A 71,417-nucleotide genomic window follows, 5' to 3' on the forward strand; every position below is an offset into this window, starting at 1 on the left:
TGTCTTGGTACAATATATGCTCTTAGAGAAGGGACAGGCAGTTGGCTTAAGAGAATGGGACAGCCAAGGGATAGTTTGGTGAAGGGGGTGGGATCACTGGCGTAGCATCAAGAGGGCCCAGCAGTGCCTTTGCATGATGGAGGTCAAAGCACACGCCGCCAATCACGGCTGGCACCACCTACCGTACTGTGTCAAGGTTTTGTATTTTTGCTGTTAGCAGCAGGGCTGGCCATGTGCAGACTAGCAAAAGAAAGTTTTGTCTTCGATGCTTAGACACACTTCAAAGGGTTCTGTCACTAATCAGAACAGTATCATATACTTATCAACTGTTTTTTTTATTATCATGAACTATTTTGAGAATCACTGAAAAGCAACATTCAGATGCTGTTACAAACACCCATTTTCACTTGGCCGAGCGCTTTTTCTGGCAGACACTAGGCAGAAAGACCACATCCTTATCTTGCCTCACCCCCGCCCCCCTTGAGAAGCAGTTTCTCGCTTCAGCAGCAGGCCACGTGCACTACAGATCAACGCTTGCCGCAAGGTGAAATCGGGAACCTCACGGGACCGGACGGACACAGAACCTGCCTTTGTGCCAGACTAGTTCCGCTGGCTGTCGCTCCTTCCTACCTTGGGTGGAAGTCTTTTCCGGCCTGTTTTAACAGGAGAGGCTAAAGACTGAAGCTGGGGCCATCTGCATGGGAAAAAAGCAGCTACGCAACTAGTGAGCCAAAGGACCACTTTGTCACTGTGGAGGCTGCATGCTCATCAATCTGAGCCTGCCTCGGGTACAGAAGAACTGGGCTTTGCAAGAAGAACACCTGTGACTGGCAAGCAACACGAAACCTCTGGATTTGCCAAGCCTGTGACAAAATACCAGTTGTTCACTCTTACCTGGTCAAAACAGAGAAGCAGTTTCTGCTTGCAGCATTTCCAGATTCAGCTTTAGCTCCTGGAGCCACATTTGGGCATGGTGAAGCCCAGAACATGGGGGAAGGGATTACTTGCGAATATTAACCTGCTGGTTTAGGAGGGGCCAGAGCAGCCTGGCAGAGCCTCATGCTTGATTTTCCTTCTAACCCGCCCCCCCCCCAATGCTGGCACTGCACTGTTGTGGCTCCACTTGGCATCCCACCCCTTTCTCTCTGCTCCAAACATATGGCGTTCTGCTTAACAGCCTTCGCCCCATCAACTGGGGACCATTAGGATGGGATCTTTTTCCCAGCATAAACATTGCCGAATATAAATTGTAATTAACACCGATGCCAAAATGGCACTTAGAGAAAATAAGCACATTATTAACATCTGCTGAATCCTGCCTGGAGTGCAGCAGCAGCAGTCAAAACGCTCCTTCACATTAACAGGATTTGTGGCAGGGGCTGGCGGCAGAGCAGGCGCTAGAAGATTGGAACTGGAGGGGAGAGAGAAAAGCAAGAAGCTGCCCTCTGCATCATCGCGCTCAGGGAGCAGCTCAGGCTGAGCCACAGGCCCACTCAAGAGATCGGGATCTTGCTGTTGCAGGTATATCATCCAGGAGGAACAAGATCAACCATGGCCTATGTCACTGCCCAGCAAGAAGGAATTCAGCATCCCCTCAGGGTTATGCTCTATCCCACGCCACAGGGCTGGTCTAGGAAGGTGGCACCTGAAACATCTCCAGAAGTACACCCAGCGCATGACTCTCACTAACAGGATTTTGATCAGTAGCCTAGAACTGAGGAATGGAGAATGCAAGGCAGCCAGATACAGAAGAGAAGGTCGCAGAACTTTTAGGGTGGGGAGAGACACAACAGATCAACAGACCCTTGTTCTTAAAATTCCAACACTGCTGACAGATTCAACAAAGTTGGAGACTCCCTAATCCAAGCTACCCTAACTAACTTTGCATTTTTGTACCAGATATTTTACTTATGCTGAGTGTGCGTGTACTCATGCGTTTAACACAGAACACTGATACGTCACTCTCTGTCCACTGGAAAGTCATCTCACTGCATGTGTTAAGTCAAGAATATTCAGCACACTGGAGATCTCCTGGAAGGGAAAGGTCTATTCCATGCACCAGGGAAGGCTACCAAGAAAAAAAGAGTCTACAAAGAGCTTACACGAGCAATTGGCCTCCACCCACCACTTTTTTAAAAAAAGGTGCTAGTATAGCAAAGGTGTGTATAGAAATGTTTATATGCCATTGGATGGGTAAGCCAGTGCACTGAAAATTCAATGAACAGTGATACCAGTGTCATACAATTTAAAAAAAAACATACACACACAGTTACACATACGCTGGCTCATTATGTCAAGCACAGAGTAATGGAAGCAAGTCATTGAGAAAAAACAGAAGGAAAAATCCACTTTTTGCCATATGGCTCCATTGCAACCCATGCCTTTGTGGAGCATATTCAGAAATTCTAATCCGTGTCCGTGGAACAAAACGCCAGCTGCGATGGGGCTGCAGTCGCTGGACTTACAGTGCTCAATGCTGTAATGCTGCTGCTGAAGTGCCCCTTTCACCCAGGGACATGGAAAGGATAGTAATGTCTTTAAGAGATGACAACGGCTGCATCATACGAGGTAATGGTAGAACAGCCATGCAGCAAGATGGGAGGTACATTTCGCCAAGCCATGGTCTCAAGCACCATGGATCTGTGGACATACAATATGCTTTGGGGAAAGCCTGTCAGAGAAGATACCTAGTCTGGGCTGTGAACCATGGAGGAGCAATCCACAGCTGCCATTTGGGGGACTTGGAATTCCAGCCCCTCCTGTAAGACAGACTCGTCTGGGGGAGGGGAGCTGTATCATTCCAAGCTTTTTATAGAAAGGCAGGAAAGCCACAGATGCGCTGGGCAGTCTTAGGGAAGTTCTCCTGAGCAAGCCCCCACCCCTGCAACTGCTTTCACCCTGAATGAACAGGAGGTACACATGGCTGGCTACTTGAAACAAAAACAGAGCAGGACAGGAAAGAAGGGATTCAACAGACAGAAAGAAACCTTGTCAGTTCTGTGCCTTCACCTTCTTCTTTCCAGTAACTCATTTCTAGGACTACTTTTACTAGGAGGACATTAACGCCACATCAAAACTCTTCCATCCAAGTATTAATCAGGCCTGACCCTGTTTAGCTTCTGAGATAGGGCGTGTTCAGGGTGGTATGGCCATAAAACTCTTGAGGGCCAGCCAATGACACTCGGCGGCTGACCTCTCCAGGACACCAGTGCCACAATATACAGGGACTGCCCATATAGAACTAAAAGCTGATAGCTTACTTGGCATGCAGCATAACATGCCACAGCTGCACACCTGCCCCTCTGAAGCCACGTGGGCTGACAGATAGGGGGCTGTGGTTGGGTACCATGGGAACACATGAACCTCTGCAATAAATAAGGTAGAGAGATACCCCCAGCTTGCATTCACAAGGCTGCTTAAGACACTCCAGAGAAGAACGGTCACTGTAAGAGAAAAGCCCAGTGACAATGGAGGGAGCAGGAAAAAGAACAGCTGCGTTCATTCAAGTTAAGAAAGAGGCATTTAGCCATGGTTAAAGTTACTCAGAATCTAACATAATAGCAAGGAAATCAACCAGAAGGCATGACCCTTTCCCAAATATAATCCACCACAAGGCCCAGCGAGGGTGATGGGCTAGAAATTAAAACAAATAAATATCAGAAATCCAAGGCCAAGTTTTGTTCAAAGGATCCACTTGATCCACTCCACGTCCAGGCAGACTTGCCTCCCAATTGCACAGCGCCCGATAAAGTAGCCACACAGCTCAGAAACGGAATCCCAGCCAATGAGAAGCTGCTGCTCCCGCAGGCTTATTCCAAAGACCCCCTTCTGTCCGGGTGTGGTCACCACCACAGGTTTGGCGGCTCCTCAGCCACGCGGCTTTTGAACAAGGTAATTTCGTCCAAATGCATCATGGGGACGTCTCGGATGACTTCTGTCAAGTCCTCGTGGAGGAGAGGGAAGATAACGATGTTTAATGCGGGTCGCTCAGCCTGGAAACTAAACCAGATACAAGGTATTAGATTCAAGGAGGCCAGCCATCTGAGGTAAAGGAAGGAAGGCTGCTCTGAGTAATTAGAAAAAAGAAACTACTCCAGATTCTAAAAGAGTCCAGTAGCACCTTTAAGACTAACCAATTTTATTTTAGCATAAGCTTTCGAGAATCAAGTTCTCAGGCATCTGACGAAGAGAACTTGATTCTCGAAAGCTTATGCTAAAATAAAATTGGTTAGTCTTAAAGGTGCTACTGGACTCTTTTTGATTTTGCTACCACAGACTAACATGGCTAACTTCTCTGCATCTACTCCAGATTCTGATAGCTTTAAGCGCACTTCCTTCTGACACCCAAAGAGATCGACTATTAGAATGTGAAAACCCTCCCACACTTGCTCTTCCATGTGATAGAGTGTTCTGAGTATGCCTTGCAGTTGGAAAAAGTAGGAAGCAGCAACTCACACAGGTGCCCAACAGGCAGCTTCCTCCAAGGGTGGGTGATCCTGCTGTGTGTCTGCACAAGGAACAACAGAATGGATCCATTTTATGTCCAGTGCAAAGACTTGGCAGAGTTTCCACCTGCTAGAGGCTCACCAAAGAACCAAGGTATACATACATTGTGAATGCTCCTGTCTTTTTATCAGAATAACCCTGTGAGGTAGGTTAGGCTAGGCTGGCCCAAGGCTATCCTCCGAGTTTCACAGCAGAGGACAGATTGGAAACACAGTCTCTTTGGTCACAACAACACACTAAATCAATGATCCCCATCATGAATTTGCACCTAGTCTGACAGATATGTTTTAAGAATGACTGAATTCTTCATATCACACCTAGTGTAGACAGGTAACAAAATTATCTACTAGTGGAGGCAGAACGGAAAGAGGCAAAACCAGTAACTGAATTATGGAGAGCTGCAACGGGCAGCCTCCTTTGTAGACAGGTGCTTTGGCTTCCTGGGAATCTATAATGGTTTCATTTATTTCTTGTAGCACCCAAACAGTTCCCTTGGGGGACACAGCCTGAGAATCCCTGCTGTAACCTGAACTGGCCTGCACAGTTAGAGAACCTTGTACATTCCGCAGCAAACTTCAGCCTCCCCCCCCCCCCGTTTCTCTTTCCATGAAAAAGACAGAATGCATGCATCTTTTTATCCTCCACTGCATGTACGCAAAACTGTTTTCTATATTGCAAATTTCAAAACAATTTCTCAACAAGCTGCTGCCCAAATGTAGCATCAGAACTGTATATTGGGCATACTAAACACATTAAAATTTTGTGCCAACAGAAGGATATTTCTGCAACCTGCACAAAACGTCACAATCTATGCATGAAACAAGATGCTGGACTAGATGGCCCACTGGTCTGATTCAACAGGTGTCTCATGTAACTTTAGGAAGGAGTTTTGTTTTTGTTTTGCCTTAATTAAAAGCCAGGTCAAACAGGGATCCTGTGGAGGACCTAGGTGAATGAGCAAAGATGGCTCAACTGAACCTCCATGGCTGAAGAAAGTGTATCTCTGAATGTCAGCTGCTGAGAGGGCAAAGGCAAGGAGAAGTGCTGGCCTCTGAGACCTGCTGGCAGACCTTTGGGGGCACTTGGTTGGCCACTGTATAAAGTCAGAGTGCTGGACTAGACCAATCGATGCTCTGACCCAGCAAGGATCGTCTTATGAGGTGTAGGTATAACTCTTCCAGCAGAAGACAAAAAAAATCTCTATGCATTCAGCTGGAGAGCTCCCCTCCGTTCAAGGGAGCCAGTGGCACCTTAGAGACCAACAGGATTTTCAGGGCGTAAGCTTCCAAGAGTCAGAGTTCCCTTCTCCAGACATGAGTGGGAATGGAGATTCCTGAGCCTTTATATTCCAGCCAAAGTTGGGTGAGGTGCTACGAGGGGCATCAGGATGTAAAGGTATAATGCAGCTTGATTAGGGCAGAAATTAGCATCTGTAGTGAGGTAGACTCCTAAGACTCTCCAAGGGATAACCTGCTACAAGAAGACACAAATAAAACAACAACAGAACACCACTTGTGGTCACATACAGCTCTCAGCTCAAGAGCATCATTAATGACTGGCAGCCTATGCTGAACAACAACACACTTCTCTCACAAGCATTGGGAGACAAACTTTTTCTTGCCCACAGAGAGCCCCCCAACCTTAAACAACTTCCCACTCATAATAATGTACATCCCAACACTGACACGGACTCTGGGACCAAGGCCTGCAATAAACCAAGATGCCAACTCTGTCCCCATATTTACTCTGACAGCATGATCACTGGACCTAACAACACCTGTTATACCATTTCAGGCTTATTCACTTGTTCATCTTCCGATGTCATTTATGCTATCAAGCGTGAGCAATGCCCTTCTACTATCTACACTGGACAAACAGGTCAGTACCTACACAAAAGAATAAATGGATATAAATCTGACATTAGAAATCACAACACTCAAAAACATTTTAATCTTCCAGGATATTCCATTTCTAACCTAAAAGCGGTTGTTCTCAAACAGAGAAACATCAATGGGAGATTTCAGTGTGAGATTGTTGAAATGGGAGTTTATTCACAAATTCAGAACAATGAACTCCTGGGGCTGAACAGAGACGTTGGATTCTTACCTCACTACAGATGCTAATTTCTGCTCTAAGCGAGTTGCATTGTACCTAGCCCTCCCTTATAACCCCCCATCTCCTTTTGGCCGGGATATAAATGCTCAGGGATCTCCATTCCTACTCATGTCAGAAGGGAGTTCTGACTCTCAAAAGCTTACACCCTGAAAATCCTTTTGGCCTCTAAGGTGACACTGGACTCAGATTCTACTTATCTGGTCTAGCATTCTGGGAGGCCAAGAGGCCAGTCGCTAAAGGACTTGACATACACAAAATAATGCATTACTCGCCCGGAGGCTTCATGAATGGCTTGTTGCTCCAAGTGGTCTTGCCATTCCAGGGCAAGCCAGTAGAAACCTGGAAATGCAGGTGTTCCATTTCAGGGTTAAATAGCTTGCCACATACCAGATTAGATTCATCCTTAATGGGTTTTTTGACCTTCAGGAACAGAAGATTTAAGGGGGCCTGCCAAATGACCCCAACTGTAATTTTCGACAAGGACAAGAATCTATCGAACAGATCTGGTAGCCAAGTATGCTAACTTCAGCAAAAAGAAAAAAAGTTGTAAGCTAAAGCCTGGAAATAATCCATTCCCCTTAATTAAATGGAGGACGAAACGCAAGGAAAATGTGTGTGCAGTCCAGCAAATACATTTAATTCGGGGACAAAAAAGAGAGTGGCGTTTTTTAAATTAACAGACAAGTTCTTGAAATTTTGGAATCTTTACTGTATCATGACAGGATATTTGTAGTCACTCTGATTACCTTAGGCTTGTAAGCACACTTGCCTGAAAAGAATGAGAATTACCACCAGAACCCAGGAGAGAAACTTTAGAAAAAAAATTTTTTTTTGCTCTTCGAGACACACAACACCAACACAGACTACACATAGATGGAAGGCAGGACAGTGCCAGTTTTTGTGTATATACTCTCAAGAGTGCCTTACATCCAAACAAAAAAAGTTATGGTCATGTATATTATTGTATGCACACATAGCATTTACTGTAAAAGAGAGACAGAGAGAGAAAAAGAAATGAAGGTTAAGAAAGAGATATGCTGACACTTTCCAAATGTTAAAAAGAGGCAACGATTCACCAGGGCCTCTCAGGTTAGGGCAAGATGCTATACGATGAAGAAGCTCAAGTTCTCCAGCTAGAAACGAGGCAGCCATTTGACCCATGGGGTATTCCCGGGGCCTAGATTTGCAAAGCTACCGTCTGAATCAGGGCCAGGACTTAATTCTGACAGCTTTGATCCAGACGTCACACTGTGCTTACATAGGCCAGCTCAGTTCTGCCGGTGTTCAGTGTTTGGCATCTGCGTTCAGAAAGGAAAACAATGTTGTTGTTGTCATTAACAATAATTTTCCTAAGCAGGAACAGGAAGTATTTATTAGTTAAAATCATGGCTGTGTGTCTACTTTGCGCTAAACAGCATTTATACATTCTGAGCCAAGAAAAACTCAGTTCCCCAAGACCGGTCTGCACATATTTCCTAATATTGCATCACTTCTGCTACTCACTGAGAGGGGGAAAGTCTTGGGCAGGGAAACAGACGCATTCGGCTCAGCTCCAGCAATCTTTTGAGAATTCACCAGGCATCTCTGCAGTCCAAAGGCCTAGACAGTTGCTTTAAAAACCAAAACCAGGGGATCTGAATGTCAAATTCTGCATCCAATAGCAAATTCCACACTTGTGTGGAAGGAGTGGCAGACACACACCTACACTGCTGGTTACAATGAAGGAACTAAGGTGCCGTTTATCCAAGCGAGGAGCCTGCAAGGAACCATGTGCCTGGAAAGGGCGAGGTTAGAATAACCAACAATGTCAAAACCCCAAACAATCCAAAAATCTCACTCAAGGGCCCTGTATGCACTCTGTGGTCCGAGAAGGTCAATTTCCCCTTCACCTCTTCCCATTTTGCGCCTATCAGTCTCTCAACATTTTCCTGCATACCAGGGGAATCCCAAATATGTAAAGAGCCTCACATTGTCTGCAGGTGGCCCAGTTTTACTGCTTTTGTGATTGGCACAGGAGAGCGCCACTTTACTATTGGATACAGCCGTTTTTAAAAAGCAGAAGCTGTTCCAAATCTGACGGGAAACATCAAAAATCACTGGCTTCCAAACAAAGTCACAGCACTGTTCTTAACCTATCAAGTCCTGAACAGCCTGTGCCTGGGGCACGTTCCCCAGTGTGACCCAGAAGATCAGACAAATCTTCAGCAGCCTTTCTCTGGATCCTCTTTTGTAGTGGTACAGCATCTCTAGAACGTCTGCGTCAAAGAGCTCCACCTGGCAACTCTGGCGTTTACATCTATCGGTTTTAGTTCTGCTCCAGTTTGACCTGGATTTCTCTCTTCTGCTGTATATTCTATACTGATCTGTACTGCAGTAAGCTGATTTCAATACTACAATTTATTCAACAAAACTTGCTATAAACTGCTCAGGATAAGCTTTTTTTTCCTTTGCAAGAAAGGAAATATTGTAAGCAACTTTGGCACTTTGGGGGAAAAAATCCCAACTTCAAGCATATGCCAATGGGTCTGATCTTGCTGAGAATGAAAAGAGACCTTGGGATCATAAGTGGATAGCTCAATAAAAGAGTCGACCCAGTGAACTACAGCTGTGAAAAAGGCAAATTCTGTACTGGAGATTATTAGGAAAGGGACTGAAAATAAAATGGGACAATATTATAATGCCCCTGTGTAGATCTATGCTGCAGCCTCATTTGGAATACTGTATGCCGTTCTGGTCTCTGTGTCTCAGAAAGAACATTACAGAGCTGGAAAAAATAAAGAAGAGGGCAACCAAGATGATTAAGATGTAGGAACACCTTTCCTATGAGGACAGGCTGAAGAGTCTGAGACATTTCAGTTAAAAAATGAGACAACTATTGGAGGGACATGATAGCGGTTTATAAAAATTTGTACTGAGAAAGCGGAGAGAGAGTACTTTTGCTCCTCTCAAAACAGCAGAACTTGAGAGCACAATCAATGAAGTTGATGGGCAATAGATTAAGTCAGGATGGACAAAAGGAAATACTTCTTTACGCAATGGGTGATTAAAATGTGGAATCCGCTGCCAGAGTATTATTATTATTATTATTATTATTATTATTATTATTATTATTATTATTATTATTATTATTTCTAACCCGCCCTTCCCACAAGTGGGCTCAGGACGAGGTACAACATTTATAAAAATACAATACAATATAAAATAGCAATTCATGCAGTTATGGCCACAGGCACAGACTGCTTTAAAAGGGAATTATACAGGTTTATGCACAATAGGTCTATCAGAGACTACTAGCCATGGTGACTAAAGGGAACCTCCACATTCCAAGGCAGGAAACCTCTGTCTATCAGTACCAAGAGGCAACATCAAGGGAAGATCTTGGCCTCTGTGCCCTGTTCATTGGCTGTCAAGAGTAACTGGCTGGTCACCATGTGAAACAGGAGGCTGGACTAGATGGACTGCTGCACTGATCCGGCAGGGTTCTTCTTGGGTTCTTATAAGTATTTTCACAAAATGAATAAAATCTGAAACCTCACCTGAAGGAATGCAGGGATGGCACCTCCTTTCAGTACATGCCAGCACAGTCTAGAAATGCTCTCTCCTGTCCTCCCCCACCACACTTCAGTAGCACAGCTTTAATATTATGCACAGTTAAAGAGGTAAAGGTAGTCCCCTGTGCAAGCACCAAGTCATTACTGACCCACGGGGGGACGCCACATCATGACGTTTTCTTGGCAGACTTTTTGTTACGGGGTGGTTTGGCATTGCCCTCCCCAGTCGTCTACACTTTACCCCCAGGAAACTGGGTACTCATTTGACCGACCTTGGAAGGATGGCAGGCTGAGTCAACCTTGAGCCGGCTACCTGAACCCAGCATCTGCCGGGATTGAACTCAGGTTGGGCTGCAGTACTGCAGCTTACCACTCTGTGCCACAGTTATGCACAGTTATAGAGATTTAAATCAACAAAGATTTTCTTTGAGGGACAGCCTTCCTGCAAATCCTAGTCAGAGTTATTCCGGGCTACATTCATCAACCCTGCATGGGACTGCACAACAGTGCACGAAAACTTGCCACGAATTTGGTCTTTCAACCAGTTAATGCATGAAATTTAAACCATACCCATTATTTAAAAAATCCGCAAGCAGCAGCAACAGAAGTGGATCTGTATTAAGTTCTATCCTAAAATTTCCAATTCATCCCTTTGCTGCTTTCCTTGAAGCAGAAGGGTAGAAAACTGGCAACTTCCCCCAGGTGTACACATGACAACACAGATGCCAAATCTTGAGTGCCAGGGGCTACAATCTAGGCGTCTCCGGCAACCTGCAGCCTCTGACATTCAAGGAAATCCTCTCCAGGGACACAGAGGGCTGTTTGGCCTTGCTTTTCCCTCTCTGCATTCATTCATTCATTCATTCATTCATTCATTTATAGTCCACCTTTCTCATTGAGGTAGATTACACAGTATCTTTTTGTATCTTGGTGACGCTAGCTGTGCTGCTTGTGGGGAATCCATAAGCCAAAATGCTCAGAGATGCCAGAAAAAACAGCCTGGAATGGCAGCCAAGTATGATACCCCCCACATGACATCAACTAGAAGCAGGCAGGTCGAGGCTGAGAGGAGGGCAAGGACTGAAAGGAAAACCCCTGTCAAGCCCCGAGGCAGTGCCCTGCCATGGCAAGCTCAAAATATACCGGGACATTATTTGCCATCTCCTACAAATTAAGAAGTTATTTCAATAATTGGCCAATTAAAGCTACTTGGGAAACATTTACACAATGCCAGTGGATGCTACTTGTTCTGCCCCCCCCCCATAGACAGTGGGGTACATTTACAAAAAGAAAGGTTTGCAACAGTGAGGAAAGAGCCAGGCTGATCCCAAGGACAGATGAGTGGGCACTGAACAGCCCCTCCCCCTGTAATTTCAGAGCCCTGCTAACCACGCCACCCACAGTTCTTTCTATGGTGCACACACATATAACATTAAAACAGAAGTGTAAATGGTTTGGGGTTGAATCGAGAAATGCTACTGGGAGGGAGCTGGGGGAGCAATCCAGATGAACAACTACGTGCTGCAGGCTGGGAACCAGAAATTGCAGCAGAAGCAGGCATCAGGGAAGCCAGTGAGGTTTCTATACCCCAGGAATGTGGCAGTCTGTCATACGGACGGCCTTTTCCCAGAAGCGCTCTCAAGAAAAGCTGGCTCTTGGGTAGGCACATCCACCTAGGCTCCCCAAAACATCATCAGAGGGGCTGGACTTTTCTCAGGTTATCTTCAACTTCTTGTCATATCAAAGAAGGAATGACAGATTGCAGAAATGGCCTGCCTTGAGCCAGGACAGGCCAGTGGCTCAGCAGAAGACACACACACACACAGTGCAAGTGCCAGACCGGAACAACTGATCAGACACCCTTTTCCCAACCCTTCGGTCCAAGCAGGGAATACAAATATCAAGGGAACAGGGCTCCCAGATGTGGCCACTTCAGTCCTTTGCTATGCTCCTCTGAGAGCTGTCCCATAAAAAACTCTTTTGGTTTACCTGCCAAAGGAAGTGAAGGAAAAATCTGGCTTGCAGCTAGAGCGCAGGGAAGAGCAAACTGGGCTGGGCACCTCTTATTCTCTATGCAGAAACCAGGACGTGCTATTTGGAGGGCTTTCAGTGTCTATGACTGAGTACAAAAAAGCCTGAAGCGGGGAAGCCCTCCCCTTGCCCCCACCCCCAGCAAGAAGACTTCTTCGATCACTGGGGCTGCTGGATGGAGGAGAGAACAGCATAGAACTTCTGCTGGGAGGCTAGCATCACTACCCATCATTCTCCTGCCCAGGTGATCCCAGACAGCCAAACCTGCACAACTGTCTGCTATAAAGCCCCTGGCCACTACGCCCTCTCAGTCTGGATACCTCAGCCCCAGGAGGGACCGCCAGTCTTTCTATCCTCTGCCACATCGGGAGTGTGCCCTTTGCTAGCCTGGCCCAGCTTCTTGCCAGCAGCACTCGTGTGATGCTATTTCCAGCTCTCGCTCTCTTGATTTTTCTGTTTTCACTGGGATGCTTCCCTTTTTCACTGCTTCCTTCTAGAAGGTCCAGGGTGCAACCTGGCACCAGCATCATTTTAAATCTGCAGACATCCTCAGAATTTCATATGAGGATGCTTACAAGAAAAGAGTTTATGATCATGGCCTGAGACATCACCCCTCAACCCCACTTCGATAAAGAGGTCTGGAGGACTCAGTTTGGTGTAGTGGTTAAGAATAGCAGGACTCTAATTTGAAGAACCAGGTTTGATTCCCCACTCCTCTGCTTGAAGCCAGCTGGGTGACCTTGAGTCAGTCACAGCTTTTCCACAGCTCTCTCAGCCCCACCCACCTCACAGGGTGATTGTTGTGAGGATAACAACAACGCACTTTGCAAAGCGCTCTGAGTGTTAAGTTGTCCTGAAGGGCGGTATAGAAATCAAATACTGCTGTTGTTGATGATGTTATTATTATTAAGAATTTGTACATCACTTAGTGTCATTTTGGTTGGTCCCAATAAAAGGCATCATGTGGCTTTTGTTTTAGGATTTTGCATTGGACCAGGTGTTTACCTGCAACCTCAACCCAGAGTGCAAAGCCTTAAATTACAGGACCGTGCAATCTAATGCTTCCAAAAAGAATCGCTCAGCCTGCAGACTGCTTACAAATCACCTCCCCAGCTCTTCAAGCACTCAGTCTTGGATTGCTGGCGTGAATATTCCAAAGAGGAATATTCACGCCAGCAATCCAGACTTCAAGACTGAATGCCACAGGGGAAAAGAGAGTCCCAAGTTCAGCAGTGCCTCGCTCAAAAGCAGTCATTTGAACAAGAGGCCGTTTCAGATAAGTGGAGCTGATGATGATGAACAAGCTGGAAGGACCAACTCTGGAAGAGAGGATGAACTGAATATTTACAGCTTGACTAAACGGAAATTAGAGAGAGCAAGCAGGGAGGAGGGCACAAGATAAATATTTTAAGGGTGTGATCACTGTGGAACTGGGGGGGGGAAGCAGCTGTTTAGGACAACTCAAGGAGATTTAACTAGAGCAGAAGACAGAGGGAAACATTCTGTTTTACCTCTGAATTCCAGGTAAAGGGGAGGGCTGGGATCGCTATCTGATCTGGAAACCCTTCCATCTAATTATGATACATGGAGACACCCTGAAGTGAGGGAAATGGACTCGGCACCTGCACAGAGGACATTTCAATCTACTCTTGCTTCAGAAGTTCGAAGTTTGAATCATGGCCATGAAGGGAGGAGCACAAATTACGGCCTGGTTTCAGGGGCTCCCCTTTGAAGCTGTCTTCCACTGAGCCGTAACACTGGCCTGCGCAGCTCAGCACAATTTGCTCCGATGGGCAGAGGCTCTCCCTGGAGACACTAGATATTAAACAAGGATCCTCTGGCATACGAGACATGCGCTCTACCATTAAGCCACACCTGCTCCCCAAGAATCACAGAGGAGGAATTCAGCCACGTGACAGCTAGGCAATGGCAGAGAAGGGCATGGAAACGAGAAAAGCTCAGCTCTCAATCTGGGACAGAGGTAGTCACAGCTGCATCCCCTCTGCCTCGCCACCCTTGAATCATTTGCTTTGGGCTGAGGAAGGAGACAACAGCTGCAAATGGATATGCATGGCTACCTGATGAGGGGGGTGGGAAAGGGTGGAGGCAAGCCACAGTGGGGAAGGGCGGAGCAAGAAAAAGGAGCCCATAAAGCTGCCGTGGGTCAGGGAGAAGAACAGGCTCTGGATCATCTCCCCAAATGTCTGCCAGTTAAGAGTTCTTGTGTGAACACGGCCCTTGTCTGGTGGAATGATGGAAGAAGGAGCACTGATTCCCAACCCCTGGTTTGAACAAAAAGCCCACTGTGCCTGGATTGAGGTTTTAACCAAAAGGGTAAAAAGGTTATTCTGTAGTGGTTAGATCATCATGATGAGGAAACCCAGATTCAGATCTTCACACTTGCCATGAAGGCCACTGGGCCACTCTCTCAGCCTAACCTACCTCACAGGGTTGTCGTGAGGACAAAATGGGATTGGCAAGAATTATGCATGCCGCTCCTGAGAGGCTTGGAGGGAGAGAGAGAGAAACATGCAGACAGAAAGATGCACTCCAAAGGCATTCTCAAGGGGGCAGGGAAGTACCAGGCCAACACTGGCAAATGTATTAATGCCCCTTTCTATTAACTACCAACACCAAAGTCAGCCCAAGTTTGCTGCTTCCCATGTCTGTCAGCATTCCATTAAATTTCTGGATGTACACAAAATTCAGGACTGAGCCTGCCCCTCTCACACACCAGGTTTGTGGCCTGAAGCAAGCACAGGGAAAGACAGCAGACAGTGGCTGGGTATTTAAATTTGTGCCAGAAGTGGAACCAGAACATTCACAGCCCTCCTGTTTTTAACATTTCATGAACATGCTCTAAATCGACTCAAAGATGATTTAGTCAGATACTAACATTGTTTATCTGAATTGAGCACAGGATCACAGCCTGCTAAATGACCTACATTTTCTTGCACTTTCCAGACTAAAGGAAGGCTAATTTACTGTCTGGATGAAAACACATAACTGCAGAATTCAACTTGTGCCATAGCTATCCAGCATGTCCTGCAGATCTCTGAGAAATACAGCTTTTAAAGAGCAGCTTTTATAGAGCACATCTATAAGCCCTCCTGGTCTGGTTGGAAGGAAGGGGAACGAAGGCAGAGTACACTAAGGAGCTGAGAACTCCTGCTCTTTTCCACATATGGTTGCTAACATGTAATTCCCTCCCTTCAGTCTTCTCTTATAATAACAGCTGGTTGTGATGTAATGGGTGTGGTCCCTGGCAGCTCCTGAGGAAGAAAGCAAGTGCTCTAGAAAAGGGTCTGGAAGACTTAGCACTCTGTGGCAATTACTAATTTATCCTGTGTTTGCCCAAGGACCACAAACACCCCCCTCCCCAGTTTGCCAGTATCCCGTAAGTTCCAGCATTTCTTCTCCCACACACTCCACCATCGGTAATACAATTAAAACAGAACATCCAACAAAGAAGGAAAGGCACTGTCATATACTAGTTAAACCTATACCTATATGATTGCCACCAATGTTTTTAATTGCTCTTAATTTTTTTAATGTATTTATGACGTAAATCCGCTCTGAGCCCACTCGCGGGGAGAGCAGACTATAAATTAAATTAACAAAATAAAATAAAATAGTTAACCACCCTTTCAGTTGATGCCAAATGACTCTGAAGCCTCAATCATAAAAGCCAATCCAAGCACACAGTTTGCATCATTTTGGCTGGGCTGCAGAACTTGGGTGTGGGGAGGGGAGCGAATTGCGGTAAGACCTTGAACATCACTCCAGACACCAAGTCATGCCCAGAACCTGTTAGATCGGCTGCTTTTCTCACATGCACATTCACACTTCTCTCTAGCTGTACCAGTCAATGGGGAGACTCAATTTCCTTTAAATAATGAATAGCTGGGGTTCTCTCGTGTTTTTGGTGGGCTTGAAAATACTAGCATCAGTGGTGCCATGTAAATACTTCAATTTTATAAGAACCGCTTATATTAAAAAAGAAAAAGGGGTAACCTCACAGGAGACCAAAAGGACACTTGCTAGCACAAACACTGATTTAATGTCACCCTCCACTTCCCAGAATATTAGTAAAGGGGAGGTGTTTTTCTTTTGCTGTTTCTTAGGCTCAATGGAATAGCCTGCAAAACAAGCCACTGGAATTCTTTGCTTTGCATGACTTTTGCAGTGAAGGAACAGCAATAGAGAGGACAGAAACGCTCATCCTGCATCAGCAGGTGGGGGGAAGGAAAGACGACAGAGCTTTGATTGAGAGACCACTGCGCTGCCTAGTGGCTACCAAGAGGAACGCTCATTATCAAAACCCAGACAATGAATTATACATATGAATCCTCTGCTGCAAAAAGGAGAAGACAGACATGATTTGCAAGAGAGACTCAACAGGTGCAGCAGCATACATGTTTGTCTTCCATCACCTTCTGCTCTGTCATCAAAACACACAGCAAGCAACTAAGAAAAAAACAGGTGAGGGGGCGAGAGAAAATAAAGGGTTAAGTACCTCCCCACCATCTTGCTTCCCCCTTCAAATCACATCCTACTCTCTGCAAAAGCACAGAAGCCAGGAGAAGACTAAGACTATTTTTCTCCCTGAGGTTTTGGTGGTCCCAGGCCCTTTCCAGCTCATGCTAGAATAAAAACCAGTTCATCAGTTGCAGCATAAACCAACAGGAGTCTTGTGATACCTCAAAGACTCACAAGGTCCCTACTCGAAAATTATCCTAGCCCCTGCTTTTAAACTATGCTTTTTAAATGCTTGTGTAAAGCCTTGTTTCCTTTTAAAAATAATACAGGCATGGGTGATTTTATGCTTCAATTTGTATTTTAAGATTATTTCAATTATATACCTTATTGCTGCTTTTTGTCTCCCCATCCAGAGAACCAAATGAGTTAAGAGGCAGGGATAAAAACATTAATAAAAACAAAAAGCCAGAGAAATGGTGTGAGAGCTCTGTTGAATTTTCATCAGCCTCTGCACCGGGGTTCCTATTTTCATTCTCAAAGAAGCATCCCACATGATAAAAGACCCACAGGGGGCCCAAATGGGCTTTGCTTTCTGCTAGCACCAGCACACAGCAGCTCCCTGAACTGAGGTTTTAATCCTGTACCGGCATCAAAACCAATCACAGTGATACAGAGGGGGCTCTCAAACCATTGACTGCCCATCAAAAATATAAGACTGGGGGAGGGCAGGAGAGCTATTCTCAGTCAGGTCTTAACTGCTCACCAACCTGTCCCCACCCCCTACAATAATTTACTGTGTTTAAGAGATTGGGGAGCGGGGGTGAGACAAGAGAGGTTCATGAAATTCTGATGTGGAGAGAAAGGAGGGTTTCAAAAAGGCTTTTGTATTGTAGGGAGGGGGTCTCAGATGCTTCACTAATGAGTTAGGGAGTATAGATTTCACCACTATGTTGCCTTATGTACTATCTGTTGCTTTAAATATGTGCTCCTGTCAGCCCTAGAATTGCTTATGCTCTGTTTCAGCATCTCTTCAGCTCTGTGTTGGATTCTTGCTAATGCCATGTCTTTGTAAACTTGTGTTTATTTACCCTACAGAATTGTTTATGGAAATGTCCTTGATATTGACTATACTAATCTCACTGTGTAATCCACGTTGTGTCTCAGTGAGAAAGGTGGACTATAAATGACTAGTAATAATAATTTATTTCCCTGTCCCATTATGGAGTCAATGGAGTGCCTCCATACTTTAAGGTACCTTTCCTTATTATTATTCTACTATTATTATTCTACTACTACTACTACTACTATTATTATTATTATTATTATTCCTTATTATTATTCTACTGTTATAAATCCTGAAATGTTCACCTGTTATAAAATCAAAATGATTTGTCCTACTGGAATCAAGTTGGCTGGTAACGGGTGAAGTACTAGAATGTGGGATGGTCCAATGAAGTTAATCAACACTTAAGTTCAGGAAATATTTCTTCATAACTCATTATTAACAGAAAGGATTTGCCAACACATCATATAGTCATGGCCACTAGCTTAAATGGCCTCTTAAAAATGGAATATGCAAGTTCACAGAAGGTACTCTACCAAACACTATTACACACAAAAGGCAAATGGAGGCATTGTACCTGCAGTTATTAAAAAAGCTTGACTGTGAACATCATGAGATCTTTCCAGACACAAATGACTTTTTCTGGAGAAAATGCTGGACTACATGGGGCGGATCCAATAGATCTTCCCTGCTACTGACGGCACTTCCTCTAGTCCAAGGATCCATCTGCTTGTGCATCAAGACTCCTTGCAGTGGAGGAAAGTGCCTTCATTAGCTGTGCAAATCCAGCCCAACAGATGCTGGTGCAAAGTCTCAGAATTCTTTTTATATCCCCTTCTATTAGTTCTATTAGAGGGTGGTGTCGTGAGAAGTGAAACAAGCTTAACTTTTAAAAAAATATTGTCACATCAATATAAACAATAAGAGACAGAGATAGAGAAAGCAGGGGAAGTAACAAATAATCTGGAGATTGAAGAAACAGCTGCAGCCCAGTCGCTGGACAGCAGAAGCCAGCACAGGAAAAAGGATATTAAGGTTTAGACTGACACTGTTATGAGATATTGGACAGCCAAAGAATGAGAAAACTGGGAAAGGATTTTCTGGTTCTTACTTTAAAAAGCCCTCACAGGTGAATTCAATTAAGAAAGAGGGGAGTGTTTTGTTGAAAAAGACACTACTGATGTCATGGGGAGGGTCGCAATCCACATCTTGGCAGGTTTCCCAACAGCCATGATACTGCAGCAGGTACAATATTGTCTGCTGAGAGCAATCAAAGTTACTTGCTGGAAGCAAATAACAACAACAATAATAATATTAGTAGCAGCAGCAAAAATGCTGCATGCTGCAGACAACACTTCATCTAACCTTTCAAAACATGTCAGACGGTTCAGTAATCCTTAGCGTGTGCACATACTCCCTCAAGCTAACCTTAGCATGGTACTTACACTGATCTAAGAAAAGTACAAGAGTCCAGTAGAACCTGTAAGACTAACAAAATTTGTGGTAGGGTATGAGCTTTCGAGAGCCACAGCTCACTTCTTCAGATTCCAAGCTGTCACTCACAGAAGCTCATACCCTACCACAAATGTTATTAGTCTTATAGGTACTACTGGACTCTTGCTCTTTTCTACTGCTATGGACAGACGAACACAGCTACCCATCTTGACCTAAGAGAGTCACTGACACTGAGGCAGGCATCAGGGGGGGAAATTTTACAAAACAGTCAATAATGATTCTCTAAAGAAACAATCAGTAAGTTAGAAATAAATTTTAAGGACCTTTTATGGAGTCAGATTTCTAACTTCATTTTATAAAGCGCCCTCCATGACATAGTCCTTGCCCCTGGGGGTGCAGAGTTATTACTTTGCCTGCACTGCAGACATGAAGCTGATGTTCAGGGAAGCATAGTAGCATATGGAACGAGGAAGGGGAAATCTGGGGTTGAAATCCTCATTCAACCAGGAAGCTCAACTAGGTTATCTCTCGGCCTAACCTATTTCACAGGGTTGTTGTGAGGATAAAAGCAGGAGAACTGTGTATGTTGCCTGGAGCTTCTTGGAGGACAGGCAGGGTAGCTAGAAAGATGCTAAGCGTGTGTGTCCTGGAGGGGCCAGGAGAGAACACACACAAAACCCCCACAGTTGCTACCATCAGCCCCCAGCGCTCTGCAAAGTGAGTGAAGCCTTTTGCTCAAGGCATGTTTTGCAGACAAGCTGGGATATGAACCTGGGTTTCCCACCATAGCTTTCAAACCAGTTCCTGGGGGGGAAACACATTTGCCATTTATTCAAGTGTTACATTTGTCGCTTCTTGCAGGATTTGGAGCAGTTTCTATAAGAATTGGAGAAAGAGAAGTGAAAGAAAGGCAGTGGAATACAATTTCCTGCTCCCCAACTTTTCCCACAGAAGAAGGCCCAACAGAACATGCTTTCCAAAAGGCAGTGTCTAAGCCCTGAGCTCCAACCATGTTCTTAAATTGAGTGGGCACAATGCAAAAATGCTTCCTCCTCCATCCCATGTCACACCAACAGCACCAGGCCTTGAGCAGGGGGGGAGAGAACAAGGAGGAAATTCCATCACAAGGAAGTTCCCAAGGGGTGCCAAGTGCTATTCCCCCTTGTCTGGCCCTGATGACACAGCCTAGGATGGTTCAGCAAAACTGGAACATTGGCACTTACCTCCATATCAGGGACTGCTGAAGATTCTTGCAAACCGTCAGGGATTCTCCTGTAAACATGTGGCACATGATAACCTCGAGACAAGTGGTCATGAAGGCCATGACGGCATCCGGCTGCAGCGTCCCCCTCCTGGAGATGATGCACAGGCGCTGGAGAGACGAACAGTGGCTCAGGGCCTGGAAGAACTGGGCGTTGGCATTGAAATAGGGCTGCTCAAGCCTGCACAAAGAACAATGAGAAGGATCGACCACACACTGTGTGCATGATTCACAAAGAGAGCGCTGAAGAGGGGATCTGCAGGAACAGGAATCCCAAAGTCTATATGAGAAGAGGCGACACAGCAGAGAACTCTGCGGCTGCTTTCCATTTCAAACACCAAAGCACAAGTCTTCCTGCCGTCTTAAGGAAGTAGCTGAAAAGTCTGGAGGGGAAAAAAACCCTGAACAACACTGCACAGAATGCCAGACTTCTTTTCAACAGAGAGTTTACCCACACGATCAGCAGGGGGCTTCTACACGGCCGTCATCTTTCCTCCTTTCTCCGAGCTGCAACCACCACGTCAGATTAGTGAAAGTTTGCTGAACAAAGGTTAAGAGTCTCCTAATTGGGTCATTTTCCTGGCTACTCTAGACGAGGCTCATCATCTACTTAATGGTCCAATAAGGACCTGGAAAGGACAAACTGGCTCCATGCAACCAAGCAGAAACACTTGTCGAAAGAGCAAGAGTCATTTCTCCCAGCCCTCTAAGCACCACGAATGACCAGCATGCATGCAACGTGCCTTTCTTGGGGGTGTGTCTGTGGTATGCCTGTGGCAGCAAAGAGGGCTTTTGCTTGCACATGTGGAGAGGGAGTGTGGAAGGCAAAGAAGGAAAGTGGGTGGTGGCCACATGGCCACAACACTCGGTGGACTGGACTTCTTCTGCACAAGAGACTCCTGACTTGGGAACCACTGCAGAAATGTCTCACAACCAGAATCATGCACCACATTGGGAACCAGAGATAGCAAGGCACATGCTCCAGAGTCAAAGCAATATTTCAATAGGTAATGGTTTCCAGAGGCTGAAAGAATAAATATTTACAAGACCACTGGTTGAAAAATAGGGGTCTTGCAATACACCGTCTCGTCCACTAGGTGACACTGTTGCTTTATCTGCATCCCATTGTATTTTGGCCTGATAACTCACTAAAAGGCAATTATTGTTCAAACTGGTTTAGCAACTGAGAAAAGGTTTATCTGACTCTATGTAGATAAAAGTGTGTCCTCATAACCATCCAGGGAGCCCAGCCAAATCAACCTTTCTCCCTCTGTCATGTATGCCAGCACCCACGCCATTGTTGTATTCTGCGCCCACACCATTGTTGTGTCATATGCCATTATTGTGTTCTGCAAGCATCCATGCCATTATTGTGTTGTGCATCTTACACTACATCTTAAACTCATACTGATATAATGCCAAAGTTCAATACTGTATCTTACGCATTTTATATATGAAGGTGTCTAGATTGCTAATACTAATTTCTAGAGGAGCAAGTTTCCTCTGTGTTCTCTCTGAGAAATATGTACTTTTGCTTCTGAGTGGCCTTGGGCCGAAGCTGCAGCTGTGTACTGAAATGTATCTTTTCATAGGAGGGAATGATTCCACTCTGTACTTTGTCTAGACTAAACTGCTTTGTTCCCATGTAACTTTTGGGTTTTCACGCCTGAATGCAAAGGGGGCGGGAGAACATCCCCCTATATCAGTAGTCCTATTGTTTGACTAATTACTTCTGCCAACTTCTACCTATGAGTGCACACCTGAACTGAATAGATCTCTAAATAAAGTTTCTTCAACCAATGCATCTGCTTGTTTGCAGTGAGGGACTTCGGGATCTAACTGCCAGGGACTGACACCCTCCCTACTACCATTAGAGGAACAGCAGCAACACGAAGCCCCATACCAAGGTAAAACTCCTCTCTGGACATTCCTATGCTTCTTTGCAAGGTTGCCAGACCTCAGCTTTGGCTCTGAAACTCAGGTTTGGAGATTTGTTTTAGGGCTTTGGGATGAAATCCCAGGACTGGCAACTAGCCCACAAACTTAGTGGCTTCTTTGTAGGCTTTGATGCATGCCTGCTTCTTGCGGCAAGCAACTTACTGCCCATGTCAATTAGAGATGGGAGGCAATTAGGCTGATCCTGCACTGGGCAGGGGGTTGGACTAGATGGTCTGTATGGCCCCTTCCAAATCTATGATTCGATAATGTGGCAACAGCAGTTGAGCAAATGGGACCTGCAGCTGAGATTTTGCCCAAAGTTCCTGTTCATATTATTTTATTCTTCTGCTTGATCATTAGGTAACTGCAATTTTTCAAGGGTCTTTCTTGGCCCTGACACCAGAAAGTTTTAAGAAACCAGGGAATCAAATATGTGACATCACACACACAAAGCACGTTGTTTTATCAGAGAGCTGCAAACCCTTTCAGGGAACATCCTGAGCTGCCCTGCATGGAATCTTTTCATCACTCCATAGAGCCAAGTCTACTGTGACAGGCAGCGGCTGAGCAGAAGTCACTGGACCCCAAAAACGATGGTCCACGTTCCAAGCAAGGGGCTCTCTAAGGTACGAAGGCATTTCCCAGCCCTACAATTGGAGACCCTGTGGCTCCCTGGGCTTGGTTATCTTATATATGCAAAAATGTGTGCCATTCTTTGAAGGCAGTTTGTTGCTTGGTTTAAAAGCTGAATGAAAAGGGGGAGGGGGGCACAGCTGTACCTTTGGTTGAGGCATGATCCCACTGAGGGTCAAAAACCACCAGCTGAAAATAAAATGGTACTAACCCATCTAATCTGTCAGGAGAAGCAGCCCTAACTTCCAGAGCTCTCCACTACCACAACAAGTGTACGTGAAAACAAAGCCATGAGGCAGTTAAGACGACCGGCACGTCATCTGCCCAGGGCCCAAACATGCAAGGAGCAGACCCACCCACTCACCTGAGATCTCGCAGACATCTGCAGTGTTTTAGCATGTCCATGAGGGCTGCCATGTATGCCACTTTGCCCATCATGCCCAGATTAGCCAAGGAAAGGGTCCGCAGATGTTGGCACCGGGCCCCAATGCTAATCAGCCCAGAGCCTGTGAGGATGTTGGGCAGCTGCGCCAATGTGAGGCTCTGTAAAAAAGCCAGCTGCCCGATGGCAGCCACTTCTGCATCACCCACAAGCTGTGCCCGGCTGCAGGGAGGCAGCGAGTTCCTAATAGCTGGCTCGTTCCTGGGCATGGCCGAGGAAAAACTGGACCCAATCAGCTCCAGTCTTTCCAGATATGGAATGCCTTCTAGGAGACTCCAAAACACGGAGGATGAGGGCCTGGAATTCCCCTCCTCCTGGAAGTTCCTGGCGTAAGTCTGCACCCCGATCCGGACTTTCTTCCCAAAACCTTGTGATGCTGCGCCACTTGCGGGCTGCACAGAGGGCTTGTCTGCCACGGAAACATCAGCAATGGAACAGACAGGCAGTGCCAGAGACAAGAGGCACTTCAGACGGCTGAGGATCTGGCACAAATGCTTGCCCAGGTTTTCAGTGCTATGGTGGTGGGCGGCAGAGAGATTCAAGTGCCGAAGGTTGCAGCAGGAGCTGACAAGAGTCTCCACAATGCCGCTGTCAATGTCATCTTCTGCCTTCCGCAGCAAGGAGCCAGGAGAGAGGCAGTGGACACAGCCACTGAGGTTCAGGCCAACCAAGCTGCGGAGGTCTTTGCCACTGTTGAGGACCCTCTGGACAAGCTGGCCGCCGGATAAACTGCAGCGACTGAAGCTGAAGTAGACAGGGTTGCTGAACTTCAAGTGCTGGAGGAGGCTGGAGCCATTCATCCAAGACCGGGGGAGCTGCAGGGCATCCAATGTCACATTCCGGGCCATGGAGTCCAAAAGGTTTTTGACGGTGCAACTCTCGGCAAAGCCACCAGGGGCAGAAATGAGGAAGGCGTGGAGCTTCTCTGGTGTCCGATCACTCAGCACCGCCAAGTAAAGCCTCACCACCTCCTGGTTGACCAGCCCAGGGGCAAGCCGAGCGTAGAAGACCCGTAGGTTCTGGTAGTGGGGCACGTTGCTCTCGCCTACCATCAGCTGGCCGGAGAGGATGAACCGTGACCTGTCGAGGATCTCAAAATACAGGAGGAGCTTTTCGAGGCTGGTGCAGCAGGGAACAACCCCATAGGAGGGAGTGTAGAGAGTCTGCTTGAGCTCCAGCACACGGCTCAGCGTGGCTTTGCACTCACTACTCAAGTGGGAGGAGTCAAAGCCAGGGCTGACATCGATGGTCAATGAGCGGAGGTGCTGCAAGGCAGACAGCATCTTGGAGAGGCGGAGGGAAGTTAGGTGGCAGCCGGACAAGTTCAGTCTCACCAGGTTCTTGCAGTGGATCACCTGGTCAACGGTAGAGCCAGGCAGCCAATAACAGCCAGCCACGTTCAGCTCATGAATCTCCTTTCCGATCTCCCTCATTAGCTGCTTTACCTTGTCTTTGTCCACCTGCAAGGAGGTAACAACTATTCAGGAACCCTTAAGAAGTCTAAATTATATATTCATTTTTACCGCACCCTTCCTCCAAGGAGTACAGAGCAGTAAACATAGTTTCCCACACACATTGTTCTCACAACCACCTGGGGTGGGGAGAGGGGAACTGAGAATGACTGGGAATGATTGGCTTAACATCTCCCAATGAGCTTCATGGTTCGGAGGGGATCTGAATGTGAATCTCCTAGGCACCTGTCATCTTATCCTAACCAGTACACCACATGCTTAGTTTCTGCAGGAAAACATGGACTGGTTCACTAGTGTATGTTCACCACCTGATGACTTGCGAACTTTATACCACCATAGAATAAAACCTACCCCAAAGCAGTGTGCTGTTTCTGAGTCTGCTAGCAACAATCTCAGCCTTCACTGCACTGGAATGGAATGAGATGGCCTAGGAGCTTCCAAAATGGCACCGAAGCCTTTGAAACAATGAGGGCAAGGTGGTGCCAACAGTCTTAAAAAGCAAGACCCGAAAGGCCAACGTTATGCCAATGGAAGCGTGAAAGGTTGCTTCACAGGTAACTTGAGTGAGGAGGCCATTCCAGAGACCTCTTCCTCTGAAACGTCTTCTGGTTTCACACTGGGAAGTGTTTCTTTCAATACAGTCAGCCTGTATGAGACAGATCACCCTTGCCAAGCTTGTTCTGGAGGGAGGGATGGCATGGGGCAGAGCCTCTGAGCGGCCTGGTCAGACTTTGGAATGAATAAACTGGCCGTCCCTGTTTTAGAAGGGAAATGGGGCAGGGGAAATTTATTTAAGATCATTTAGAACCTGCAACACCCAGCCTCAAGGTGGCTTCCAATACAAATATTTAAAGAGTTAATGACCAGTAATAAGATCTTAAAAGGTCTACAAAAAACTACTCAGCTAAACATTCCTCACCGTTTCTAAAAGGCATTTAAAATCCCCATTTAAGAAAACAACCAAATCAAAAACAAGCTCAGCAGGAACAAAACAAAATAAAATAGTAACATCAGCCAGAGAAGAGCATTCTGAACAGAGCTGACTAGAGCTTTCTGCTCCTCCCAAGAAGAGAACATGGTGCTGAGTAAGGAAGAACCATAATATTCCCCTCACCCCCTACAATCTGAGGCCTGAATGAGGACAAGTAGAAAGCAAGGGCATTCTCTCCAAGATCAAGGAAACACATCAGAGTGATTATTTTAATCTTATAACAGTAATGTCTGCAAAAATCACCTTCTCTCTATATACACCAAGCCTCCTTGAATGCAAGCAAACTGCCAAGTAAAACCAAACACTACCAGGTGAGGAAAAGGACCAAATCTCCTGCCCTCCCTCCCCCGCTCCATCTCAGGGATTTTCCTCACCTGGTAGTCCTTGTGCAGGATCACCAGGTGGGTGAGGCTTTTGTCAAGACTGAGAACTGCAAGTTTCCTGCACACTCTCCGGATGCTGAGGACAAGATCAGAAACTGGGATGTATCTCAGGATGTGCAAGAGGATCTCATCCGAGAAGTCCATCAAGTTCATGCTGGTAGTGAGATCCTCACTTTCCTCGACAGTCGATCCCTGAAGGAAAAGAGAAAGCAAGGCTCAGCTTTGCACACAGAAAGTCCCAGGTTCAATTTCCAGCAGTTCCAGTTAGAAAGAGATGAAGTGAAAAAAAAAATAGAGATCACCAGACACATGTGAGAGTTTACAAGCATGGCATGATGGAACAAACAGAGAGAAAAGATAAGTGTTTGTATAGAAAGAGCATCTCTAGAGAAATCATCTCATGTAGCTGACAGGTGATTGTGTGGGGAGACAGCATGCTTCAGTGGCAGAACTGCTCTGCATGGAGGTCCCCAAATTTAATTCCCAGCATCTCCAGTTAAAAGGTTGACAGAGTACAGGAAAGACCTGAGACCCTAAAGACCTGAGAGAAGAGACAATGTTGATCTTATCAAATTTGACTCAGTATAAGGCAGCTTCATGTGTACATGCTACTGCAGACGGCCCATAGATCAGGGGGTGAGCCGGAAGGTCCCAGGTTCCACGTCTGGCACCTCCAGTTAAAAGCATTAGGTAGTATACCATATATCCTACCATATATCCTACCATATATCCTGCAGAGCTGCTCCTAGTCAGGAGAGACTATACTGACCCTCACTAGACCAAGAGTCTGATTCAGTAGCGCTGTTCATATGTAACAGTTAAAACATGTACAAGCATCTGTTTGTAAGAAAGAGCCAACATACATTCATTTTGGGGGCCAGTACCTGGTCAAATGTGGGGTTTAAATCACACATTCAGCTCTACATGTGTTGACAGAAACATGAGAATTCTTCATTGCGTGTATAAAGAAAAATCAACTGATAGTATGTGCATTCACTGGCACTTTTGAAGAGGACTAGTATAACGTAGTTTCATGTTTTACATACATTGTATTATTATAGAGCTAAAGACCCTTCATAATAACACCTGTTTGAACACATGCTATTATTATACTGCCAGAGAGCATCTGTTTTGCACATAAAAGATCCTGGTTTCTTCACTTAAAAGGGTCTCAGATAGTAATAAACATTGGGACAGACTTTGCTCCTAGGGATCCCAGGTGCCCGTCGGTGGCGAGCAATCTCCCAGCAGCTTACCTGATTGCCCGCTATCCCTCATGACTGATGGGAGGCTTCTGGGCTGCCCAGAAATTGCCCACCCTCGGCAGGTACCCTAGGAATACACTCAGCGCATGAGCTCCTAGCAGACACAACGACATTGTTTCCGGAAGTGATGTCATTCCACCAGGTGTGGGAGTGCTCCCACGCTTCATTTGGGGCCAACTTTGGCCTCAAACGGGCTGATTCTCAAAGAATTGGCCCCCGCGCAGAAGCACTCCTGCAGCCGGCGTGACAACATCGCTTCTGGAAGAGACACCATCATGTTGGTGCCAGGTGCACACACGCACTTTGCACATGCATGGAGAGAAGAGCACAGGTGAGTGCTGGGTCCTCCAGGAGTGTAACGGGACCCGGCAACCTCACTTGCTCTACATGAGAACCTGAAGGGTTGCTGTGGAACTAGATGGACACTAAGCCTGCCTACTGGAAGTGACATAGGCTTGCCAACCTCCAGCTGGGGCCTGGAGTTAGCCCAGAATTAACTGTTTCCTTGGAGAAAATGGCAAATTTAGAGAACAAACTGAGAATCAGTGTGGTGTAGCGGTTAAAGTGTCAGTCTAGGATCTGGAAGATGCAGGTCTGAATCCCCGCTCTAGCATGAAAGTTCACTGGGTGACTTTGTACTAGGAATCACATTCCCTCTGGTGGGGGATCCCCCATTTTCACTGCCTGCCCCCTGCCTCCACTTACCTGGCCGGTGGGGGAGGAAGGCACAGGAATGGGCCTCCCAGGTGTGCTCCTGGGGCAGCGCAACAACATCACTCCCGGGAGTGACGTCATCACGCTGTCCCAAGAATGCTCCTGTTCTTTGCAAAGGGCCAATTTAACCCCAAACGGGCCTCTTTTGGGCCGTTTGAGGCCAAAATTGGCCTGCTGCAAGGGCGCACGCAATAGTGTTACTTCCTGGAAGTGCCATCATCATGCAGGGCACTTCACGCGCACACAGGGAGCATCATGGGCCCAACAATAAGGTATGTGCCAGGTCCCCCACCTCCCACCAGGAGGCTAAGGGGACCCGATAACCTTACCTTATATACACTCTCAGTCAGCCCAATCTACCTCACAAGGTTGTTGGGAAGAAAAAAGGGAGGAAAGGAGAACAGTTTCGGCCCTCGTAAAGAAGGGGGTATAAAATGAAACAATTAAAATAAGGCTTTGGTGTTGTCTGCAGAGGAGCCTGAAGCTTCCTTTCTTCTCCTCAGAGCCCTCTTTTCCCTCAGAACCTTCCTATGGCCCAATCCATAGATAATGAGTGAAATCCTTCTCAAATCCCCCTCCACAGCCACTACCCCCAAATATCTAGGAATTTCGCAGGCTCGAGTTGGCAACTTTTGCCCTAACGGACGGCTTCCGCACGGGTGGCAAGCAAAGGCTACAGAGGACCTTCCCTTGGGGTGGTTACCATGGCCACCCCGACCAGCGCCGTCTGCAAAGAAGGGGTAGAGGGTGGGGAGATGAGGAGAGGCAGGCGCCAAAGCCGCTAGGCCGCGGTTGCCATGGAAACCAGGGGCTCCTACCTCTTCGGAGGAGGCGGACATTGTCGGCAGCAGGCCGCCAAGCGCGCTGACAGAAGATGCTCGGCCGGGACGACGCTTCGCCCAGCCTCCAACCCCACACGGCGTCTTCCCTGCCGGCTCAGGAGCAACGCTGCGTTTCCGGCGCATCCTGGTCCTCATTTCCTCCTCCCTCTCCGCAGGCCCATTCCTCGCGGCCGGCGGCATCTCCTGCGCCGCCATTTTGAGAGCGGCCAAAAACCGCCAGCGCCATCTTGGGAGTGACGTTGACGCCCAGCGCCCCCGCCGCCATCTTGAAGGTGGCACTGGCTAATGGGCGCCGTTGGGGCGTTCCCCTTGCCCTGCCCTGCCTCGCTCTCTCGCCTATAGCGGGACGAATTCCCTGTCTGACCCTGTTCCGTTTGTGAGGCTACTGAATTGTAATAATAATTTTAAAAATGTCCTTGATACTGATTGTATTCCTCTCACACTATATAATCTGCCCTGAGTCTCAGTGAGAAAGGAGGACTATAAATGAGATAAATAAAAACGTAAAGAAAGACATTTTCAGAGCAGCACTTCTGGCAGCGTGGATGTGAGATAGGGTTGCCAGCCTCCAGGTAGTGGCTGGAGATCTCCCGGAATTACAACTCGTTTCCAGGCCACAGAAATCAGTTCACCTGGAGAAAATGGCTACTTAAGGGGGTGGACTCTATGGAATTATGCCATGCCAAGGGCCTTTCCCTCCCCAAACCCCACTTTCTCCAGGTTTCACCCCCCAGCTCTCCAGGAATTTCCCAATTTGGAGCTGGCAACCCTAATGTGAGAGTTGAACACTGAAGAAAGCTGATAGGAAGAAAATTGATTCATTTGAAATGAGACTGCAGTGAAGAAATCAGAAGATTGAGACTTGGAAGAGCAGCTGTGAGGGAACTAGAAAAGATCCTTAAAGATGAGGATGTCTCTCTGGGAACCAAAATCAAGATAATCCAAGCAATGGTATTCCCCATTACTATGTATGGATGTGGAAGTTGGACAGTGAAGAAAGCTGACAAGAAGAAAATTGATTTGTTTGAAATGTGGTGCTGGAGGAGAGTTTTGCAGATACCACGGATGGCCAAAAAGACAAATAAGTGGGTACTAAGATCCAATCAAGCCTGAATTCTCCCTAGAATCTAAAATGACAACACTGAGGCTATCCTACTTTGGTCACATCATGAGAAGACAAGAGTCTCTGGAAAAGTCAATGTTAGGAAAAGTGGAAGGCAGTAGGATAAGAGGATGACCCAAAAAGTTTGCAGGATCTGAGCAAGTATGTTAATGATAGGATGTCTGGGAGGTATTTTCATTCGTACAGTCGTCATAAGTCAGAGGCAACTTGTCGGCAGGTAACACACACACACACACACCCCGCCGGCAGCAGGCTAGAGTGTAACAGTCTCCCAACCATGAACCTGAAGTTAAGAGAGGGAATTTCTCACAGCTTTTAATGTTTGCAGAGTCCCTCAGTGGGACCTGAAGACACCAGCAATAGGGGACTGGAATCCATTTCCATCTCTTCATCTGATGTAGTTTGCAGTTTTGCAGACCACACACGTGTATGCCGAGTGAGAACATACTACAGTAATTTTGTTTTCCGCATCATATAGGCATAAAAAAAAACAATACAGTCTGGTGGCATTTAAACCAGTCAAGGGCAAATTATTGCAACAGGATAAATACCACAGAAGGCCTTCAACACCTGCCTTACTGCACAACAATGCAATCCTGTGGAGAGTGATTCTAATCTAAGACCATTGGCTGGAGCAGCAGCCTGTTATATTACGTACAGTATTATTTATACCCCACCTTTCTTCTATGATGGATTCCAGGCAGCTTCTAGTACTATCATTAAAAGTGTCTGGCACAAACATTAAAATAACTGGCTCAAACTATAAAGCTACCAGGCCTCTCAGATACAAGTAGCAGCTCCTGATCCAAGGGACAAAGCTTTGGCATGCAGGCATATCTAAAGAGAGGAGCGACCTGCAGATATCCCATCCCTGGAAGGGTTTCAAAAGCAAATGCCAGGACCTCAGAAAAAGTAGACATTATCAAGATGTTCAAGCTTGGCATTTACAGAATTAAACAAGAAAGTCAGTCCCCTGGTTCCAGAGGAAAATTCAGTGATGTTTTAAAAGGCACTACGGAGTGGACCCAAATGTGGAGTGGGCATACATCTGCAAAAACAGAACTTTAAAAATAAATTGGAACCAAGCAAAGCCCTTTTCCCAACATGTGAATAAAGGAAGTATTTGCAGGTTTTATTGTTTTTACTATTTTGTAGTTTTAAATGGGGTAGAATGATGGAGGCTAGCCTTTGGAACCCTGAAAGTCTCGTTTGGCCCAGCCCTCTAGCTGTTGAACCCCAATTCAACAGGGAGGCATGAACTACTTCCCCCGCTATCTAATGGGAACTGGGGCTCTGATCAAGCATCCCAGCACTCTCTTCCCAAGGGGTGCAAACCAGCATTCACATTGATGGCCTTATTCACCTAGGGTTACCAGCACAGGAGAAAGGAGCAACTTAGCACTGCATTGTGTCCTCAGTAAGAGCCTCCTCAGAATATAGGAGTTAGAGTTGATTATTTCAGCAGCAATTGCTTTCTTAAATACATTGCAGTAGCCATAAAGGTTAGAAACTTGCTCCCTTTATAAATTTAAGGAGCAATTTTTGTGTACATACATCAACAAAAAAAGCAGGCTTTTGTACCTCTGCAAAATCACAGCATAGAGCCCTGCGTTCAGTTCACCAACATTGCATTACTAAGCAGTTACACCCATCTAAAACTGATTTAGAAGTGTCAGTTTAAAAACCAAACATTAGCACACTTTCTCCCCTAAAGACAGACAACAAATGTGGCCACTAGGAGCAGCAGAACCACCCATGCAACCTTCCCAAACCATGCAGGCCTTTTCACTTACAGAACTCTTGATATGGCAAAATAGCAAGAGAAATCGTTCCAGACCCATTTTTACCCTTCCCTTCCTCTAAAGAATTCAAGATGTCATACGTGGTTTCCCGAGTCTTCATTTTATCGTCACCCCAAGCCTATGATGCAGCAACAGGCACCGCTGAGGTTATCATGGCTGCTTGGCTATTTGAACCAGTTTCTCCCATTTCTCACCCTCTTGCACTCACGGCCACCCTGCTGTAGATGGCAAATGTGGGCAATTTGCAAGTGTGTGTTAAAAACACACTTCTGCTCAGAGAGAGGACCTCTCTCAGCTATTTCCCCAACACTACAGCTTCAATTTTAAATATTTTAAAGATGCTGTCTCTCATCCGTGGAACAGCCTCATGGAAGAGGCTTCTACCCTTATGGATTGCCACATTATTTCAGAGCACTTTTGGGACAGCCCGAGCACAGGAGAAATCTCCTCCTAGAAGTCAACTACTTTGTACAGAAAACTGCTTTGGCTAAACTCTTCTGCCAGTCAATACTTGCAGTTTTCAACAAAAAACCCCCAGCCTTATGAAATATAAACATTCTAGAACAGAAAGTGTGGACTCTCATGCTGTATCAAGATCAGGTTGTCTGGAAGTACAGGCTGCAATTCTGCAGCAGCAGGACTAAGCAGGTCTGACCACTGTAGCCTACAGGATGGAAACCAGACAACAAAGCTCCTCTCTTCCAAGCTCCTTTGTTTAAAGAGCCAAGGCAGCCCCACCAGCAGAGCCACTTCTCTGAACTTCAGCTTGTTGGGCCAGATCACCTTCACACCTGCTTCAGCAAAATGCAAGATGCACACATGTACGGGCACCCCCCTCACACACACACACTTTCCCCAACTCTCGGAAGCTTGCACGTGACCCTAACTTCATTGCTTCCTTCTTCTGAAGGCAAAGAAATACCTAGACATTTCCTAGATTCAAAGAGCTCCCCCCCTTGCCCCAGGACTGATGTGTTCTCCCATCAGCATGCTGAATGAAGCATTTCCTGTTGGTAACTTGTGTCTATTGCTTCATCATGGAGGGCTTTTTTGCAGTTCCAACCAAGGGATGGGGGTTTAAATACTTCAAGTGCTCCACTAGAACATACAGGCCTACAATATAAATGCCTGAAATCTTCCATATGGTCTTTTGAAATGCTAACTAGGAGACCACTTACCTTAGCTGAGTGCTTATGGACAGTGATTCCGCTATGGCTTTCATCCATCACCTGCTTCCAAATTATAATTGGATTATGATCTGGACCAGCCTCTCTTGAATTTACTAGTTCTAGGGTTTTACTTATAAGCAGGAGTAGCCGCATCACTGCAAGCTCACATTCCAGTCTCACAGCACTAGCCAATAAGCTTGCTGGCAGATGTGTGCTCTGGTAGAAGGGGCTGCGGGACAAGTATTGAATTATCCATGTCAGCAGGGTTCAGAAAGCTACGCTAGACTATTGTAAGCTGCCATACAAACTTCTACTGGGGTGTCAAAACCATACTGGCAGTGAAGGGCAAGCCCTTTACCAGTGGACTTCTCTGGTCTAATCCTTAATCTTTTAATCTTTCAAGTTTAAGATCTCCCCCCACCACCAAAAAACCAAATCAAACCAAACACCAGCCAAATATCTATTGTGTGCATCTTTATTTAGAACTGTTCTTAAGTCAGTGTACAGTTTTGCCCCCCTCCGCCCCTGTATCCTGTGTACATACTGGCACCAATTTGGGTAAGGACTCCCCTATGGGATGAGAAGGGGGGGTAGACTGTAAGCCTTCACATCTAGAGATTGGGAAGAAGAGAAAACAGCCACAGCCCATTTTTTTTGCTTGACCAAAGAACAAAAAAAGAGAACCAAGTGTGTTTTGTTTTAAGGCGCAGGATACAGAAAGACACTTGTCGGGTTATATAATTTACATACAAGTAACATTTTTGCTAGGACACTCGATAGTTATTTCTTCTCCCTTTGAGCTGGGCTGCCGCCTTCATAGAGGCTGGTTTACCTTCCTCTCAATGCATTATACAATATTTGGAATGATTTAAAAAACAAAAGAAAAAAAACACAAATGTACAATTAAAGTCCTCAGATGCATTGTAGAACTTGGGGGGGGGGGAGTTCGCTCCAACACTTTTTTTTTTTTAAAAGACTGCTGCCGTCAACTTTTCACCTTCCAGTTTTTATATCCTGAGTCAAGCGCCAAAAACACAAATAAAGCCATGCCCAATCTCAACTCTCGTTTTATGCGCAGTTAACGGGGGGATTTTTTTGTCAAAAGAGAGAAAAAATGTTATCATGGTAACTAGTCCTTTTTAGAAGCATTTGCGGTGAACAATGGAAGGCCCAGACTCGTCGTACTCTTGCTTGCTGATCCACATCTGCTGGAAGGTGGACAGAGAGGCAAGGATGGAGCCACCAATCCAGACAGAGTATTTGCGCTCAGGTGGGGCGATAATCTGTGGGAGGAAAGGCAAAAAATGAGGAACAAAAAGAGACAAGGCCTACAATCCCCACACGATGGCAGATCGGCAACCATTCATCCTTGTGTTGACCCCCGCCCCCTTTACAAGGAAGATACAGTAAGAATCTGGCACTACAATCAGGACAACTCCCATGTCTTTAAAATTTGGGCTGTTGGGGAGCCTTTGTAGACCCAAAAGGCTAATCATATGATTGGGAATGCCCATCTTCCAAAGCTGAGGAGGTAGCAATTCAGCATGCCAGAGTCCACTGCTGTCTTCCACAACTGTTCAGGTGGCCAAAGCATTCCTCACCCCGGTGAACATGGAATTAGGTCACCTCTAGAACCCTACCTTGATTTTCATTGTGCTGGGTGCCAGGGCTGTGATCTCCTTCTGCATTCTATCAGCAATGCCAGGGTACATCGTAGTACCACCAGACAGGACAGTGTTGGCATACAGGTCTTTACGGATATCCACATCGCACTTCATGATGGAATTGAAAGTGGTTTCATGGATACCGCAGGATTCCATACCTAGGAGAATGAGGAAGATCATGACTTACAGACCTTAGCCCTGGGCAAAGGGCCCACCGTCAAGCCAGTTACACTCTTCCCCCGAAAAGTGTGCAGTCTGCCTTACCTAAGAAAGAGGGCTGGAAGAGGGCTTCGGGGCACCTGAACCGCTCGTTTCCAATGGTGATCACCTGACCGTCAGGGAGCTCATAGCTCTTCTCCAGGGATGAACTCGATGCAGCTGTGGCCATCTCCTGCTCAAAGTCGAGTGCAACGTAGCAGAGTTTCTCCTTGATGTCACGCACAATTTCTCTCTCGGCTGTGGTGGTGAAACTGTAGCCTCTCTCAGTCAGGATCTTCATGAGGTAGTCAGTCAAATCACGGCCGGCCAGATCCAGACGGAGGATGGCATGGGGCAAGGCGTAACCTTCGTAGATGGGCACAGTGTGGGTGACACCATCACCAGAGTCCATCACAATGCCAGTGGTGCGGCCAGAGGCATAAAGGGACAACACTGCCTGGATAGCGACGTACATGGCCGGGGTGTTGAAAGTCTCAAACATGATCTAAGGTGGAAGAAAGGCAATACAGTTAGGACGTTGGCAGGCTGTAATATACTCTAGTCATGCTCAGAGGATAAGCACCCGTATCAACCACTGAGGAAATCAACCCATGCTGGTCAAAACATGGGACGGCACAACGGGTCACGTTATTATGGAGTTCTCCCACTTGCAGTGTCCCAATGCCTCCCCCCTCCCGCATTTCACAACACCAAGTGTTATGGGTCATCCAAAGCAAGTCAGAGTTAGTTGAAAGTCAGCAATAGCTCAAGTGAACCACTAGCAAGTTAAGAAGGAAGCAAGTTTCAGGACAGACAGAATTAAAAAAAAAAAAACCTTTCAAGATCCAGCAAGAGAGATTCAGACCAGGAAAGGAAAACCCTGCAGAGATGGGCAAAAAATAATAAATTGAGATGAATGAAACGTTGACAGATGGCTATTTAAACTGGAACGGAAGGTAGAGAATGCACACGGCATTGTACCTGTGTCATTTTTTCTCTGTTGGCTTTGGGGTTCAGGGGCGCCTCTGTTAGCAGCACAGGGTGTTCCTCAGGGGCAACTCTCAGCTCGTTGTAAAAGGTGTGGTGCCAGATCTTCTCCATGTCGTCCCAGTTGGTGACAATGCCGTGTTCGATAGGATACTTCAGGGTAAGGATGCCTCTTTTGCTCTGTGCCTCGTCACCAACATAGCTGTCTTTCTGGCCCATTCCAACCATCACACCCTGAGAAGAGAAGGCATGGGTCAGGAATCAAACAGGTCTTAAGTTGAGCTGTATGCTTCCATCTTGAGTGCTGCATCAGGTCATGGCTGCCAAAAAGAGCCCTCTTTACACAAAACAGTGGTTTCTTTCCCACTTTGTAATGGGGGCACTGTTTCAACACTCCCCGTGATAATAAGATTCTTTTCATCTTCAGTGGCAGAGGTCTAGGGAAACTGGCACATCCCAAGAAAGCTACAAGAGTATTGCCCACTGGCTCAGCTTAAATTAAATTAAAGAACGCTCAGGCTACTATTCACTGCAAAGCATATCATTAGCCACCATCTGTGACAATTTAAAAGTCACTTCCTGGCAACCAAGAGACAGTTTCGCCAGTTAGGGAGTTGACTTCAGGCCACTGTAGCAGCAGGTGCTTGGAAGTTAGAGATCAGCATCTCCAGCTAAAGATACAGTATTTGGCAGTGCCAAGTCCTTGGAGAGCTGCTGCTAGTCTAGACAGCTAGAATTAGGCTAGACCAACTAGTAAATTTAGCTCAATATAAGGTAGCTTCTTATTCGTTTTTCCAGGTTAGCAGCGCCATGCAAAAAAGGTCACATAGACAGGACATTAAAAACTTTATGGACTAGTAAGCTGCACGTACGGGCCTGGCATTTACACCCAAGTAAGCCAAAACAGCCAACTGTACATACCTGGTGTCTGGGGCGACCAACAATGGAGGGGAAGACAGCACGAGGAGCGTCGTCCCCAGCAAAACCGGCTTTGCACATTCCAGAGCCATTGTCAACAACCAGTGCAGCAATATCATCATCCATGGCGATCTTTTACTGGAAAAAAAGTCACACAATTGAAAAGTTTTGCTCCTTACACCCACAAGCACCGCCCATTAGCCCTTCCCGAATGAAGCAAGAAGAAATGCTGATAAGGTGACAAGGCTGCTCTAGAAAGGGTCCAACCCCACCCACTTCCTCCCCAGGCATCTTGGGTTTCATCATCTCGGAGCACTTCCTGTTTTCAGCCACTAGAGGGTGCACCCTGCATCTTGGTATGATTCGGGACAAAGGAAGTCCTCTGCTACACACTGTCCCATGTTATTACCATAAAAGGGAATGGTTCGAACAAGCTTTTGGAGGGTTTGATCAGAAAGGCCACGCCCTTCCCTCCATCCCGCCCCCTTCCTCCCAGAAAGCCCTGAGCATATGTCTGGGGGCCACTCCCCAAGCCCAGCGCAAAGAAAGCCCGGTCTAAAATCTGCACTGCAGGGAGGATGTTAACAGCCAAGAGCAGCTTCAAAATGAGGACCGGGTCACTCTGAGCCATGCCTTCCCTTCAAGGACTTGGCGCAGGTCCCCACCCTACTAAGAGTAGCTCTCCAGAACTTGTTACTCTTGTCTCACAAGTCAAGATTTTACATTAACCTGTTTTAAAAGCATCCCATTCTCAAGCATTTTTCCCTACTTGACAAGCTTGTTCCTCGTCACAGTTAGTGAGGACATTTCTAAAAGGAAATTGTACTTCTCTTTATTCCCCCTCCCTCTTGCCTTGCACTGGGATAGATGACCTGCACCATGCCAGTTTTAATATACATGGGCAGAGAGGGGAGAAGGCTAGAACAGAATTTCCCATGGTTTTATGGTGATAGGTTTTGGGGGGGCATCAACAAGGCACAGGAAAGCAGCAAGCTCTTCAAGGTTGTTGTTTTTTAAATGAGAATTCCCCTCCCTTGTAATCTTCCTTCACAGCCCCGCAGTCCTGAACTGTTTCTGGACCCATTTCCTAAAACCTGTTAGTCAACTGCCTTTAGGTTTCTCACTCCCATGAAACTCCCAACTGTTAAAGTGAATGTTGAGGAGGACTATGCCACCTGCCAGCAAAATACCTGCAGCTATGAGCTGGAATGATTCGCTGCCACTCCAGCAGGAAGCCTGCCAGCCGAGAGCGCGCAGGAGAAAAGCAACCACCGCCCCTCGAAGCACGGCTTCCAGGCCAGGCCTGAAGGCGAGCCATGCCTGCAAAGCCCCTTCCCTCCCCGCCTTCCCCACAGCCAAGGAAACAAAGACCCTCTGGGCGGTGGGAGGGGCAGCCCCTGGGCCCAAAGGCGCCGTCTTGATCGATTTTCTTCCCCGCCCCAGGAGGCGCCTCCCCTTCCCTCCTCCCCCATGTGCTCGGCACATACAATGAGCAATGCCGGCTCCAGCCCCCGGAAGCGGCTCCCCCCGGCACACCCTGCCCTCCCCGCCTTTGAAGACCCGGGGGGGGGAGGAGAGGCGGACCCTGCTCGGGCTCCTCTTCTGCTAGCCACGGGCAGCGTGCAAAGCGAGGGGCCCCCCGCCCGCAAATCCTCTTAGGCGAGGGCCACGCCGAGCAAAAGCAGCTTAGCGAGCCCGGAAAGGCGGCAGCCCGACAAAAGCTTGTGCAGGCCGAGCGGACCGGGTGCGAATGCCAAGCCCCCCCCCCCTGCTTTCCGGTAGCCGAGAGACTGGCTGATGCCAGGCCTGCCTACGGGAGGGGGGGGTCTCCTCTACCTGCCTCCGCACCGCTTGCAAAACTTCGCAACGCGCCGTAGGAGTTGGCGAGGCAATTATGAGCAAATGAGAGAATCGCCCTCCGGTGCTCGCTGGTGCGCTGGCAACCAGGCGCCCGAGCAGCGCGTGCATGAGAGCCCCAGAAACCGGTGTGTGTGTGTGTGTGTGTGTGTGTGTGTGAACAACTGCAGCCTTAATGCTGTTTGCTGAAGAATACAGCCCCGTTTTTACCCCAACATTAAGTCCCACGGACTTCAACCGAAGGCTCAGCTCTCTGCCACTAGAGCCTGGGGATAAACGCCACCCTCTAAGGCTAACCACTTACAGGACCGGCCTAGAAACATCATCTCCCATCACTACCCGCCATTCTAGCCGGTGGTCAATCTCCCTTTGCAGCGCCCCACTCATTCCAACAGGCTTACTCCAGAGAAAGCAAACACGAGATTATGCTACTCACGTTTTTCGGATGGACGGGAAATTAAAACCGATCCAAGAAATCCCCCAAAGGCACGCAATAACAGTGAAAAGCAACTGCGCTCAAGAAGCACAACGAATAAAAAGAAATCACCCCCAGCCCCTCTTGTGCTATCGATTTGTTGCAACGCATACACGCGTAAACGCCTACCTTTGAAAAGTTGCAAGTTCGGGAAAATCTGCTTTTAAACCCTTTGGGGCGGGGAGGCGAGGCGGCGGCCTGAGATCCACCCGGTGCACACAGACGGCGGGCGGCGAGCTTAACGGCTAGTTCCTCCTGCGCAGCGCCGCCGGGTTTTATAGGAGCGCCGCGGCGGAGCTCTCGCCATAAAAGGCAACTTTCGAAACGGGCCCTCCTGATTGGCCGGGCCCCGCTCACTCACTCACGAGTCGCGCTCTGCACATTGCAGCATTTCCCCCCCCCTTGCAAAAAAAAAAAAAGGGTGAGTGGGGGAAGGGCACCTTCTTCCTTCTTCCTCTTCTTTTTGCATTGGGTTGTTGTCATGGGCGCAGTTTCTGCTCCTTTTTTCCCGTTTTGCAAAAAGACGGGGCCACATCTGACCGAGAGATGCAGGGCTTGAACTGCATGGGTAACATAAACAGATTTTCTGGCAGCGCCCGGCCTGCTCCCCTTCGCTCTTTCTCCCTCCTTCCCCAAATGTGTGTGTGCGGTGACCCCCCCCCCCACCCCCACCCCGGCCTACTCTCCACAGCCAGCAGGAACCTCGCTGTTTGATCTCCTGACCTGGTCCCCCTCGCTCTCTCCGGCACGCGCATCCTTCCCAGCAGCGTTGTCCCAATTCAGAAATCATTTGGGGAGACACTTCCAGAACACAGACCCGAAGGAATAAGTCCCATTGAACTGAACGGGGTTTTTCTTAGTGAACACGCTTCTTGGGATCGTGGACTAGAAGCTCAATTTTCTCCAGGCTTTGGGGGGATTCGGTCCCGCAGGACTCTGTGGGCCTTTTGCTTTGGATCAAACTTCCATAGCGTGCCAGAGCCAAATTACATGCGAGGGGGCTTATTCAGAGCAAACCTCCAGAGGCCCAGCCTCTCAATGCTTCACACAGTTGTCCATTGTGTTCTATGCAAATAGCAGCCAGACTTTACTCCAAAGTACCATTGGGCACACATACTAAGGGCTGTGAGTCCCGCCAAACACAAGTGTGTGCATGTGGAAGACTGCAGCCCCGCATCCCGACCCTGGGCTCCATTACTCAGAAGGAAGTCCCACCATTCAGTGGGGCATTCTTCTAAGAAAGGCTGTCATCTGAGCCCCCATGCTTAGCCTTGTGCTGTAACAGCACCCTCCCCCCATCTCCCCTGCAATATCCGTTGAGTCAATCAGTAGCACCAAATGCAATGGAATTTGCTCCCAGGCTAAATGTGGAGAAGGATGCAATCTTGAGTGTTCCTTTTGCATTCAAGGCCATCTGACAAAGATACCTTGCCACAGCCCAGACCCAAGCGAGATGATCATTAGACAGGTCTGTCGGTGAGAGCAGCTACAGCACATTGCCTCAGAGGCCCTGGTAGCATTCCCTTCAACTAACCTCTGCATCTGCAGCCAAAATATACCAGATCGGAGATGACACATCCAACATGTTAATTAATTACAGGCTCACCAGATTTAAAAATTCAGAAAACTCAAAGGTTGTTGCTTTCTCTTGCAGGCATGGGGGGAAGGGGCTGACTCACACGGTTCCACGCATCTGAGATGTTCTGAAAGGAGACAACATCTCTTCAAATAGTGAAGAGTCCAGTAGCACCATGGTAGCGTAAGCTTTCGAGAACCGATGCATCTGAAGAAGAGAGCTGTGGTTCTTGAAAGCTTACGCTACCATAAAGTTGGTTAGTCTTAAAGGTGCTACTGGACTCTTTACTATCTCTGATGGAGACTTTCGGCACCCAGAACTGAAGGTCTCAGTTGTACCAATGTATAAGTAAATAATAAGACTATTGGCAAAGGAACTTGGCAGCTGAGGGAGGGTCCATGGATCACTGTCAGAAAAACATCTGGTTTGCATGCAGAAAGTCCCAGGTTCGATCCCCTGCCTCTCCAGTTCAAAAAGATTAGAAGAACGACTTCTCTGCCTATGCCCTTGAACGCTGCTGCCCATCTGAATAGAAAATACTGACTTTGATAAGCCAAGGGTCTGATCCAGTATAAGGCAGTTTCACATGAAGAATGAGATTGTGGTTCCAAACAGTGGCATAGGGTTGGGCTCCAGGTTGGGAAATTCTGGGACATTTGGTGGGGGTGGGGGTTGGAGCCTGGTGGGGTTTGCAGAGGGGAAGAACCTCAGTGGGGTAATCCACCCTCCAAAGCAGCGTTTTCTCCAGAGGAGCAGATCTCTGTGGCATGGAGAGCATAGAATCATAGGATTGGAAGGGATCTCTAGAGTCATCTAGTCCAACCCCCTGCACAATGCAGGAAATTCACAACTATCTCCCCTCCCACACTTCCCCAGTGTCCCCTACTCCATGCCCAGAAGATGGCAAAACACCTCCAGGATCCCTAGCCAAACTGGCCTGGGGAAACATAAGAACATAAGAACATAAGCAAAGCCATGTTGGATCAGGCCAGTGGCCCATCCAGTCCAACATTCTGTCACACACAGTGGCTAGAAATCCAGTGCCATCTAAAGGACTGTCAGTGAGGCCAGGACACCAGAAGCCCTCCCACTGCCTTCCTTCCAGCACCAAGACAACAGAGCACCACCTCCCCACAAAGAGAATAAATTGCTACCTGACCCCAAGGTGGTGACTGGCCTTACCCTGGGCATGTAAGAAGGGGCCGCGAGAACTAAGCACGGATGTAACCCATTCTGCCCTCCCTCTCAGGATCTGCCCGGGTTCACAGAATCAGCATTGCTGTCAGATGGCCATCAAGCCTCTGCTTTAAAACCTCCAAAGAAGGAGAGCCCACCACCTCCCGAGGATGATCAGTTGTAATTCTGGGAATCTCAGTCACCACCTGGAGGCTGGCAACCCTGTTAGACACCTTCTGCCCACGTGACTCTCAGGGATGTTTCCTCCACTAGGGGGTTAAAAGAGATGGAGAACGCCAGTTTTGGAATTTCCTATAAACAGACAAGATTAGAAAGGACTGGAAAAGCAAAGAGGGGACTATGGGAAAGCAAAGTACTGGGCAAGCAGCGACCAACCCAGGTTTCTTGCTGGAACTAGACTAGACTTGGCAACCAGTCTCCTCACCAGTCCTTAACCTTATTCCCTAACAACTAGGGTTGTTGGCATCGTTACAGAGATAATTATTTCATTCATTCATTCATTCATAGTCCTCCTTTCTCATTGAGGCTCAAGGTGGATTACACAGTATAAGTCAATATGATAAACTGCTGGGACATTCAATAAACTATACAATAGGTATAGATTGCAGAAATTTGTAAAGAAGCAGAAACCTGATACACAGCTAAAACAATGTTGAAACAAAATATAAGCAATTGGACAGGACATGATAAATGACAGTAACAGACAGTGCACAGTAATATGGTACACAGTTCCTCTCCCTTTACTGAAGCATCTCTTTGAACCATTGCCTGTACCCCTTAAAATGCTTGAAATGTGCTACATAAATGCTAAGACACGTTGTTGTTACTGTTATTACTATTATTTCCACCCATATTCTAAGGCAAAACCTGCCTGGAATCCACTGAGTAAATTTAATAGGGCCCGAAAGGTATTTGCTCCGAGCCCAAACTGTAATTAAATAAACTTGTACAAATTCTTGATGGATAGTCATCAAGATCTGGTAGCTGACCAAAATAATTTTTAGCCTGCTATCAATGACCTCTGGCAGCCCTAGAATGCAAGTTACTTATTTTATGCCTTTTTTCCTGGTTGATAAGATCTCAGTAGAAAGTTAAACAATACCAGTTACTGTCTTTGGCTAATTTGCAGACCCAAAACAGCTAACATACTATGTCCAGCCATTCACCCGGTACAGGTCTGTCTTTTTCACCACAGGATTAGCAAGCCATCTTTCATGTTCAGATAAAAGGCAGTTACAAATAAACACCCATCTTAACTTTTTACGGTGGGGAAACTATGAACTTAATCCTACAAGATTTGATGCATGATTTTCAGAAACTTAAAAGAGAGTTTAGCTTCCACATCACACATGACCCTATGACAATTTTTGTGTCTTCTTGCTAGAATTCACAGAATCTCAGTTTAAGTTTTAAAAAGAGGTATTTCTAGTCATTAGAGATGCTCAAATAAATTTAGAAAAGGCTAAAAAAAAATGGAAACTTTGTTTTCAGAAACAAAGTCCTCCTAAATGTGTTCTTTCGGTCTTCTAGAGTTTTAATTCGGAGCTCGGAGACCATTTGCGGTCAGAAGAGACCTGTCCGGGGCTTTTTTTCTGGGCAAAGAGGTGGTAGAACTCCGTGGGTTGCCCTCGGAGAAAATGGTCACATGGCTGGTGGCCCCGCCCCCTGATCTCCAGACAGAGGGGAGTTTAGATTGCCCTCCGCGCCGCCGAGCGGCGCAGAGGGCAATCTCAACTCCCCTCTGTCTGGAGATCAGGGGGCGGGGCCACCAGCCATGTGACCATTTTCAAGAGGTTCTGGAACTCTGTTTCGTTACATTTGATTTTCAGGAATGCGGAGACCTGATTTGGACTGGGACCGGGATGACGTTACATGGATAGAAGAGACTTATGTCTCCAACCCATCTGCTGACCTGGAATGAGGGGCAGAACAGAGATGTTTCAGGAGCATTCCTGCTTGCTTCGTAGCATCTTGTCTGAGCTTTTCTTTCCCTTCCTGGATGGGACCAGGAGTTCTTGGTCCTTAGCCTGTGGCTTGCAGCCTGCAGCCTTGAGTGAGCTGACTGCTGGATCCAGGAAGAATGCAGAATGTACTCCCCCCCCCCCGGTTGTTCATTAACTTACATTTTGTAAGCTACTTTTGTTCCTGATTGGGAAGAAAAATGGAGTAGTAAGATAATGGCCGTTTCCACACGGCTTACCTGAAGCCGGGCCATGGCGCAACGTTGCGGATCATGCCGGGGAAAACGCGAAATATTGGGTTTTCTCGCGAGTTTTGCGCAACGTCGCACAAAACTCGTGCGAGAAAACATGGTATTTCGCGTTTTCCCCAGCATGATCCGCAACATTGCGCCATGGCCCGGCTTCAGGTAAGCCATGTGGAAACGGCCAATAATAACAACAGCATTCAATTTATATACTGCCCATGACAACTTAACACCCACTCAGAGCGGTTTACAAAGTGTGAGATTCTTATCCTCACTACAATTACCCTATGAGGTGGGTGGGGCTGAGAGAGCTCTAAAGGAGCTGTGGCTGACCCAAGGCCACCAAGCTGGCTTCAAGCGGAGGAGTGGGGAATCAAACCCGGTTCTCTAGATTAGAGTCCTGCCGCTCTTAGCCACTACCCCAAACTGGCTCATCTTATCCTGGGCTCATCAGAGCTTGAGAGCTATGCAGAGTTGTCCAAGGTCAGTGCTTGAATGGGAGACCACCAAGGAAGACTGGGGGAGGCAATAGAAACCCATCTTTGCTCTTCTCTTGCCTGGAACGTCCCATAGGTGGCATCACCATGAGTCCGTAGCGACTTGAAGGCATGTTCTTCTTCAAATACGATAAAAAAAATTTAAAAGCCAGACAGGCAGAGGTTCTGCCTGCAGAAGGCCTACGTTTCAGTTTCAGTTTCTGGAATATCCAGTTAGAGGATCTCAGCCGTTAGGAAAGATATTTCCCGGCCTAAGACCTTGGAGAGCATCCCCATCGGCTAGACAAGAAAATGGGCTGATGGCAGTTGCTTTTTTTCCAAGCTCTTATGCAGGACTTTTTTTCTGGGAAAAGAGGTGGTGGAACTCAGTGGGTTGCCCTCTGAGAAAATGGTCACATGGCTGGTGGCCCCACCCCCTGATTTCCAGACAGAGGAGAGTTTAGATTCCCCTCCGCGCTGCTCAGCGGCATGGAGGGCAATCTCAACTCCCCTCTGCCTGGAGATCAGGGGGCGGGGCCACCAGCCATGTGACCATTTTCAAGAGGTTCCGGAACTCCGTTCCACCGCATTCCAGCTGAAAAAAAGCCCTGCTCTTATGTATGCAATGCTTTTCAAACACATACTTATCCTATAGGATCGGAATGCTCTGGAAAGTTGGGTACCCTCTGAAAAGAAGGACCATGTGGCAGAGCCACTTCCTGAGGAGCCAGAATCCCAGCATCACAATTTTTAGAAAACTAAAATAATATTTTGTTTGAAAAAGGAGGCCACAGAAGGTCACTCATTATAATGAGAAACAAACCATCAGGCTGGTGTCTGACTTCCTGAATCTCCAGCCTTGGGTAATAAGGAATGGGGCCTGGTGGATCGATGTGGAGAGGGATTGGGGCTGGTGGTGCCCCCAGGGTGGCACACAGAGCCCTGCTGTGCCTGCTGGCTGAGGAGTCCCAGTGGACCTGGCAGCAAAATTATTTTCAAGCCAAGCCAAGCCAAAAACAGCACTTCTCCTGGGTTCGTGCCTTATGCCAGGGCCAGGGGAAAGGGTTGGCACAATAGGACACTTGTCAAGACCTCCAACCTGACAGAGGCCCCACTGCCAGCCAGTGATGCTTGGTCGTCTGCTCTTGGCAGGAAATGATGTCATAAGGGCTTCTGGGCAGTATACTTTTTCCTGCTGGAAGAAGCACCAGAAAGGTAGGGTCCATCTCTTTTGGACACCTTTTGGCCCTACCACATGGTTGGTTGGTTTATCTATTTATTTGGGAGAATTTATCTGCTGCATCTCCAGAGCCTGCTCAACTAAAACAATAAACAACTAAAACAATAAAAACCCAACCCAACAACAAAAACTAGTCAATAAAAACACACAGCAGGGTGTGAAAGCAGCATAAAACAAACTGAGCAGTCTGAGACATTACAGTGATAAAACAGTCGTCAGAGCAGACCACAAAACAGCTAAAAAAGATAAAATCTCTTGAAAAGTCAGGCAAAATAACAACAACAACATTTGATTTATATACTGCCCTTCAGAACAACTTAATCCCCACTCAGAGCGGTTTACAAAGTATGCCATTATTACCCCCTCAACAAAACATCCTGTGAGGTGGGTGGGGCTGAGAGAGCTCCAGAGAGCTGCCCAAGGTCACCCAGCTGGCTTCAAGTGGAGGAGAGGGGAATCAAATCTGGCTCTCCAGAGTAGAGTCCCACGCTCTTAACCACTACACCAATCTGGCTCTCAAGGGAGTACATTTCTGCTTCCCGATGGCAACTTCCCCTCCAACACTCTCAATATTCTGTCCTTCCCCTGTTAGGAAAGACACTGGGCGACCGTGTTTCCTCCTCCTGCTTCGGCAATGCTGAGGTCAGCAGCTTGGGCCTATCCTGCCAGAAGCCGCAACATCTACAGAGAGGACCAAGAGCAAACGCAAGAAATGAGAGTAAAATTGAATGAGGCCCTGCCGCAAGTGTGGGGAAAAGCCCTGCCTCACATAACCACCTACCACTCTTTGGATGGCACGGAAGCATGACGCTGGGCCTCTTTGGTGTGCAGGTGGGAGAAGTCCCTTGACGTGTGCTTGGTCCTGCATCATTTATGGCATCAAAAGTCAAAGCCACCCCATTGGGGACAAACTGCCTGGTGAGTAGTGAAGGAAGCCCAGTAACATCTCCATTGCCCAAAAACCAGGGCCCTAACTCCTGATCTCTGAGGGGCCAGGATGCCTGCCCGTGGGTCTAGCGCCAGTAGGGTGTAGTGATTTGCCCGTTGGGACTTGGAAGTCCTGGATCCAATCCTCACTCAACCACAATGTTCGCTGGGTGATCTTGGGCCCATCACTCTCTCCCTCTCAGCCTAACCCACCTTACAGGGTTGTTGTGAGGAGAAAGTGGGGGAGGGGAGAGTCAAACATGCTGCCCTGAGCATCCCAGAGGAGAGGCAGGATTATGATGCGTTGCAGGGAGGCAGCAGGCTGAGAATCTGGTCTTAAAAGTGAAAGCGTAGAGTGATCCAGAACCCAAAAACTCTTCCCCCCCTTTCCAAATGTCTGCAATAATTACACAGTTCAAGCAACAAGGGGGAGCCCACTGGCAATTTCTGGAAGAGGAACAGAACGGGAAGCCACAGGCTTCTTCTACCGCATGTTCCAGGCAAAGGCAACAGCCCCGGCCCCTGCCCCCCCCGCCTTGCACAGAGCTCAGCTGCTCAGTGGTTTCCTGTTTCCTCCTTCTTCTTCTCTGCAAGAACAGAGGAACACCAACATCAGTTGGCCAACCAGGGTTGCAACCTTTTGTTTCCATTTAAGGCATTCTTCCTGGATGGGGCAGGAAACGGGCCCTCGATTAGACATTGCAAAAGGTCTCCTGTTCTGTAGAGATGTGCTCCGAAATGGGGGATGGGGAAGAATGGAGGATCAATGGCTCAAAACAGAAGGACCCGTGGGAGACTCTGCCTCCCCCCCCCCCAAGGATGCATCTTCACCACAAACATGGGCTGCTTGCATCCTCAAATGGCTGCATATTGACTAGAGTTGCGCTATAGCAAACACTCGCCTACTGGATTGGCTGCTTCCACCTTGGAAAATGCAGTTGCCAGTGAAGGAAATCTGACTGCGAATTCTCACCAAACCTCTAACCCAGGGGGTTTTTTTCTGGGAAAAGAGGTGCTGGAACTCAGTGGGTTGCCCTTGGAGAAAATGGTCACATGGCTGGTGGCCCCACCCCCTGATCTCCAGACAGAGGGGAGTTTAGAGTGCCCGCCGCGCAGTGGCGCAGAGGGCAATCTAAACTCCCCTCTGTCTGGAGATCAGGGGGCGGGGCCACCAGCCATGTGACCATTTTAAGAGGTTCCAGAACTCCGTTCCACCGCGTTCCAGCTGAAAAAAAGCCCTGCTCTCACCAAACGACAGTTCCCAATAAGCTTAAGGGGAAGCCATGACAGATAACTGATATAAAACTGGATCCGATTTGAAATGGAGATATACGCTGTTTAGCTGCAGCAGAAAAAAAATGTACTGCATCCGTCTGTCACATTTTAATCTCAAGGTAGGTATATGATTGTGGACATAAGAAGGGCTTTCAGGATGACACCAGTGGCCTATATATCCTGGTGCCATTTCCCACTGTGCCCAACCACATGCCCTGTTAGGTTTTGTTCCTAACAGATCCTGCCAGACGAACCTAGTTTCCTTCTTTGATTGAGTGACCAGCTTACTGGATCGGGGGAACTCTGTTGACGTGATTTATCTGGATTTCAGTAAAGCTTTTGATAAGGTCCCCCATGACATTCTGATGGGCAAACTGGAAGACTGTGGAGTAGACTATAGGACAGTTCGGTGGATAGGGAACTGGTTGGAGGACCGCACTCAAAGAGTGGTGGTCAACGGCGTTTCATCAGATTGGAGGGAGGTGTCCAGTGGGGTGCCGCAGGGCTCGGTTTTGGGCCCGGTACTTTTCAATATTTTTATCAATGATCTGGATGAAGGAGTGGAAGGGCTGCTCATTAAATTTGCTGATGATACCAAATTGGGAGGGGTAGCAAACACCCAAGAAGACAGAATTAAAATTCAACAAGACCTGAATACTCTGGAGAAGTGGGCAGCTGTGAATAGGATGCAATTCAACAAAGACAAGTGCACAGTATTACATCTGGGCCACAAAAATGAGAAGCACAAATACTGGATGGGGGATACACTTCTGGGCAGTAGTATATGTGAAAGGGATCTTGGGGTAAGAGTGGACTGTAAACTGAATATGAGCAGTCAGTGTGATGTGGTGGCAAAAAAGGCTAATTCAATCCTGGGTTGTATCAAAGGGGCCATAGCATCAAAATTGCAGGAGGTCATAGCCCCTCTCTATACTGCCTTGGTCAGGCCACACCTGGAGTATTGTGTGCAGTTCTGGAGGCCTCACTTCAAAAAGGATGTGGACAAAATCGAGAGGGTGCAGAGGAGAGCAACAAGGATAATCAGGGGTCTGGAGACTGAGCCCTATGAGGAAAGGCTGAGGGCCTTGGGAATGTTTAGTTTGGAGAAGAGGAGGTTGAGGGGGGACATGATTGCTCTCTTTAAATATTTGAAAGGCTGTCATTTGGAGGAGGGCAGGGAGCTGTTCCAGTTGGCAGCAGAGGGTAGGACGCGAAGCAATGGGCTAAAACTACATGCACAAAGGTACCGACTGGATATTAGGAAGAACTTTTTCACGGTCAGAGTAGTTCAAAAGTGGAATCAGCTGCCTAGGGAGGTGGTGAGCTCCCCCTCACTGGCAGTTTTCAAGAAGAGGCTGGATGAATTCTTGTCAGAGATGTTTTAGGCTGATCCTGCACTGGGCAGGGGGTTGGACTAGATGGTCTGTATGGCCCCTTCCAACTCTATGATTCTATGCCCCAAGCGAAGGGGCACAGACCCTAAAACCGCTCCGTCAGTTTTATACCCCATTCATCCTGCTGAGAGAAACCTCTCGCTGGCTGACGAGCTGCTACCAATCACAGCAGGCAATACTGTGCTAAAAAGGACGGATCATATGACTGTATATGGTAGTTTCATACCTAGGCTCAGATGCTTACGTCCACCCGCATGTACAACGCAGAACGTGTTTAACTTCTCATCCAAGCTCTCGCTTCCTCTCTTGACATATTTTACTAGAATAACCTGCTCCTGGAATTATGGTTTTCTGAATGCATTTAGACGATCTGGTTGAGCTGGTCATAAAACAACAGCGGGCGTGAGGGAAATCAGCTGAACTTGTATTCAGGTTGGCCTTTGGGTGACACAAAACCAGGTCAAGCTCCCATTTAATCCGGCCGCTGTAAGGCAGAACTCGAACGCTACTGTACCAGGGCCTTTCAAAGTACCAGACTCGAAGTCCTCTGCTAAATCACCCAAGATATAAATTGAACAATTGACTTGGCATTGTTTTCTGTGGCCTACTTTCATCTCCCTCTGTGGCACATTTCCCAGAATGAGAAGAAGGTGGAGAGATTTATAAAGTGTGGCTGTTTGGTTAAAAAAAAATTGCAATGGCAAACGTGGATCCAGAAAGACTCCTGAGCAGGGCTTTTTTTCAGGGGGAATGCGGGAGAACGGAGTTCTGGAACCTCTTGGAAATGGTCACATGGCTGGTGGCTCCGCCCCCCTGATCTCCAGACAGAGGGGAGTTGAGATTGACCGCGCGGAGGGCAATCTCAACTCCCCTCTGTTTGGAGATCAGGGGGCGGGGCCACCAGCCATGTGACCATTTTCTCTGAGGGCAACCCACTGAGGGCACCACCTCTTTTCCCAGAAAAAAAGCCGTGCTCCTGAGAAACTTGGTGGATGCCGTTGCTATTATTAATGAATTACTTTGCAGGGCACAGCACTGTCGGGGGGGGGGGGAAGAAAGCTGGGGCTGAGTACCAGTACGAAAGGGCTACCTCCTATCTTCTGTTTTGAGCCCCTTCCCCCACAGCCGTAAGAAATATGTTACTCCCCCCCCTCCATGCTTTACAAAGTAACAAAGGCCCTTGCCCCCAGAGGTTTACAATCAACATTTAAGGGAGAAGTTAAACACATAGAGAAAAGGAAAGAAAATCCTACAGTGAGGCAGGGCCCCTCCTAGGGTTGCCAGTCTCCAGGTAGTGGCTGGAGAACTCCCAGTATAACAACCAGTCTCCAGGCCACAGAGATCAGTTCACCTGGAGAAAATGGCTACTTTAGGGGGTGGACTCTATGGAATTATGCCATGCCAAGGGCCTTTCCCTCCCCAAACCCCACTTTCTCCAGGTTTCACCCCCCCCCAGACCTCCAGGAATTTCCCAACTTGGAGCTGGCAACCCTAGCCCCTCCAGGTGTCAATTCACTTGGTTCCCATGTTTGGGAGATGGAGGCAGAGGGCGGCAGATCCTAGTTTAGAATGCTGTTTTTAAATGTTCTTACAAATAGAATGTAAGCCGAGAGAAGCCAAGAGAAAGGGAAGGGTCACCTCCGCTCCCCTCTTTCCCTGTTGTGCAGTGGTGTGTGGGGGTTTTTTTATGCAAAGGAACATTAAAAACTGACTTGCTCCACCCATTCTCTGAAGTGGCACTATCCAGTTTTTTACTTCATTCTTTTTGACTGCGTGATCAGCCACTTTTTGGTCAAAGGGGCCGGCTCACGGCTTCACAGAAAAGGCGTGTTTCTATCAAAAGTCTGTTAAACTCCTAAGCACTTTGGGACGGGGGTATATAAAAAGGGCCTCTTCCTGGATCACTCGGCTTGCCAGTTAAGAATCTCAAGCCCTGCGCTCCGTACCCCCTTAGGTATTCAACAGAGACAGGGCCTTTTCAGTGGTGAGGCCTGGCCTTAGGAATTTCTCCCTCTTGAGTTCTGCCCTGCTGTCATTCAGGCATTAGGCTAAAACAAACGCTTGAATCAAAAGCCTGTTTACTCCAGGCTTTTGATTCCGATGCTATCCCGCCTTGTCAGGTGTCTGCTTTTATTTTCTGGCCTGTATCCCACCCAATTCTTGACACACTTAAAATGATTTTATATTGCCTTTACTTGCTGGTGATGTTATGATTGCTAGACGGAGACTATTTTCTTGCTGGTGGGGTCGTTGCATGCCGTTTCAGTGTGGTTTTGAATTTTGTTTTTACTTCGTTATTAATCGCCTGAAGCAAGTTGCTGGAGAGACAGCATGCAGATCTTCTAAATGAATGCATGGTTCTTCTGGGCGGGAGGTTCAGGCATAGGGAGGCCACAGCAAGAGAAAGCAAGACGCAGGAGCTGCCGGAGCTGCCCCGTGCAGTGAATCACCAGGGATATTCCCTAATGTGTTGAAGTGTTGCTGGGCTCCCCTCACCCAAGCGGACCATTGCGTATTTCTGACCAGGAAGTCCTAAAATGTTTTCCCAGTCAGGTGCAGATTTGCCTCTTGCATGTCTTATATCTGACTCTTGCTTACTACCAGGGCTTTTTTTCTGGGAAAAGAGGTGGTGGAACTCAGTGGGTTGCCCTCGGAGAAAATGGTCACATGGCCGGTGGCCCCGCCCCCTGATCTCCAGACAGAGGGGAGTTTTAGATTGCCCTCCGCGCGGTAGCGCAGAGGGCAATCTAAACTCCCCTCTATCTGGAGATCAGGGGGCGGGGCCACCGGCCATGTGACCATTTTCAAAAGGTTCCGGAACTCCGTTCCACCGCGTTCCTGCTGAAAAAAAGCCCTGCTTACTACTCAGATCAACTTCTGAGAGTAAGCTTTTAGGTGGCTTAGGGCTGTAGAAACAGAGGAGTGAAATGTACGCACAATGGACAGGAAGAAAGTGGAGGCAAGGCCATATTTATGTACTCAGGGACATCTGTGCTGGACTACTGCAACATGTTTTGCAACAAACTACTCTTGAAGACTGTTTTAGAAAATTCGCTTAGTTCGAAATGCAGCATATACTCTGTTTATGGGACTTAAGCGATGAGAGCATATAGTATATTGTTTTGAAATAATTTTGCAGACTCCCAGTCTGTCTCTAGGCACAACTGAAAATGCTGATGTTAAAAACTTTAAATGGCCTTGTTGAGGTACCTTAAGAAGCCCCCCCTTCCCCACCCACACACTCAGAGCTTCTGAGCAGGATCCAGACAGCATTCTTCTACAGTTAAACGGATGGGAGTCCTTTGTGCTAGAGAAACCTCACGGAACTCTTTCCACAGAGAGGTCTGACACATTTGCTTCTCCCTTTCTTAAAGAAAAAAAAAGATGAAAAACGTTATCTTTGTTTTGGGGGAAGCCAACAGTTTCCAGCTTGTGCTGAGGGGCTTGACCATTTTTAGTACACTGTACACTTTGCATCTGATGAAGAGAGCTGTGGTTCTCGAAAGCTTATGCTACAATAAACTTAGTCTGCTGCTCTTACATTGCATAGGCAACAAAATACTGCTTTGCAGCTATTGTGGATATACTAGTAATGTGCCATTTTGAGGTACTATTTACATCCTTTGTTTTGATGCAAAGACATACAAATGTACCATCTTCCAGCAGTTCCTGATGACAGAACAGTGCCACATTTCAGTTTCTTGTTAGTGTGAAAGTACTCTAAAATTTCTGAAACCCTGTGGGGACCGTTTCTCCCAAACCTCTGTCTGCCTCCCTGTGTTTCAAAGGCTGATTGTGGTCCAAAATGGGTCGGGCCAGAATACGGTATGGTCCAAATGGTGCAACACTCTTCAAAGGCCTGCGGCGCTCCTATAACTCCTCATTTGTGTTTGCGAGGGACCAGATTCCAGGTTTGCCAAGATGTAGGTAACCTGCCCTATCTCGTGTTCTCAATCAGGTGCATATCAGTTGACAGCTCATTGAACACAATATGGAAAGCAGTAACAATAGAAAGCAGGGCAACTGAAGTTATTTCTGCATGCTTTTTAAAAATTGTAAAAATAGCTCTGGCAGCTCTTGCGTCTTGCTTTCTCTTGCTGTGGCCTCCCTATGCCTGAATCTCCCATCCAGAAAAACCATGCATTCATTTAGAAGATCTGCATGCTGTCTCTCCAGCAACTTGCTTCAGGCGATTAATAACGAAGTAAAAACAAAATTCAAAACAACACTGAAACAGCATGTAACGACCCCACCAGCAAGAAAATAGTCTCAGTCTTGCAATCATAACATCACCAGAAAGTAAAGGCAATATAAAATCATTTTAAGTGTGTCAAGAATTGGGCGGGATACAGGCTAAAAAATAAAAGCAGACACCTGACAAGACAGGATAACATCGGAATCAAAAGCCTGGCGTAAACAGGCTTTTGATTCAAGCGTTTGTTGGGTCGACTTATGACACTCGAGGGTATCATAAGCCAAGCACGCCCCCCTATCCAGCCCCTTGAACTACTTCCAAACTGGCTGGCTGCCTAGCTGTTCCTGGACAGGTCCTTTTCATGGTGATGAATCACGATGTTGCATCATCGGAAGGTGCTTGAAAATTCATTTTATCATATCTGCATCATCTCTGGCAAGACTTGGGGGAGAAGATTGAGTGAAGCAGTGGTAATTAAGCCCTGGCTGTCACCACACATGGGAATATGGATTACAGCAGCATCTACTGCATACCCAAAGAAAAAGAAATTTGCTTAACTTTGCTGTGGTCAGGAAACCTCATTTCATGATCTGCCTAAATTATATAAATTACATAGAGATGTGTATGTTTTCCTGGTTTTGCAAAATGCTGGGCTTTTTTAAAAATTCAAGGAAAGGACCTAGGACAAAAGTCATTTTAAACAAATGCTCTTCTGCATGTGCCGCTAATAGCATCTCCACATTTGTTCCTACACAGAAGCCATTTTCAAAACTGATGGATGCCCAGCAATAGCAAAGAACATACCAGTTGCAGCTGCGCAAATGGAGCAACAAATAGGGTGGTGGTGGTTTGGGCAAGAGTCAAAGGCGCCACTCTGTTGGTACTATTTGCCCAAGGTGGCAAAATGGTGCATATATAAGGAGGGCATCGGCATGGGAGAGCCCCTGATCCTCAGAGGAAGGCAGCCCTGACCTCGACAAACCAAATGATGTGACTCCATGTAAGAGATGGCTGATTCCTCAACAGGAGGCTCCCTGGAACCCAGCAGCAAAAGGGACTGATCAAGACCAAGGCACTGAGCTCCTTCGGCTTCTCCCCTGCCCCAAGCCTGAGGTGTTATAACCTCGCCAAGGATTTGAAGCGAAAGGTGGCATGTGCACTTGTGTGCAAGACAGCATGCTTTTGCTGCGCCAAAGAGGGAAAGGGACAATCTGCTCACTTCCCCTTCAGCCACCCAAATGCTCAGCCCCAGCTGGCCAGCACCAGGCACTTGAACACTGCTTGTGATAACCAGAGGTTTTTCCACTCCAGTTCTCAAAAGTCTGTGGGTTAGCATTCCCCATGATTAGTTTGAAAGGGGGCAGTTCTCTGCAGTGGACAGAACCTCCCCGGTACTGCAGACTCTCCCAAACATTTTGCTCTTTGCACAATTCCAAAGTGATCAGATAGAGAAGCCCCCCTATGGCAAGAAGATGAAGAGCACCATCCAGTGGGCCAGCCCTGCCACTCCATGCCAACCCTCCAGGGGTTTAAATGACCTCTTCTATGGGCTTCCTGACAACTGGGAGAACCCTTCTCTGCACGGCAGGGCCAGGCCTGTTCCGAGGGATTCCAAGGTGCAGGTGTCGCGCAGGGCTCCATCTCACCCCGGCATCCACCTTCCATTCTGCTACGTTGTGCCTTCTGTGGGTTCATGGGACCTCGTCCTGCCTTGTTCATCACTGTCCTGTCACTGATCTCTTCTATCCCTGCCCGTTTGACCTGCTCTCTTCTCCATAAATGGAGACAATTCAGAGCACTTTCCCTGGGGTGGAAGGAGAGGAGAATGCGAAGAATGTCTAACATACAACATGTGTAATACATTTCCAGCCTGCTGCAGGGTGGGGGTGGGGGAGGCCGAGGAAAGGGAGGGATCGGAGGACAGGAGGGAGCAAACCCGCTCCCTCCTCCGTCCAGGAGGCAGGAAGAAATCAGTGGAAATGCCGGATGGAGAAGTTCTCATTGAGGCTTGGTGCCAAAAATTCATTTCACTCTTCGATCTCCCTGGGACTTTCCATGTGTGTTCTTTTGTAACATCATCTCTCCCTCCCCACTGCCTCGTGCATTCTCTGACCACTGCAAAGAGCACAAGCTCTCCCCCCATTTCTTCCTTGCCTCTTCCACTTGGTATCTCTCCCTCTCTTCCCGTCTTGGGAATGTTTCTTTGTCTCTCTCTCTCTCTCTCCCTCACTCCAGTCTAAATCAGGCCACTTGCAAATGGCAGAACCAGGCTGGAAGACTTTCTTGTCCTCCTTTTTTGGCTTGGATGTTCCCCACAGCCAATAATGGTGGCAGGATTCTTACTAGACTGGATGACACGCCCACCTTTGCCATGGGTACTCTGGCACATAGCCGTAGAGCTCCTGAGCCCCAGAGAACTACAATTCCCAGAATTCATTGGTAAGATGTGAGTGGGGGGCGTCCACAACAGTAAAAACAGTTTAGAAAGTATATAATATGCAGACATCTCTTATCATCTTTCATCTATAGCATGCATATGACCCATGAATAAGACCATATCGTTATGGAACAGCATTCCCTGACCACAGTTCAGTTTTAGTTGCTGAGCTGAGGGTGCCTGAACATTTCTGAGTTCCCTTGACAGTAGGGTGGCCAGGTCCAGGTCGGGAAATTCCTGGAGATTTTGGGGGTGGAGCCTGGAGAGGATGGGGCTTGGGGAGTGGAGGGACCTCAGTGGGGTATAATGCCATAGAGTTCACCATTCATAGTAGCCATTTTTTCCAGGGGAACGGATGGAGATCAGTTGTAATTCCGGGAGATCTCCAGCTACCACCTGGAGGCTGGCAACCCTACTTGACAGTCATCAGGGCTAGGAATGTTATTTATAGGCAGAGAGGACATGGAAGCTAAGGTGCTCAAGATGCAATATTTTGCAAAACGACTACTTCACACATCACATTTTAAGCATGTACACACTGCTAGAAGAGTTAATTTGAAGGAGGCAAGTATGATTTTGAAAAAAATGTGCATGTTGAAAGGAAAGGTACAGCCAGGTATCCTGTCCAGGGTTCCCTTCCATGCCACATTTTCAAAAGCTTGTATGTTGTATAAAGATATATGAAAAATGGCATTGCAAAGACACATTTTCACTTTCACTCATCCAAAAAGTCCCTAACATTAAACATATATACACCTCCACTCATTTCTGAACTGCATGCTAGTTCCCTTACAACTTCCTGAACTCCTACATAAAGGGGGGGGGGCTGATGTGCATGCAGGAGCTTAGTTGTGTGCATACAGACACATCGTGCATGTGCTTAAATATACTGCACATGGACAGTACTGGTTGATGCCTGGGAAACAATCTCTCCTATATTACTTTTGTGGTTTTTAAAATGTGGCCTTGTGATCAGTTAGAAAATCAGTAATGGGAAAAAAGTTTTTAAAAAAGATTTCCTTTAAAAAAAGGGAAGAGTTCATCCCCCACTATCAATCTCCTCTGTAATGTGCACCATTGTCCACATGTTCAGTTCACACAAGCCCAACATGTTCAGGCCATCCCGTCTGCTCAGCAGCAGATAATGAGATGCTCGGGGGCAGGGCTGGATGTGAGAAAAAAGTCCTATACCTGCCACAGGTACATCCTAGAGCTCTGGGCCAGTCACCTAATTAACAACCACCTCTCAGTCTCAATTGCACATCTGTAACCCGGAATTACTTGTGCCGTTCCTCACAGGATCGTGGTGAAGGAGAACTCAGTATAAATTGCAAACAGCACCCCAGAGGTTCTTGCCTTGGGGTCAGAATGCCAGCTGTGCAAGTTGTCCCACCCTTTCTCCCAGGAGTAAATGGTATTTATCCTCCCAACTACCTAAGGGGAGAGAGTCTGGCTATTCCAATGAGCTCTGGGGTTTGGCAGGAGTTGAGAAGTCCGTGTGGATCAGTTGTTGACCAGCCTGACGGTGCTGATGTGACGGTAGAGTGGGATATATATAACCACATCTGGCCAGCCTGAGGTAGGAAACAAATGTTTCACTTGTTCACTCACGCACATATCATTATTCACACATGCTATGACACAGTGGAGCAGTAAACACGTGCGAAACACGAGATGTGCCAAGAAACCCTCCAGCACAGCAAAGAAGCATGCTCGCACAATTGCACACATCACAACAGCCGGAACATGCATATCTGCGGAGCAGGGGTGAGCAAAAAGGCGCCTCCCTCCTTCCCTCCCTCCCTCCCTCTGATGGCACATGAACACCAGTTCCTCTTGTATCACAGGGCCAGGGTGGATCCTTTTCTGATTCTCAAAGAGCCACTTTCCCTTCGGTCTCTCGAATCCACCATAAAAGGAAAAATAGCAGGCAGGTAGCACTGCCAAACGTAGTCATTCCGAGCCGACCAGGGCGTCCAACTCAGCCAGCAACAATTTCCTTCCAGAAGTTCCCTTTTTTTGAGATGGGGGGGAGGGAGCAAGAGGCGTGGTGCGGATGCTGGCCCCTCCCGGCCCCAGGCAATGCCTCCTCCCCCCTGCTCTGACTGCCACACTGAGGTTTCCAAACTCTGCTTGCCCGGAAACATTCCTAGCACCAGGATGCTGTTTCCACACCTGTTGAAAGGCAGGCTGCGTGCATTTGGAGGGCTCACTGAGCCAAACGGCAAATAAAATGTAGTGTTCCCATTATGCAGGGGCCAAGTTAACACTGGTGAGATTGAAGTGGTCTGTGTAACTCCAGTCATGAAAATAGCAATAAATATGTGTGTGCGCGAAATCCTAAGCAGAGTTACTCCATTCTAAGCCTATTGATTTTAGTGGACTTAAAGTGGAGTAATTCTAGAAAAGAGCAAGAGTCCAAAGAAGTGACTGTGACTCACGAAAGCGCCTACCCTACCACCAATTTTGTTAGTCTTATATGTGCTACTGGGCCCTTGCTCTTTTCTGCTGCTACAGGCAGAATAACATGGCTACCCTTCTTGGAGTAATTCTGCTTAGGATTTCATGTAAGTGGCATTTCTCCTATTCCTGCCACTATAAGGAAAAAACAGCCAGAATTTGGGTGGGGGGAGGTAATGCCTACCGAATTGTGAAGGATTTTAATAGTTCTTCAAATACACTAGTTTTTGTTTGCTATGCAGTTTTGAATATATCCAAGAGTGAGCCTTTGCTGAGAATTTTGCTTCTTCCTCCTCAGAAATATGAAACAGCCCCCCGGGGGGCTTTTTTTCAGCGGGAACGTGGGGGAACGGAGTTCCGGCACCTCTTGAAAAGGGTCATATGGCTGGTGGCCCCACCCCCTGATCTCCAGACAGAGGGGAGTTTAGATTGCCCTCCACGCTGTGGCGTGGAGGGCAATCTAAACTCCCCTCTGTCTGGAGATCATGTGATCATTTTCGCCGAGGGCGATTTAAACTTTAAAAAACTCCCCCTTTGTTCCAGCTGACCCAAAGTGACGTCACTGTGTGGGTCCTGGGAGTGTGCGCGCACTTTGCGTGTGCGCATGTGGTACCTGGGGCACTACCTCCCGCCAAGAGTTCGCCCCTGTGCTGGCAATCCACTGAGTTCCACCACCTCTTTTCCCAGAAAAAAAAGCCCTGATTTGAAGTATTTCTGGTAATCATCAGAGAGTGGTGGTGGTATAAGAATGACTTAACTGCACCAGCACGTCTGTGATACAGAGATATCCTCTAGAACATTAAGCCAAGCAACTCTGGGTTCAAAGCACATTTGCGAGCGAGCGACAGGAAGCCCTGCGAACCAAAGGTGGCTCTGGAGAGGCAAAGTGCCTTTCCCAATGTCAAACAACGCTGGAGGTGTGGGGGTGCCTTGCACTGACTTCTGTCTCCTTATTTGGCTCCTGGAAATGGTGAGCCTTAGCACAGCCCGGCTGACATGCAAATGCCTTCCAATGATTTCCCACAGACCGACAGCAGATCAGGAGGGAGCCACGCCCTGATCTCCAGAGCAGACGTCTTCGTCTTTGCCACCGGGTGCATCACACAAGGTGTGATGATTCACTTGACTACCATTGCCCCTAGAAGGCGGGCATGATGCTGCAGAGAGCCAAGTCAGAGATAATGCCGCAGCTCCAACTGTTAGCCTGTTACAGACAACAAGAGCTACTGTAGTACAGGAGTTAAGTGGTTTGGCTGTGAATCAGCACTCTGCTGGCTTGAATCCAACCACTGCCATGAGCCCAGCAGGTGGCCTTGGGTAAGTCACTCCTCTCAGCCCCAGCTCCCCAGCTGTATTGCGGGGATAATAACAACACTAACTTGTTTACCACTCTGGGTGGGGCACTGGAAGAGTGGTATATAAGCGCAGTTGTTGTTGTTGTTGTTGTTGTTGTTGTCAAGAATCCTGCTTCCCTGCTTTTGGGAGAACTGCTGAGCCCAATCTCTAGAAAAGGCGCATGCCACTTTTTCCTTCACGATCCTTGTTAATTAGTTTTGCTGCTCCCTACTGACTCCTTGACCTGGATTATGCCACAGGGAGGAGCACCTGGAGGCACCTGTCTTACAACGATGCCCTAGCACAGGACTTCCAGGTGAAGGGAAGCCGGGTGTTGTCAGGTGTCAGAGCCACAGAGGGCACTTGGTAGAGACGCCCCACTGCCATAGCAGACAAAACCGGTCCTTCCTTCACATCCCCCACAGGCCGGCTAGTTCATTCTGGATGCTCTTGGCAATACTGGGATGTCTTCCGGTTTAAGGGAGCCCCCCTCCCCAGTTTGGGACTGCAGGATTCACACCTGTCCCTCGCGTACACATTTCCAAACCCTTTCAAAACCACCATGCACATCACCCACCCACCCACACGCTTTTTTGGTCATCGCATAGTATCCTAAATTAAAATAATGGATCTACCAACCTCAAAAGCTACTCTTTGAAGGGGGGAGGAGAAGGCCCTGGGGCCCAGTGCTGCAGATTAGGGCTGATAATCCCTTCACAGTAGTGGCAGATGGGGAATGGCAAACGCCATCCATCTGTCTTTGAATGTGCCAAGCACTTCCCCTAGACAGGGCCTGTTCCTGAGGACTGCTCGGCAATTAACCCTCAAATGAACTTGCGGGGACGGGGCTGTAATTCACTCAGGAAGCATTGCAAGGCCCATGTTTCTCCTATGGGGATGCAGGCCTTTGAAGTCACCCTCTGGTCAACCTATCAGATTAGTAAGAAAGGGGAGCCTGGCCTGCTTCTTCTCACTGACGTGGCCACCCTGTGTCATGGAAACATCTAAGGTTTTGCCTGCTTTGGACGGGGAAATTCCTGGAGTTTTGGAGCTGGCAGCTGGGACGGGCAGGGTTTGGGGAGGGGAGCAACCTCAGCAGAGTTTAACAGCCTAGGGTTGCCCGGTCTCTATACCCTTCCGGTGGGAGGGGGCACCCAGTACTCCCCAGGATGATTGGCCTCGCATGCAAGCGCACTCACTCTCGGCGCCAACACAATGATGTCACTTCCGGAAGTGAGATTGTCATGTCTGCCAGGAGTGCACACGCCACACTTGTGCCCAGGGTGTCTGCCAGAGGCAGGTGATCGTCAAGCAGTTTGGAACCTCTCCGGTTGCCAAGTCTAGAGGCACAGGGCTGCCAGGGAAGCCATAAATTCCAGTGGAGCATTCAGCATAGATGTTGACGTTCCCCAGGACAATCAGGCTAAGGGTCTCCAACACCAAGTACCAAGCTAGGAGCCTGTAAGAAGTGGTGGGAGGGGGCAACAATCTGGGATGCTCTCTCGGCCAAAATCTTTCCCTCCAGGATTCTCTAAGGACTCAGGTAGGCCAATTCCACCCACCCCCCTTCTGTTTTCTTCTTTAACTGTCACTCCACTCCTTAAACAAGCCATTCCTTCAGCCTTTGGAAAGTTCTTTTTTGGAGGACTTCCTTTCTTTTTGCATAATTTACAAGATCATATTTTCCTGCAGACCTGGGGGCTGATTTGACTGCTTTCATTATCATAACGGGGGCCAACCATTTAGAAAAGGTTGGCAGGCCAGGGGCTTCTAAAGTGAAGGGAGGGGGGCGATTTGGAAATCCCACCCAAATTCCATCCATCCTCAAACCTTCCACGGACTCTGGGGCACCTGGGCAGTTTGATTTTCCTCCCCTCCCTTTTAGTTATCCCATCTTTCTGCATTCCTGGGGAGCTCCCCAAAGAGGCAGAGATCCTCTCCTTATCTGCCAGAGGCCTGTTTTGGCAGTTTGCATCATTCATGCGGGGCCGGCCAATTTACTATTAAATACAGCCAGGTCTTTTTTTCTGGGGAAAGAGGTGGTGAAACTCAGTGGGTTGCCCTCGGAGAAAATGGTCACATGGCTGGTGGCCCCGCCCCCTGATCTCCAGACAGAGGGGAGTTGAGATTGCCCTCCGCGCCGCTTCAGCGGTGCGGAGGGCAATCTCAACTCCCCTCTGTCTGGAGATCAGGGGGCGGGGCCACCAGCCATGTGACAATTTTCAAGAGGTTCCGGAACTCCGTTCCCCCGCGTTCCAGCTGAAAAAAAGCCCCGAATACAGCTATTTTGCAGATGTTCAGAGCCCTTCATGCAGCTAGCTACCCAACTCCTGCTTACAACACCCCTGCAAGGTAGACCACTGCTGTTTTATTTCCATATTGCAGATGGGGCTGGGGACTGAGGGCAAGAAATTTGCAGTTTGCCTACAGGAGGCAAATTATGGACTTCCTGAGTCACACCTCCCAGAGTCTCTCTAAACAAGACATTTTACATGAGTAGGATCAAGTGAAAGATCTTACACTTGGGCTGCTTCCACACACGTTAGATCAGGCACTTTCAATGCTCCTTAGTGATCATTTGGAACTGGGTTTTTGTGTGTGAAACAAAAAATCCACTTCCAAAGGATTGCTAAAGTGCATTATTCAACATGTATGGAAACGGCCCATTCTCCCGTTGTGGGTACACGTGCTGCTAGGGAGACAAAGCACACTTGAATGTAAGACCGCACAGAAAGTAAGTCACTTGAGCGTCCCTGTGTAAGTTGCCTTGGGTAGAGAGACTCTCAGAGCCAAGCTACAAGTGATTCCTGACACGAGTTGGACACTTGTCAGCTTCCCTCAAGTTTTGATGGGAAATGTAGGTGTCCTGGTCTTGCAGCTTGGCTCTCCATTTAATTGAAGTTTACAGAGAGGCAGTCTATGGGAGGGAGAACATGTGGTCAGGAGGGGAGTGCAGGCGTCGGGCTCTCGCCAGGTGCCCCCCTTCCCCTCCGCTGGGTGTGTGTGAGGGGGGGTTCTGCAAACTTCAACTAAATGGAGAGCCAAGCTGCAAGACCAGGACACCTACATTTCCCATCAAAACTTGAGGGAAGCTGACAAGTGTCCAACTCATGTCAGGCATCACTTGTAGCATGGCTCTTAGTCTCTGAGTCACCCTCCCTGTTCCACAATGCAGGGAATTCAAAAGGTGTGCTGGGGGCGTGTTACATCAAAGCAGGGAGATCTATGATGCAATGAAACAAACTGTAAGAGAAAAGGTGTTAGAAAAACCTTAAGAAGCCAGAAGGAAGGAAGGATGTGTGATGTAGCTGGTAGATGAGGGCTGGAGGAAACTGGGTTCAAATCCCTGCTCAGACATGATGGGTAATCTCAGAAGCCTAACTCTGCCTCACAGGAATGTTGTGGTGCCTTCACCCTGGAAATCCGTCCTTCACAGCTGTCTGCCAGGCATTAAGCCTGGTATTAGGTTTAGACGCCAGGGGAACCTGCCCCCCCAGCCTCTTTGTTTTTGGTTTTTTAATCACCCACCCTTGTCCTTCAGACTGTTGGACTTGGGACCTGAATTTTTTCCCCATTGATTTTACTGCTGTGGGTTTTGAGGCTGGTGTCTTGGTTATTTAATTGCTGTTTTTCCTGTTTTACAGATAACTTGTTTTACTCTTGAGCCTAGAAACTGCCCCAGAAGCCTACGTGTTAAGAGTTGCTGGATATCCATATTTTAAATACATGAATAAACAAACAACTAAAAATTGGATAATGCCCAAGTATTATGCTTGGGGTGTGTGTATACCAGCCAGTTGTTATGCTCAAATGCTTTTTACGAGTTTACCGCACCTCCCACCTTTCACCACAGACACGCAGGAATCAAAGACACCTTTGTGAATTCTGAAGATTTCTACAATGCAATCAGCACTGAAAATGAATTATGTTCCTGTAACACAAGAGCCCTGAAGGTAGACCATTATTAATACTATTGGCACCCATGTCATGTGATAGTCGGGCCACTTTGAGTTTTAATACAGGAGATTCAGACCGAATGCAACTCTACTCCCCTCCCTATTATTGTGCATGCTGCCCTGAGCTATTTCAAGAAAAGTTAGGCTATGTAAAAAAACAAAAATAAAATTGTTTCTGAAGTGAGAGACATTTTAGAGACAGCATATACCAGAGTCTCGGAGACCAGAATTCTATTATGTCAAGAGGCTGACAGCCATCATGTTAGACACTGAGACACACTGATAGGAAACCACGTGAGGAGAAAAGACGAGCAGTGACTGCCTTGCAGCCTGCCCACCCTCTACTGCAGCTGTAAAAACACAGCGCACACAACCAGGCAACTGCCGTGGACAAGCAAAACTCCCCCGGGCATCTTGCCAGCAATGTCCTGACACATAGCAACAACAAGAATGAGTCAGAAGAAAACCCAGCCTGCTCCGTTGTCAAGGACCGAAAGGGAGGATGGAAGCCAAAATAAACCAGGTCAAGTTTGGGCGCCCTGGCGACACTGGGAGCAACATGGCAGCTCCACCCTGGCCCCAGAAGGAAAGACACGGGAGAGTTATCCTAGAACATGACCTGTATGGGTTTATGGATGTAAACATAGCTGCCTGCAGGAGCAGGGAAAGGTGCTGAGGTAACACTTCCCTTCCTGGCCTTCTGTATTTATTTCAGGCTTAGCCACCCGCCCTTGAAGACCCCTCCCCATGCTGTTGCCCAGGGCTTTTTTTCAGCGGGAACGCAGTGGAACGGAGTTCCAGCATCTCTTAAAAATGGTCACATGGCCGATGGCCCTGCCCCCTGATCTCCAGACAGAGGGGAGTTTAGATTGCCCTCTGCGCCGCTCCGGCGCGGTGGGCAATCTAAACTCCCCTCTGTCTGGAGATCAGGGGGCGGGGCCACCAGCCATGTGACCATTTTCGGTGAGGGCGATTTAAACTTTTAAAAACTCCCCCCTTAATCCAGCTCACCCAAAGTGATGTCATTGCGCGGTCTTGAGTTCCACCACTGAGTTCCACCACCTCTTTGCCCAGAAAAAAAGCCACGCTGTTGCCAATCACCACCAGCAGAGCTAAATTTAGAGTCAGGTGACCTGGCATTCCAATTCTTTGCCTGGCCCATCTGCTCTTGGTGCACAACTGGATTCCTTGAGGTTGCTACATTTCAATTATTCTTAAATTAAAAAGTGCCTACATGCTTAGAGAAAAGGCGTTTGCTGTTATTGAATTATATATGGCGAGGATAAATACTGATTCACCAGATCTTGACACGCAAATTTGTTGTTGCACGAGACAGAGATTAATCCCGTGTGTGAACTGCGCACCAAAGTGGCAGAATGGGCCCCAACGGTATTGAAAACATGGAATACAAGAGGAACTGCAAGCATAGCTGGATTCGTTGGTGCTAGTGCAAAACTCTTTCCAAAGTGTGGGACTAATGGAGAGACAGAAAAAAGTCATGGAACTTTATTTTTATATATGACAATGGCAACGAGATTATTATATGCACAAAAATGGAAAAGTTCAACACTACCCACAACAGAAGAATGGTCGGTGAAGATGATGGAATTCGCAGAGATGGCTAAAATTACTTCTTTGATTAGAGAAAAGACATTATCTACATTTATTGTTTCCTGAAGACACCTTATAGACTTTTTGCACGAAACGGAAAAAAATAAACTGATGACTAGTGGATTTGATGATTAAGGGGGAGGGGAGAGATTGGATAATAGAAAAAGGAGAAACTAATTTTTTGTAACTATAGAGTAAGTGTTAAGCTTGTGATTTTACTTGTATTTGTCACAGAGAAAATCGGAAGTCACCTCTTTATATTTCTTTTTTATATATACTCTTTCTTTTTATTACTATTTTTAATCTTGTATTCTTATCTTTTTTCTTTTTCTAATCTTTTGCTAGTTTTATCTTTTTGTTCTAAAAAACTCTTAATAAAATTTATTTTTAAAAAAACACTTTCCAAAGCACACCAAAGGTGACCAGAACAGAGAAGTACACACACAAAAGCCACTCTTTCTCTCCTTTTAAGAAATTAAAAAACAGCAGTTAATCAGATGCCTCAATAACTAGAACCATGGGTCCTTTGGAAGGCAAGGAAAGCACAGCCATCCTTACGTTAACAAAGCCAGAGATTAATTTGAGGCAGCGATCTGGGTAAAGGGTTGATGCAAGCTAAATTGGACAGTTGATTGGTAGAGGAGAAAGAGCACCATTTTCCTGCTTTTCTTTTGCAATTAAAAAAAAAACTCCAGTTCAAGGCTCAGAAGAATGTGTCTGACTGCAGTTTGCAAGTTTCCCTACTAGCCAGGCTTTTGGTGGCACCCTGTCCCATGTAAGTTGCTGCCTTCTGGTGGTGATTTTGGGAATATGGATTTTTTAAAAAATGAGGTTCCTTAAAACAGCCTCCCCCCAATCCAAAATCTCCAGCAGCTATATCTTTGAAAGGGCTGGCTGGCCGGCTGGCTGAAACACAGTTGCGCAAACTCACTTGCACCTTGAAGTACACAGTGCGCAGTTGCTACAGTTCATTTGGAACTGCTGACTACATACTGAAGGAGAATTGTGGATTGCTCCCCCCACCCCCCCAGTACATTTCTAATCAAGAGATCAGTCACCCTCCATTATTTTTAAATCAGCACAGGACAAGCTTTTCCCTTGTAAATGGAAATACACCAGGCTCAAAAAGCCTTTGGCCATCCATAAATGCTATCTGTGTGAAGGAGGAGCCTTCAGGCAGCCCACCTCCAAGTGAAAGGAGGCTGTAAAGAAAGATACAAACATCTCCTTATTTTCATCTGTGACATGGTAAGAACCTGTGAGCTCAGATATAACGTTGGGCCACCTGAGGCTGTACCTAGACATGACCTGCTTCCATATGGAGGTGTTGCTCCTCCACTTTGGGGTCCAACTGGAGCAGCAGTTTACCCTGGCAAGTTGCCTAGCCCTTCCTTCTGTGGTACTGGAAAGGAGATGTAATAGATATAATAGAATCCCTTCTCTGGAAAGGCTTTGCTTCTGTCCATTAAGAGAGGGGGAAACTATAGAGCATTTTTTTTAGCTGCCTGTATTGGCTGTTTTCACACTGCTTACCAGCCACGGAACATCGCACCAAGCTCCCGGAACGACAGTGGCCAATTCCAGACGGCCCTCCGCATCCCGAAATGTTGCGTGTCGTCGCACAGAAAACGCGAAATATTGCGTTTTCCGCACAACGACGCGCGACGTTTCGGGATGCGGAGGACTGTCTGGAATCGGCCAGTGTCTTCCTGGCGCGATTTCACCAGGAAATCATGCCAGGAAGACGTTGCCGTTCCGGGAGCTTGGCACGATGTTCCGTGGCCGGTAAGCAGTGTGAAAACAGTCATTATAAGGAAGCACGTGATCACACTGTTATTAGGTAAAATTTCTGGTCTCACTGAAAAAAACAAACTTTATTACCTTCTGTCTGATAAGAATGCCAAGATTACCTGTCAAGTAGCCAGATAGAGTTTGGTGATATTCAGGCCTCAGAAATTGTATAGTACTGTAATTAGATCTTAATTCCAATTGTTTAATTTGTTTTATTTTCTGCTTTGAATTCCCTTTTACTACAATGGTGTTACACCAGGATCCAAGGGCAGAACTTTCCTTTCTTATTTATGTGTGTGTGTGTGTTATGTGCCATCAAGTTGCCTATGACCTATGGCAACCCTATGAAGGAAAGACCTCCAAAACGTCCTATCATGACTTGCTCAGATCCTGCAAACTGGAGGGTGTGGCTTCTTTTATTGAGTCCAGCCATCTCCTTTTAGGTCTTCCTCTTTTCCTACTGCTTCTTAACTCCCTGATGTTCATCCCCCGTTTTAACAAATACACATCCAGAATGCAGGATGCACATGCCAGTCTTTAGGATGGAATTTAAGATAAAAGAAGACCCTTCCCCACATTTCAATGGACTCCTTGAGCCGAAATCGGATGGGCTCTCTTTTCCATTCAGGGAGCATACCGGAACTTTGTACACGCTCATTCAGCTGTTTGAAGCGAGTCTGTCCAGCCCAGACGGGAAGGGGATCGGCAGCTCTTCCCAGAGTGTCTCTCTGCTGCCCTCTTTTCCAGCCATGGCAGCTGCTGAGAAGGGCACTCAGAATCACATCTAGTGTGTGAGGAGAGGATCGGTCGACTCTACTCAATGGGCCAGTCCTGTTTCTTGAGTCCCAGAAGCAGGGCTTTTTTTCAGGGGGAACGCGGGGGAACGGAGTTCCAGAACCTCTTGAAAATGGTCACATGGCCGGTGGCCCCGCCCCCTGATCTCCAGACAGAGGGGAGTTTAGATTGGCATGGAGGGCCATCTCAACTCCCCTCTGTCTGGAGATCAGGGGGCGGGGCCACCACCCATGTGACCATTTTCCCTGAGGGCAACCCACTGAGTTCCACCACCTCTTTTTTTGGAGAGTCAAAGCTGCCTTCATCGACAGAAGATCCAAGAGCTCCCAGGCAAAGATCTGCCCCATCATTTCAAAGCAAAGGATGATCTTGCTGTTTCCTCAGCACGCTGGCTACGGTGAGGCACACATCTCTAGGTTCTTCTGGACTGATTGAAAGAGGCACCCGTTCTGGAGGGTTTTGGATTTGGCCTGAGGGATTGCTATGGCGGCCTGCACTTAGATCAGGGGTGGCCAAACTGTGGCTCGGGAGCCACATGTGGCTCTTCTAGACATATTGTGCAGCTCCCGGTGGTCCCTGAGTATTGCCATGGCCATACATTTTATTTTGGTTTCGTTTATTTCCCTCTCCCCCTTTCCTCTTTTCTTTCCATGTCTTTCCTTCCCTCCTTTCCCTTCTTTCCTTCTTTCTTTCCATGTCTTTCATATTTTCAATACAAATGTTGGGGTTGCCGGGTCTGACTCAGAAAATACCTGGGGACTTTGGGGGTGAAGCCTAGCAAGGATGTGACATCCCAAGCTCCACCCCTTCTGATGATATCACTTCCAGCACACTGCACCAAAACCCAACCCCTTCCTGTGATTATTCCCCCAAACCCACCTCTTCCCCTGAAGTCACATCAATGCGTCATGTCTTGTGGCTCTCAAACATCTGACATTTATTCTATGTGGCTCTTACATTAAGCAAGTTTTGCCACCCCTGACTTAGATGTTGACACTGCATGAGGTGGGTAGAAAATGGCTTCTCTATTGTTCTACTGATTTTTAAATTTTATTTTATTGGGTTTTAAATTGCATTGTGAAATGCCAGTGTTGCCTAGCGGTTAGAGTGTCAGACTAGGATAGGAGATATCCAGGTTCAAATCCCCCCTCTGCCACGGAAACGGAACTTTGGGCCAGTCACACACCCTCCCCCTCACCTACTTCACAGGTTTGTTAGCAGGATAAAATGGAGACAAGGATAATGTTGTAAATCACGTGGGGTCCCTATTGGTGAGTAAAGTGGCATATAAATGAAGTAAAATAAATATATCATTTTATGTATTTGTTTAATAATAATAATAATAATAATAATAATAATAATAATAATAATAGATTTATATACTGCCCTTCAGGACAATACCACCTTTATGTCATTTATAGTTAATTTCAAGGGCATTTCAACAAGCAACATAATGGGTTAATAAATGCAAATTTGCAAAGGTTTAAAACCAGCAGAAATCCAATATACAGAGCTGAAAGAAAGCATTAGCAATTCTAAGACTGACATAGTAACAACATAGAACTACCCAGTAGGATCATACTTAAAGCACTAGATGGTACATAGTAGCACATAGTAGTAAAGTTTGCAGTCCCTCTCTCTTTACTGATGCATCTCTTTGAGACCACCACCTTACAGTACAGCCCACCTAACAGAGTAGAAGCCCCTCTTGAATAATTCAGTTTTGCATCATTTGCAGAAAGCCAGGAGAGTGGGGGCTTCCCTGACCTCTTCAGGAAGGCTGTACCATAAGGTAAGGGCCGCTGCAGAGAAGGCACGTTTAATGGCAGCTGTTAATTTTCATTTTGCCCATGTGCAAGGTGGAAACTGCAGGAGGCCCTGTTCGAATGAGCAAAGTTGCCATGGTGGAACACAGGGAGAGAGGCAGTCCCATAGAAATGCCAGACCAAGGCTATGGAGAGCTTTGTTCTCCTCCCTCTTCTTCCCTAAGGACTTGTGGGTGCTCTGCTCCTCTTTGGCACCACAGTTACTCTTCCAATGCCATCTGGAGACTGTGGGGGATCAGAAGAACCAATCAGGGAATTTTCTGCCTGCCTGTATTTTCTGGAACACTAGGGGCAGCCAGCCCTCCATGACTAGAGATTTCACTACCACCACACCCTCCTCTCTAGAACATGACAATTGGCAGGGCATAATGTCTCCCAAAGGCATCAGCGTGCATTTCCTGGGAACCAGCTTGTGACGGGCAGCTCAGTACAGACTGGCGCCACAACTACAAGACGCCCTTGTCAGGGCTCTGATATTTCAGGCCCCACTCATGTGACTTTGCTTCAAGCCAAGGGGGACAAGCACAAGGGAGAGACGAGCACATCCTGCTTAGAAAGAGAAGAAGGTTGGAAGCGAACTATGGCAACAGAGTAGTAAGGAGTCCAGTAGCACCTTTAAGACTAATCAACTTTATTGTAGGATAAGCTTTTGAGAACCACAGCTTTCTTTGTCAGATGCATTGTCAGCTTTCGAGAACCATAGCTCAATGTATCTGATGAAGAGAGCTGTGGTTCTCAAAAGCTGACAATGCATCTGATGAAGCTGTGGTTCTTGAAAGCTAATGATGCATCTGACGAAGAGAGCTGTAGTTCTCGAAAGCTTATGCTAAAATAAACTTAGTCTTAAAGGTGCTACTGGACTCTTTGCTGTTTTGAACTAACATGGCTAACTCTTCTGGATCTATGGCAACAGAGAGAACAGTCTGAGGAGTGCCTTTGTCGTGCATCTGTGAACATGGGGTTGACCCTGGATTAGCAGCTCACAAGAAAAGCAACAGGAAGACCACTTGCAACAGCCAGCCGTGACAGCGAAGTGGGGGGCGAGGGACTGACTGGCCTGAGAGAAGCTGGGAGTACCTTGCTTGGGGCTGGGCAACACAAGACTTTGAACCAGTCCCATGTGATTCATCTCCCGCCCTCCTTGAAACCTGAAACACCCTTATACGCTGCTTTTTCCTCAGGCATGTGTGTGAATGAACCTCTTCAATTGCAAGCGGAAGCTGAAGGCTCCTCTTTTGAGCCACGCCAGCTTTCTCACCCAACATCTCCTTCCAAACGCCCACTTTAGCTGCCGGATTTACTGCACGATCGGACCGCTAGATGGCAGCATCGAGACAGCTACGCACAACCCCACCCGTGGCCTGTCGCAGGCGGTAAAGCCGCCCC

The 71,417-nt window shown here is 47.3% G+C and overlaps 2 protein-coding genes across 2 annotated transcripts; both read right to left on the reverse strand.

Annotated features, from left to right (window-relative positions):
- Positions 1–2,021: 2,021 nt before the first annotated feature.
- Positions 2,022–29,269, reverse strand: FBXL18 (F-box and leucine rich repeat protein 18). The gene is made up of 5 exons (XM_054993495.1): positions 29,118–29,269; positions 26,312–26,512; positions 23,397–24,934; positions 20,424–20,642; positions 2,022–3,999 (listed from the first exon to the last, which is right to left on the reverse strand). Exons 1-5 carry the CDS (start codon positions 29,262–29,264, stop codon positions 3,843–3,845), a joined length of 2,262 nt encoding a protein of 753 aa, XP_054849470.1. The 5' UTR covers positions 29,265–29,269; the 3' UTR covers positions 2,022–3,842.
- A 4,425-nt stretch (positions 29,270–33,694) lies between these two features.
- ACTB (actin beta) lies at positions 33,695–39,586 on the reverse strand. The gene is made up of 6 exons (XM_054992637.1): positions 39,464–39,586; positions 37,006–37,140; positions 36,079–36,318; positions 35,164–35,602; positions 34,876–35,057; positions 33,695–34,518 (listed from the first exon to the last, which is right to left on the reverse strand). Exons 2-6 carry the CDS (start codon positions 37,126–37,128, stop codon positions 34,375–34,377), a joined length of 1,128 nt encoding a protein of 375 aa, XP_054848612.1. The 5' UTR covers positions 37,129–37,140; positions 39,464–39,586; the 3' UTR covers positions 33,695–34,374.
- Positions 39,587–71,417: the final 31,831 nt, after the last annotated feature.

The sequence above is a fragment of the Eublepharis macularius genome, chromosome 12, assembly GCF_028583425.1.
Source record: "Eublepharis macularius isolate TG4126 chromosome 12, MPM_Emac_v1.0, whole genome shotgun sequence".
Taxonomy (NCBI): Eukaryota; Metazoa; Chordata; class Lepidosauria; order Squamata; family Eublepharidae; genus Eublepharis; species Eublepharis macularius.

Excerpts from the sequence above, each read along its gene's own strand:
- FBXL18 (XM_054993495.1), bottom strand. The coding sequence starts at position 29,264 with ATGCGCCGGAAACGCAGCGTTGCTCCTGAGCCGGCAGGGAAGACGCCG. Across the intron at positions 26,513-29,117 it reads TGTCCGCCTCCTCCGAAGAG|GGATCGACTGTCGAGGAAAG; the intron begins GTAGGAGCCCCT and ends CTTTTCCTTCAG. Across the intron at positions 4,000-20,423 it reads CAGCAGTCCCTGATATGGAG|TTTCCAGGCTGAGCGACCCG; the intron begins GTAAGTGCCAAT and ends TATCTGGTTTAG.
- ACTB (XM_054992637.1), bottom strand. The coding sequence starts at position 37,128 with ATGGATGATGATATTGCTGCACTGGTTGTTGACAATGGCTCTGGAATG. Across the intron at positions 35,603-36,078 it reads ACAGAGAAAAAATGACACAG|ATCATGTTTGAGACTTTCAA; the intron begins GTACAATGCCGT and ends CTTCCACCTTAG. Across the intron at positions 34,519-34,875 it reads CCAGCACAATGAAAATCAAG|ATTATCGCCCCACCTGAGCG; the intron begins GTAGGGTTCTAG and ends TTCCTCCCACAG.